Consider the following 60,828-nt stretch of genomic DNA (forward strand, 5'->3'; position numbering starts at 1 on the left):
CTCAGAAAGCGGTGTCGGAGACAGTAGTTGACATAATTACTGACGTAAGGCCGATTGATACGCTTGATGAAGAGAGGAAGAATGCTGCGGAAAAAGAGGGGTCTCCCCCGTTAGATGAACAGCCAGCACAGGCTTTAGAAGATGAGTCGCGAGATACCGATGACCCTGTTACAGCTGCAGAGCAAACCTCTCTCAATATAGAGCAGGATCAGTTTCCTAACATGGATTTAGACGATGTTGCTTTTAAGATGCCTCAGAAGAGACTTTTAAAGCAACAGAATACCGGTAAACATACTAAAAAAACAAGCAGGTCTATGAGTGACGTGAGTCAATCAGATACAGAGAGCGAAAGTGAGCTATCTGAATGTAGTATTTCATGCAGCTTACCTACAAGTGGATTCTCTAGTCGGACGTATACTGTAGAGGATATAAAGTCCTTTCTCAAGGTGACCAAAAATTCCAGAAAAGTACGAGTCGAAGAATACTTTCCTGATGTTCTGCAATTTATTGAAAAAGCAAAGGCTTTTCGGAGTGATAGAGGTTTTACTAACCAGGAAGTGTATCGGCTAAAGAAAATTCTGGCTAAACTTAATGCCCAACCAAGACTCAATGCTAGTACTGAGAGCACATAAATATTTTCTCCTTTTTTGTTTTTTTTGGTTGTGTTTATTTTGTTTCTATCCTTTCTTATCTATGGGGGACATTTTTGTGGCTTCTCTGAATGTGAATGGAGCTAGAGACATTGGGAAGAGATTTAAATTATATGAGATAATTAAACAAAAGAAAATTGATGTATTGCTTGCTCAAGAAACGCATAGTGATATATTAAACAGTGCTGACTGGGCAAAAGAATTTGATGGGTTATCAGTTTTAAGCCATTTGACTTCAGTCAGTGGTGGGGTTGCCATTCTTTTCTCAAAGAATTTTATTCCTCTTTCGTATCAGGTAGAGGAGATTATAAAAGGCAGGCTTTTGAAGGTTGTTGCCCAGTTTGAGAATCGTTCTTTTATTTTTATTTGTGTGTATGTCCCAGTTAATGCTCTGGAAAGAATGATTTTTCTGGATGCTCTGGGTAAAGTATTATGTAATTGTAATCCTGAAAATTTTTTAATTCTGGGGGGGGATTTCAATTGCACTGAGAGCATCCTTGATAGGAATCATGTTGAACCACACATGGCCTCACGGAAGCGACTTATTCAATTATTAAAAACTCATGAGATTGTTGATGTTTGGAGAAATTTTCACGGTATTCAAAGGCAATATACTTGGGCCCATGCTTGTGATAATGTGTTCTCACTGGCAAGGTTGGATAGATTTTATTGTTTTAAACACCAGTTTAATCTTTTTAGAAGTTCTTCAATTTGTCCAGTGGGTCTGTCTGATCATAGCCTGTTACAGTGTGTGGTATCTTGTAGTTCCATTAAGCCAAAAAGTGCTTATTGGCACTTTAATAGTAACCTGGTATGTGACAAACATTTTAAAGATATTTTTAAGGAGTTTTGGAATAATGTTAGAGCTACAAAAACTTCTTTTCAGTGTTTACAGCAGTGGTGGGATATTGCAAAATTACAAATCAAGCAGTTATGTCAACAATATACTCTCAATGTTACAAGGGACATAACCCGTTCAATGAAAACAATTGAGAAAGAATTAGGAGAGTTTCAGGCGCTTGCTGAAAGTACAGGTAATTTGGCTCATGTGGATTCCGTTAATAAAAAGAAAAATGTTTTATCTAAATTATTAGATACAGTTACACAAGGAGCTCTGGTCAGATCACGCTTTCAGAGCATAGAATTGATGGATGCACCGTCCAAATTTTTCTTTCATTTGGAGAAAAAAAATGGGCAAAGAAGATTTATACATGCCTTAAGATCTGAGGGTGGGTCTTTGTTGTCAGACCCCTCTGACATTCGAAAAAGAGCAGTTCGCTTTTATGAAGATTTGTATAAAAGTGAACTTTTGCATGAACAAACTGCTGGTAATGTCTTCCTTGAGAATCTGCCTCAGTTATCTGAAGAGGCTAATGCTGAGCTCAGCAAAGTTTTAACTCTGGAGGAGTTAGAAAATGCTCTTCAAGGCATGGAATGTGGCAAAGCACCTGGAGTTGACGGGTTGTCAGTTGACTTTTATAAGTCTTTCTGGCCAGAGGTGGGCCCGGATCTGTTAGAGGTGCTGAAGGAAAGCCTGGCCAATGGGCGGCTACCCACAAGTTGCCGTAGAGCGATTCTCACCTTGTTGCCGAAAAAGGGAGACCTGAACGACATTAAAAACTGGAGACCAGTCAGTTTGTTGTGCAATGACTATAAATTGCTTTCCAAAGCTCTGGCCAATAGATTAAGAGAAGTCTTGGAGCAGGTGATTCATCCTGACCAGACCTATTGTGTACCTGGCAGACAAATATTTGATAATATATCTTTTATTAGGGATGGTTTGGATCTGTGTAAAACTCTTAATTTGGATGTTGGTTTCTTGTCACTTGACCTAGAAAAAGCTTTTGATCGTGTCGAGCATAAATATTTATGGGATGTTTTAGGTGCGTTTGGGTTTAGTTCTACTTTTATCTCAATGATTAAGGTTCTGTACAGTAATGCTGAGAGTATTTTGAAGGTCAATGGCGACTTGTGTGCTCCTTTTAAGGTTTTTAGGGGTGTTAGGCAAGGGTGTGCTCTTTCAGGCATGCTTTATGATTTAGCAATTGAGCCTTTTTTAAATAAATTACGAATGGATTTGTATGGTTTGCGTATTCCAAATTGTCCAAATGTGTTCAATTTATCAGCATATGCTGATGATGTTGTTATTTTAATCAGTTGTCAAAATGATGTTGATTTGTTGTTAAAATTGTTAAAAGATTTCAGATTGTTCTCTTCTACTAAAGTAAATTGGTCCAAAAGTGAAGCTTTTTTGGTGGGGAGATGGTTAAATGGAGAAATAAACCTTCCAGACAATTTATCTTGGACTAGAGAGGGGTTCAAGTATCTTGGAGTGTTTTTAGGTAATGAAGGGGTTGTACAAAAAAACTTTGAAGGGGCTGTTGAAAAAATAAAGGGTCGTCTTGATAAATGGAAATTTTTACTTCCAAAGATGTCATATAGGGGCCGTATATTGATTATTAATAACTTGTTAGCATCCTCGCTCTGGCATCGGTTAATGTGTGTTGATCCTCTACCAATTTTCCTATTCAAAGTTCAGTCAATTCTGATTGATTTTTTTTGGGATAAATTACATTGGGTTCCAAAAGCTGTTTTGTATCTGCCCAAAGAAGAGGGTGGTCATGGTCTTTTGCATTTGCAGAGCAGAACTGCAGCTTTTCGGCTTCATTTTGTACAGAGACTTTTGACTGGACCCGTTGACTCGAACTGGAGATCAATAGCTTTTATGGTTTTGCAGTCTTTTGGAGGCTTAGACATGGACAAATCTCTATTTTGGTTGAATCCTAAAAAGATGGATTTATCCAAGCTTCCAGTTTTTTATCGTAATGTTTTTAAGGTCTGGACTTTGTTTACTGTGCAAAGACCCTATAGCATAAGTTCCTTACACTGGTTGTTACAAGAACCTTTAGTCTGTGGGTCACGCATGGACTTGTCTCTTAAGGGCCCATTCCACGCACTCAATGGGATTCTTCTCTCATCTAGAATGACAACTCTTGGGCATCTTTTACAGTCAGCGGGAAAGGACTTCAAAAATGTTGATACAGTTGCTGGACATTTGGGCCTTCACTCAAAACGTACAGTCGCTAAACTTCTTGAGCAATGGAGAGCTGCTCTTACAGCAGAGGAACTCAAGATGCTGGAGAACTATCATGAGGGACTAATTGTTCCAAACTGTGACGATCCTTTCCCTGTCTTGTCACTATCTCCCAATTTAGATGATTGTAAAGGTGTTTTTTTACAATGTAAAGATGTGACACTAATTGGTCTGGAGCCAGCTTCTGGAAAAGAGTTGTATAAAATTTGTGTGAAATCCTTGAACAAAATGTTTTTAAATAATAGAGTGGATACTCCCTGGCGTGATATTTTACAGCTGGGAGAGGATGAGTTTCCTAAATGGAGTACGTTGTATAAGTCGCCATTGACTAAAAAGCTTGGGGATTTGCAGTGGAGAATTCTGCATGGGGCAGTTGCAGTCAATGCCTTTATCTCAGTATTAAATCCGGATGTAAGTCATGACTGCCCTTTCTGTCTGCAAAGAGAAACTGTGTTTCATACATTTACACAGTGTTCTAGACTTGAGACCTTGTTCACTGTTTTACGAAAGTTATTTTTGTGTTTTGGTGAGACTTTTTCTATCAAGACTTTTATTTGTGGGTTTAAATATGCTCGAAGAAAACGGTTTAAATGTCAACTGTTGAATTTTTTATTGGGTCAAGCTAAAATGGCTGTCTATGGTACTAGGAAAAACAAAATTGAACGGAACATGAGTTACAATTTATTGGCAGCTTTTTTCAATTCGGTTAAATCTAGAATACTTATTGACTTTCGCTATTTTAAAGCCATGGAAGATCTTCTTTCTTTTGACTTAATTTGGTGTTATGGTGGGGCTTTGTGTGAGGTCGTTGAAAATAACTTAGTCTTTGCACCTATCCTGCATTAATATTGTGTTGTTGTTGTTGTTTTGTGTGTGATTTATTTGATTTTTTTTTTTTTTTTTTTTTTTTTTTTTTTTTTGGTTTTGTTTTTAAATGATTTTTTTATTGTCTAGATAATGTGTTAATAATTGTAATAAAGTTTTGTGAAAAATCAAATCTCTCTCTCTCTCTCTCTCTCTCTCTCTCTCTCTCTCTCTCTCTCTCTCTCTCTCTCTCTCTCTCTCTCTCTCTCTCTCTCTCTCTCACGCACAATGCTACTCTAAAAAGTAATTCATGCATCAATTTATTTATTATAATAAAAGTGATAATAAAAATATCACTGGACCATTACTATTCAACTAATTTTTAATTTTTTAGATTTTTAAATTCTATTTTACAGAGAAACTCTGAAAAAAGTGTGTTGGATATACATGATTTAATTGTGTACACCTGTCCCACATAAATGAAGTTAAACAAACATAATTTGTTCATTTAACTTCCACATCATGAAATGAAGTGACCCAATGACGTAGTCTCAAAGTTAATTTTATATGGCTCCCTGACATGATTCAGGCATTTAATGACATATTCATTCATCCACTTGAATTTAATATACTTTAATGTTACAAAACCTAATTATATGTAACACTTTTACATATTAAATAACAACATTTAATCTCTCTTGATTTAGCCATATGCAAAGCATAGTGGGAACAAACAAGCCCCGCCCAGTTAACTCAACACAAATCATTCATGTAATCTCAACACAAACAGTTTAAGTAAACTTCAATTTGACTTATATTTAAGTGAACTGAACACAATCAAATTAAGTTAGGACAATTGTGTTGCTTTAGCAAATTTTAACTAAGCAATTTAAACAAACAGTATAAAAATGTTTTTTTTCAGTGAATGACACTATCACCATTTTTAATCACAATAGTCACTTTTACAATTGTACTTTATTCCAGTTTTGTGGAGGTTTTCTGGCCTTAAAAGTAGGCAACATTTAAAAAAGAAAAGAACGTAGTGTTTATTTTATTTCAATTTCTAGTTGTAGAGTGTTGGTTAGGCTACAATTAAATTATAATGTTCATTCTTCAGTTACACTTTATTTTAAAGGTGCTGTATGTACGTTTTTGACTTAACTACAGCAAAAATGATATGTTTGCAGATATTTCACATACTCGTTTCTCAGAAAAACAATGCTACAGCCAGTTATTCTACTTTGAAATGTACATTCCATGTCGCAATGTCTGTTTTTGTTTTGATCTGTGCGATAATGCACCAATTTACCCAATAGTATTTCGGTTAACTATAGACAGAATTTCAGATTGCAGATCATACCCCACCTTAAAAACCTTCACACCCATCTAAAAATTCTCTATGAAGCATTATAAAACGGGGATAAATCACTCCTGTTGCGTGTCCTAAAACTGGCAACCTGCGTCAGTGTCCAGTCTGGAGGAGGAGGGGGCAGGAAACAACTCTCCAATATTGCAGTACCCATCTATTTCGACCAATCCAACACAGGGCCGTAATTGTATATTGAGCTCCTTTCCCTCTTGTCTTTGCTGGTTTGTTGTAGTCACTCAGTGTGTGCATGCGTCTCTTGTGTATCTTGTTAGTCAGTGCTAGAGCTTGTGTCTCTCTCAGATCTAGCTTTGAATTTATTTTCTATTGTGCAGTGGTGGCGAGATAAAGCCTCGCGAAGCATTGAAAAGCTTTTCATCTAAGTGGTTCACAAAAGGGTTCATTTCTTCATTGCTCACGATACCACCTGGTGCTCAACGAGTGTAAAACAAGCAGATACATTACTGACCTGATGTGATCTGTGATACACGGTTTTTTGCACCAGTTAGAAAATAACCACGAAGAAAAATTTCCACATAATCTGTTTATATAAATATGTGTATTTTCTGGTGGTATATAATGATTATATAATTGTATAACATAACTGTGTAATAAACAAATTGGCTTGAAATTAATGGGGCTATCAAATGTGTGTAAATCAATTATTTGGTCATAATAGGCAGGAGGGGCATATTATTATTAAAATGATTCTATTTTTGTTATTAAATATTATTCTAAAATTGGGAATTGGCTGGGTTTAACTGGAGGGAGGGCAATATTCGAACAGGCGGAAGCAAGGCTTCTTCACTGAAAGCTTCTGGGATTTCGCGACACACGTCGAAACCTCAGCACAGAACGTAACATCACTACTATACGATTTGCTCTAGTTTGCCCAAGCTTTATTTTTGGTTTCTTATTTTTGATGTGGTTGATAACTGATCTTTTATTTATTTTATCTTTAGTTTCAGTTTTATTGTTTGAAAGTTACAGTTATTTAGTTTCTTTATTTGACTTGTGTGCTCCCTGACCAACCCGTTCTCCGTTTGTGTGCTCCCTGACCAACCCGTTCTCCGTTTGTGTGCTCCCTGACCAACCCGTTCTCCGGTTGTGTGCTCCCTGACCGACCCGTTCTCCGGTTGTGTGCTCCCTGACCGACCCGTTCTCCGGTTGTGTGCCTCCTGACCAACCCGTTCTCCGGTTATGTGCCCCCTGACCAACCCATTTTCCGGTTGTGTGCCCCCCGACCAACCTGTTCTTCGGTTGTGTACCCCCTGACCAACCCGTTCTTTGGTTGTTTTCCCCCTGACCAACCCGTTCTCTGGTTGTGTGCCCCCTGACCAACCCGTTCTCCGGTTGTGTGCCCCCTGACCAACCTGTTCTCCAGTTGTGTGCCCCCTGACCAACCCGTTCTCTGGTTGTGTGCCCCCTGACCAACCTGTTCTCCTCCGGTTGTGTGCCCCCTGACCAACCCGTTCTCCGGTTGTGTGCCCCCTGACCAACCAGTTCTCCGGTTGTGTGCTCCCTGACCGACCCGTTCTCCGGTTGTGTGCCTCCTGACCAACCCATTCTCCGGTTGTGTGCCCCCTGACCAACCCGTTTTCCGGTTGTGTGCCCCCCGACCAACCCGTTCTCTGGTTGTGTGCCCCCCGACCAACCTGTTCTTCGGTTGTGTACCCCCTGACCAACCCGTTCTCTGGTTGTTTTCCCCCTGACCAACCCGTTCTCTGGTTGTGTGCCCCCTGACCAACCCGTTCTCCGGTTGTGTGCCCCCCGACCAACCCGTTCTCCTGTTGTGTGCCCCCTGACCAACCCGTTCTCTGGTTGTGTGCCCCCTGACCAACCCGTTCTCCGGTTGTGTGCCCCCTGACCAACCCGTTCTCCAGTTGTGTGCCCTCTGACCAACCCGTTCTCTGGTTGTGTGCCCCCTGACCAACCCGTTCTCCGGTTGTGCCCCCCCCGACCAACCTGTTCTCCGGTTGTGTGCCCCCTGACCAACCCGTTCTCCGGTTGTGTGCCCCCTGACCAACCCGTTCTCCGGTTGTGTGCCCCCTGACCAACCCGTTCTCCGGTTGAGTGCCCCCTGACCAACCCGTTCTCTGGTTGTGTGCCCCCTGACCAACCCGTTCTCCGGTTGTGTGCCCCCTGACCAACCCGTTCTCCGGTTGTGTGCCCCCTGACCAACCCGTTCTCTGGTTGTGTGCCCCCTGACCAACCCGTCCTCTGGTTGTGTACCCCCTGACCAACCCGTTCTCCGGTTGTTTGCCCCCTGACCAACCTGTTCTCCGGTTGTGTGCCCCCTGACCAACCCGTTCTCTGGTTGTGTGCCCCCTGACCAACCCGTTGTCTGGTTGTGTGCCCTCTGACCAACCCGTTTTCCGGTTGTGTGCCCCCTGACCAACCTGTTCTCCGGTTGTGTGCCCCCTGACCAACCCGTTCTCTGGTTGTGTGCCCCCTGACCAACCCGTTCTCCGGTTGTGTGCCCCCTGACCAACCCGTTCTCCGGTTGTGTGCCCCCTGACCAACCATTTCTCTGGTTGTGTGCCCCCTGACCAACCCGTTCTCTGGTTGTGTGTCCCCTGACCAACCCGTTCTCCGGTTGTGTGCCCCCTGACCAACCTGTTCTCCGGTTGTGTGCCCCCTAACCAATCCGTTCTCCGGTTGTGTGCCCCCTGACCAACCCGTTCTCTGGTTGTGTGCCCCCTGACCAACCCGTTCTCCGGTTGTGTGCCCCCTGACCAACCCGTTCTCCGGTTGTGTGCCCCCTGACCAACCTGTTCTCCGGTTGTGTGCCCCCTAACTAACCCGTTCTCTGGTTGTGTGCCCCCTTACCAACCCGTTCTCTGGTTGTGTGCCCCCTGACCAACCCGTTCTCTGGTTGTGTGTCCCCTGACCAACCCGTTCCCGGGATGTGTGCCCCCTGACCAACCCGTTCTCTGGTTGTGTGCCCCCTGACCAACCCATTCTCCGGTTGTGTGCCACCTGACCAACCCGTTCTCTGGTTGTGTGCCCCCTGACCAACCCGTTCTCTGGCCCCTGACCAACCCGTTCTCTGGTTCTGTGGCCCCTCCAACCCGTTCTATGGTTCTGTGCCACCTGACCAACCTGTTATCTGGTTGTGTGCCCCCTGACCAACCCGTTCTCTGGCCCCTGACCAACCCGTCCTCTGGTTCTGTGGCCCCTGACCAAACCATTCTCTGGTTCTGTGGCCCCTGACCAACCTGTTCTCTGTCCTTCTTATTTTATATTCTTATTCTTATTTTTTCCCCTTTAATCCTGTTTAATCCTTAAATAATTTAAAACCTTAAAATACACCAATAAGACCATAACTCTATGGTCCACTAACTTGTGTATATCTAATACTTTACAACAATTAAGTGTGACTTCAGCTAACTTTGGTGTACCTGAGCTGTCCAGTGTTTCAGAAAACGTTTGCATTCCTGACACTTTAGTGTAATCTGAGCAGTGCAGAGTTTATCAGTTGAATTAAGTTTTACGTGTGAGTGTCAGATGTTCTATTTAGTTGCCTTCTCACTTCTTTAAATCATTTTTGTTTTAGTTTTTTTGTAGGGAGGTGGATGCCTTTTTATTAGAACCACATTTTCTTCTGTGTTTCTGTAGAAAGTGAGTTAGGGGATTGTTTTTGTATTTTTGGTAGGTAAGTTATCCCTTAACTTCAGTAAGAATGTTCTTTTGTTTGTTATTTTGGACTCTCCCCTCTCCCCTCCACCCCCAGTCTTTGTTAATTTCCACCATTTGTTTAATAAATCTTAGTTTATTTTAAAACTGGTGTTGTTTAGGACTTTGTATTTGGCCTGGGACCTGGAGATGGGAGTTTTCTCCACACTATTTTTGTCACACTCCTCTTTTCACCCCTATAGACTTAAAAGAGGAGCACATAACTCTCTGTGTGTGTTTCTGTCTTTGTCTCTGTGTATGTGTGTGTGTGTGTGTGTGTGTGTGTGTGTGTGTGTGTGTGTGTGTGTGTGTGTGTGTGTGTGTGCGCCTAATCTAAAGTGAAAACTATTTACTGCTAACAAAGCATTATTTAACTCTTTAAATATGAGCTATAACAAATGATGTATTAACTAATGACAATAACGGAAGAGCTCACTATTTGTAAATATTCTATCAATGTATTGACTAGTTTATAAATTATGAACTATAAACTAATAGTTTACAAATTATTTGTATATACTTAATTACACTATACTTATTATAAAGTGTTATCCATTAAATTATATACTAATACATTTTTATATATGTTTTGTTCTATATTTGTTTTCATAAACTAGTCAATGTATTACTATTTTCTTTTTACATTACAAGGTAATTAAGAATGAGCATCAATTAATAATAAACCATGGTATAAATGAGCATAATGCTGTAAAAACATTGCTCAATTTTAGTTCATGATGATGTATTAGCCAATGAACTGAGCTTTATTGTAAACACTTAGCTATTACAATAAAAGCAGAATCATTCTGCATTATGAGTTTTACATGATCCTTCTTTACTCACATTTTAAATCATCCACTAGGTATTACTGTGCATAATTGCTTTACTGTATAATAACATATACGTCTTCTCATGAGCTGTGCCTTCAAAAATCTGAACAAAATCAATCACACATTCATTTGAACTTCTCATGCCTAGTGAATTTTCAACAATGTCACGAAAGGAAAAATGAAAACATTCCAGATTATCAGGTGAATGACTCAATTTTCAGTTTGTCACGCAATTTCCTGCATGCGTCATAAAAACGATACACGTTTAGAGATTAACAATGAGTGCATTATAATGTATACATCACGTCACTTTGAAATCAATCAGCTGCTTGCAATCATAAATCCTATCTTATTTTACTTTAAAAATAAAAAAGCTATAGTCCATCTTTGTTGGTCTAGATTGAGACAGTCAGCATCAACAGTCTCTAAATGTATGTCTCAGTGTGTAATAACTTTCACTTTATTAGCATTGGAGTCTCAGTCAGAGTAGAGTTCTCTTCGTATGTTCCTCCGCCTTGTTTGATGTCCTGTAATACCAGCGATTCACTCGGCCTCTGTTCCTGAAGACTTTGGTTTTTCTTTTGCCTATACGAGTGTACAGTACAGTGTTATACGCAGCTGCAAAACAGAAAGTTACTCATAACATGACGTGATTTATTATCGAGATTGATCAGCAGACAATACCGGTTCTCCTCTACATCCTCAATGGTGTCAGGCAGAGGAATGTTGAGGGTTTCTGGAAGCAAAAAGGCTATGAAACCAGCAAGCACAGCAGATCCTCCATATACAACGCTAGGCAGAGCCGGCAGGATCTCATCCAAGATCAGGACTGCAGGGGCGGCCATGGAGCCTATCCGGGCCATAGTAGAGACAAAGCCCATGCCAGTCTGCCTGTGGAACAAACATGAAAACTTTACAATGAAGAGGTTGCATGAGCTTTGCTGGTTGGTCATTCAACATCACTATTCTCCATTTTCTCTGGAGGTGAAAAGTGCAAGCTCTCTAATGGATTGCTCTCCCTTGGTGATGTGATTTTTGTATTATCTTTTATCATGTCTTGCTTTCTCTCATTCAGCTCGTTGTTTTCATTGACTGTAAAAAAAAAAAAATGGACGTAGTGTCTACGACGTCACCCATAGGTTTCTGAAGAGCCGTTTTTGAAGCCTCAAACCCAGCCGTTGTCATCTTGGCAGCACGTCACTCCCGGATAACAGAAAATGGGCAAAGAGGCGGGACATGGCGGAGCTTAAGTGACGTGATGACTAACAGACAGAGGATTAATGGCTATCCACCTGTCAATCAAAGTGGCCACGCCCTTAATTATGCAGAACATTAAGGCTTTATATAATGTAAATGAATGAGTTCTAAAAAAATTCACCCCCCTCACAGCCTTTATGAAGGGCAAAATTAGCCGTAAAGACCAAAACCCATAATTTGTACCAGGCTGTAAACATGTTTTTTTTTTCTGCTGTAAAGTTGGGCATTTTAACATGAGGCTCAATGAGATTCTGCTCCTTCTGGAGCCTGTCCCTAGTGACCAGTCGAGGAATTGCAGTTTAAGTCACTTCCGTATTGGCTTCAACAGAAACTGGAGGTTGCCGTTTGGTTGTACCTGAGCAGTATTTATGTTCTCCTTTCAGGACAACTTTATGATAGTACAAAGTTCTCTTCATTAGGTTAATGCATATTGACGTGTATGTACAATATTTTTATATCACTTATTCATGAAAGTTAATATTAATAAAAAAATACAGGCTACCATTGTTCTGTGTTATAAAAAAGTTTTTATTATTAACATATAGGAAGAGACTCAGAAGACATTTGTTTCTGAGTGGTTGCAGCTAGCATTCAGCTGTAAGTGGCATATTTAGACAGTTTCTCGTTCCTCTCGCAGGCAACCTTGTAACTGTGATGTTTTTACTATACAGTGGCACTTACTGTATATTTAGGACTATAATATCAATGTACTGTACTGTCCATTGTGGAGTGATGGTATAAGACAGCAATGCCATGATACTAAATGAATAGCTTACCATATTGATATACAATAGTATTATGGTAAAAGTTTCCATGGTACGATATTGTACATAGCTGCATAATAGATTAAAGTGTTAAACAAAACTATAATATTTGGATGCTTCAGACAGATTTTATAGTTAATATTTATTCTGACCTGATGACTGTAGGGTAAAGCTCTCCAGTAAATAAGTAGATACAAGTAAAGGAAGCTGAAGTGAAGCCCTTCCCAATAACTGCAAGCGCTGTCCTTGTGATCTGCATATCTGCAACGACAAACAGCTTCATTACCAGTCAGTAGGAATTAATAAGACAGATAGGACACACCTGTGTGTGATATTGTAGTGAGGCTTGAACTGTCACATGTGGGTCAGTTTAAGGGTAAAGTTAGGGTCAGGTGTGGTGGTGTGGGTCCGTTTAAGGGTAGAGTTAGGGTCAGGTGTGGTGGTGTGGGTCAGTTTAAGGGTAAAGTTAGGGTCAGGTGTGGTGGTGCGGGTCAGTTTAAGGGTAGAGTTAGGGTCAGGTGTGGTGGTGTGGGTCAGTTTAAGGGTAAAGTTAGGGTCAGGTGTGGTGGTGTGGGTCAGTTTAAGGGTAGAGTTAAGGTCAGGTGTGGTGGTGTGGGTCAGTTTAAGGGTAGAGTTAGGGTCAGGTGTGGTGGTGCGGGTCAGTTTAAGGGTAAAGTTAGGGACAGGTGTGGTGGTGTGGGTCTGTTTAAGGGTAAAGTTAGGGACAGGTGTGGTGGTGTGGGTCAGTTTAAGGGTAAAGTTAGGGTCAGGTGTGGTGGTGCGGATCAGTTTAAGGGTAGAGTTAGGGTCAGGTGTGGTGGTGTGGGTCAGTTTAAGGGTAGAGTTAGGGACAGGTGTGGTGGTGTGGGTCAGTTTAAGGGTAGAGTTAGGGACAGGTGTGGTGGTGTGGGTCAGTTTAAGGGTAGAGTTAGGGACAGGTGTGGTGGTGTGGGTCAGTTTAAGGGTAGAGTTAGGGACAGGTGTGGTGGTGTGGGTCTGTTTAAGGGTAAAGTTAGGGACAGGTGTGGTGGTGTGGGTCAGTTTAAGGGTAGAGTTAGGGTCAGGTGTGGTGGTGTGGGTCAGTTTAAGGGTAAAGTTAGGGACAGGTGTGGTGGTGTGGGTCAGTTTAAGGGTAGAGTTAGGGTCAGGTGTGGTGGTGTGGGTCAGTTTAAGGGTAAAGTTAGGGTCAGGTGTGGTGGTGCGGGTCAGTTTAAGGGTAAAGTTAGGGACCGGTGTGGTGGTGTGGGTCAGTTTAAGGGTAAAGTTAGGGACAGGTGTGGTGGTGTGGTAGCCTGACAAGCCAGACCCACATCAAGATGTTTGGTCTGGAAACTCACCATAGACAGGGCTCAATCTGAGGGGCGGGATAAACGGTTGTCTTTCAAACTCCCTCTGCACGCGATAGGATAGCGGTACACCAACCGGAGCAACGACGGTGAAGGGGAGTTCGCTGACTGATTAAACATTCGCCATATCCGGTCGGCTAAACTCCGAACACATCTTCCCTTTTTAAGAATGACTTCAGTGCCGCTCTTTGTTCTTTTCTCAGAGAAAAGCTTAACTCCAAGTCTTCCGGAGGCGCGGGCAGATCTGATTCGAAAGACCGCCGCCGTTCGCCAGTTTCTGTGTTACTAGAAGCACGCAAACGCAACTCGGCCGTCGTCATTATGGCCCCGCCCGCCGACTCTATAGCCTACCTACACGATGTGATTGGGCCGTCCAGATTCTGAGGAATACAGCTCCGATAGGAATTGAGAGTTGCTAGACCACACTTGCGGGCAAAATAAATTTGCTGCCGCTAGGGTGCGTCTAGATTTCTAGGCTAGTGGTGTGGGTCAGTTTAAGGGTAAAGTTAGGGACAGTTGTGGTGGTGTGGGTCAGTTTAAGGGTAGAGTTAGGGTCAGGTGTGGTGGTGTGGGTCAGATTAAGGGTAAAGTTAGGGACAGGTGTGGTGGTGTGGGTCAGTTTAAGGGTAAAGTTAGGGGACAGGTGTGGTGGTGTGGGTCAGTTTAAGGGTAAAGTTAGGGACAGGTGTGGTGGTGTGGGTCAGTTTAAGGGTAGAGTTAGGGTCAGGTGTGGTGGTGTTGGTCAGTTTAAGGGTAGAGTTAGGGTCAGGTGTGGTGGTGTTGGTCAGTTTAAGGGTAGAGTTAGGGTCAGGTGTGGTGGTGTTGGTCAGTTTAAGGGTAGAGTTAGGGTCAGGTGTGGTGGTGTGGGTCAGTTTAAGGGTAAAGTTAGGGACAGGTGTGGTGGTGTGGGTCAGTTTAAGGGTAGAGTTAGGGTCAGGTGTGGTGGTGTGGGTCAGTTTAAGGATAGAGTTAGGGTCAGGTGTGGTGGTGTGGGTCAGTTTAAGGGTAGAGTTATGGACAGGTGTGGTGGTGTGGTCAGTTTAAGGGCAGAGTTAGGGACAGGTGTGGTGGTGTGGGTCAGTTTAAGGGTAAAGTTAGGGTCAGGTGTGGTGGTGTGGGTCAGATTAAGGGTAAAGTTAGGGACAGGTGTGGTGGTGTGGGTCAGTTTAAGGGTAGAGTTAGGGTCAGGTGTGGTGGTGTGGGTAAGTTTAAGGGTAAAGTTAGGGTCAGGTGTGGTGGTGTGGGTCGGTTTAAGGGTAAAGTTAGGGACAGGTGTGGTGGTGTGGGTCAGTTTAAGGGTAGAATTAGGGTCAGGTGTGGTGGTGTTGGTCAGTTTAAGGGTAAAGTTAGGGACAGGTGTGGTGATGTGGGTCAGTTTAAGGGTAAAGTTAGGGACAGGTGTGGTGGTGTGGGTCAGTTTAAGGGTAAAGTTAGGGACAAGTGTGGTGGTGTGGGTCAGTTTAAGGGTAAAGTTAGGGTCAGGTGTGGTGGTGTGGGTCAGTTTAAGGGTAGAGTTAGGGACAAGTGTGGTGGTGTGGGTCAGTTTAAGGGTAAAGTTAGGGACAGGTGTGGTGGTGTGGGTCAGTTTAAGGGTAAAGTTAGGGACAAGTGTGGTGGTGTGGGTCAGTTTAAGGGTAAAGTTAGGGACAGGTGTGGTGGTGTGGGTCAGTTTAAGGGTAAAGTTAGGGACAGGTGTGGTGGTGTGGGTCAGTTTAAGGGTAAAGTTAGGGTCAGGTGTGGTGGTGTGGGTCAGTTTAAGGGTAAAGTTAGGGATAGGTGTGGTGGTGTGGGTCAGTTTAAGGGTAGAGTTAGGGTCAGGTGTGGTGGTGTGGGTCAGTTTAAGGGTAGAGTTAGGGTCAGGTGTGGTGGTGTGGGTCAGTTTAAGGGTAAAGTTAGGGTCAGGTGTGGTGGTGTGGGTCAGTTTAAGGGTAGAGTTAGGGTCAGGTGTGGTGGTGTGGGTCAGTTTAAGGGTAAAGTTAGGGTCAGGTGTGGTGGTGTGGGTCAGTTTAAGGGTAGAGTTAGGGTCAGGTATGGGTCAGTTTAAGGGTAGAGTTAGGGATAGGTGTGGTGGTGTGGGTCAGTTTAAGGGTAGAGTTAGGGTCAGGTGTGGTGGTGTGGATCAGTTTAAGGGTAGAGTTAGGGACAGGTGTGGTGGTGTGGGTCAGTTTAAGGGTAAAGTTAGGGACAGGTGTGGTGGTGTGGGTCAGTTTAAGGGTAGAGTTAGGGACAGGTGTGGTGGTGTGGGTCAGTTTAAGGGTAGAGTTAGGGACAGGTGTGGTGGTGTGCGTCAGTTTAAGGGTAGAGTTAGGGTCAGGTGTGGTGGTGTGGGTCAGTTTAAGGGTAGAGTTAGGGACAGGTGTGGTGGTGTGGGTCAGTTTAAGGGTAGAGTTAGGGACAGGTGTGGTGGTGTGGGTCAGTTTAAGGGTAAAGTTAGGGATAGGTGTGGTGGTGTGGGTCAGTTTAAGGGTTAGGTGTAGGGGAAGTGCCAACAGTGTAATTATAAATTTAACTTCAGAATTGATTTACAGATGTAATTAGCTACAGACATTTTTTAAATGTATGTAAAATCACGTACACAATAAGTGCAATGTATCAAATGATTAGTTTAAATGTTAGTGCATAGTGAAGGCCTCCTGATGTAAAGTGGGTCCTGTATTTCTTTACTATAGTTTGACAATACACTGATTAGCCACAACATTAGTAGCACCTGCCTAATAACATGTAGGATATCTTGTCAAAGGCATATGTTTGATTTTGAAATTGGTGGGGGCATCCCCGGAAGCTGAGGTCCAGTTTGTCCTGGTTGACATGGCATACAGCAATACTGTTTAGTAGGCTACTGCTGTGCTATTGTTGTTCTGATTCATGTTTGCAGTCTCCTAAGAGAACTGAGACTTCTTTCAGCATCAGCTGATGATACCGGGATGACTAAAATCAGCATGAAAAGGGACTTGCTCAAACACCTCTCACTTCAACAGACCAAGCCTCATCCCTAAACCTAACCCTCACAGAAACCAGTGCAAAGTGTACTCACACACTAATGTTTAGGTTTGTCATTTATCCCGCGATTGCCATACAGTATATTGAAAAAAACTGCACTTTCCCTGAAACAATATGTGACACGATTTGTCCAAATGCTTTGTTCCTGAATGAATCAGCCGTTTGAATGTTGGTTGAGACTCAATGATTCACTCATTATCAGTGACTTGTTGCCACCTACTGACAGTTTTAATTTCACATTTAAAGTATCTCTTTATTTTTTTTTAAAAATAATTTCTAATATCCTGATTTAAGGGTAGAGGTGAATATTCAATAAAATATTCAATGTTTAAGACATCAAAACATTATTTATGCATTTGTAACAGCAGGTTAAATGCATTCATGTCTCTCTGAGCTAATTAAAAAAACAGTTTGGGCCCTATTTTACTGGTCTAAAGTGCATGGCGCAGGTGCATTAAAGGAGTATCAAAATCCACTTTTGCTAGTAATGATGGATAAATGGTTGGCACACCAGGCACAAGGTCTAAAAGGGTTGTCCCTCTAGAGCTGGGGTTTTCAAACTTTTTGTGTGTGTGGACCACTATTTGTAATCAAAAAAAATTTGCAGACCACCACATAATAAAATATGTCTACACAAGCCTGAATTAATCTGCACCTCTAAATAGGCTTACTAGCACTAAAACTGTAACTAGTCATCACATCAGTACAACAGGTTAAAGGAAAGTTTACAGCACACAACGGCTGCCACAAATTTTATTTATTTATTTACTCAAGCGCCCTGATGCTAAATAGCTTTCGCAGTATTTTCTCTTCACCCTCCTTTTTTATGATGAATTTGGCTCATAGATGTATCCGACTCACTGTCTATCTCTTCATTTTTTTGTAACTTCTGCCTCTGTCTCTTTTCTCTTCAGAGAACCCGTTGCTATCCACAGATCCATAACGGCACTGAACTTGAACGTCACGGCCGAGTGCCACTAGGCTATTTTAGTAATCGCACAGTAACTTGACAATTTAATACAAATGTTATATCAATATAGGCCTACATATTCTTTTTACTTTTTTATGGGAATTTCCTGGTAAAATGAAGGTAAAAAAATATTATTTTATTTTATTTTGCCTTTCCACGGACCACCTGCAGTACCCTCATGGACCACTAGTGGTCCGCGGACCACAGTTTGGGAATGACTGCTCTAGAGGGTATGCATCGCCGTCACTTTCTGGCCAAACACGCCCCTTCAGCTGGACTGGGTGTCAGAAGAGCTGCTGCGTGAATGGAGTTACTTAGGGAAAATGTGAGTAAAACAAACGGTTATCAGTTAAAACTTAAGAGTCGATATAGTGTTCCTTACAACTTTCCGAAGATCCAGTGATCCATGAATGTTCACATGTATATCACCTAGACACCTTTTAATAATGTTAGCACTTTGTTAGAGAGGATTAGTGCACATGAAGAACTCAGCACTGGACAAACACTCGAGCGGTGAGTGGATTCTTATTTCAACACCTGTGATTGGCTACTGCATTGTAGAAATCAACAAACATGTCTGTGGTTGGCTACATTACTAAATCATTTGACAAGCACAAATACAGATACACACTGGATCTTTTACCAACTCTTTTTGCTAATAAAATGGTATTATTACAAAGAAAACAGATCCTTGACCAGCAGTTATGAGCAGCTTTTCCATCTAAACGCAATCAGTAGCAGAAGCAGTAGACAGCAGTGGTTTAGTGAGAAAATTACACGCTATTATCAAGTCCGTCTCCCTCGGTATAAGAGGGGCGCAAAAATCAATTCATACTAAAATCAATGCTGCCCCTCAATCTTTTTGCCACTCAATGGGGCATAACCGCAGTCATGTGCATACCCTCTATTCTCTTAATGAGTCATGGGTGTGTTTTGGGTGTAACGTGCACTAAATCAAGCAGAGTCTCATCTCCCATTCCCTTTGAAAGCCAATTGTGCTCGCATCATGAGGGATTCGCTATTTACATGTGAGCGGAAAGACTGACCGCTTCTCCAGAGAGGAATCCTTTTATTTATAATATTTAAAAACGTGTGTTGCTGTGCGTAAAAACCCTGTGTGTGTAATAAGCAGAGTGTACCGCCTAAAGGCTCATATTATCAACACAGCCTTTAAATAACACAAAATATACTGTGCTATTGATTTTAGAGCAGGTTTTTGTCGGTCAATGGTGCAGTCATTTTCAGTTCCTCAAAATAGCAGCGCTCCAACAACGCTGCATCGCATTGCGCCGGGTGTATGATAGGGCCTACTGTGTAAAATGATCTAAATGCCACTTCAGAAGTAGCTTCTGTTTCCTCTGCATTACAAAGAGGAATTTAGTTGATACTGATTTCATTTGATTGGTACAGCCCTATTGTGTCTTATTACTCCAATTGAATGTATTAATTAAATGTAAGAATTTATCACAAAAGATGATGCATACATTTAATTAGTCCTAAACCTGCCAAGGTACCAACACAATAGACACACTCAGCAAAATATCTTCTAATTATCATTATTGATAAACCCCCCAGAAAAAATTATCAAGATATTTTTGTGTAACCACTAACCACTGCATACTGGGAACATCCCACCAGACTGGAGATTCTCTGACCCCACTCAGTGATGCCCATTTTTTCCTGCTTCCAACACATGAATTTCAATAAGTGACTGTTCACTTGCTGCCCAATATATCCCACTCTTTGACAGGTGCCATTGTAACGATATAATCAATGTTATTGGCTTCACCTGTTAGTGGTTGTAATTTTGTGGTTTTAAATTAAGTGTTTATTAATTTTGTCAATTAAGAAACTGCATTCAAATCCATTAAAGAAACATTACTCATGCTGCGTCCCAATTCGCCTACTTATACTACGTCCTAAAAGTATGTACTCTTTTTGTGAAGAAAAAGTATATACTTTTGAGTGTGTAGCAGAAAAGTATGCAAGCTTCGGGACATACTACTTCGCCATCTTTAACGGACTCTGTCGCTTAGTTACGTGCATCCCGTCACCGTTTATCTGCCCTGTCAATCATCGTCAGATTCGTCACAGTTCAAATCCTCCACATTCAGTTTAATCTCCTACCGTATCGGAGAGAAATGTAGCCGCTCGTTGATCTGCCATTTGTGGGTCTTTAATGCAGAGACTCTCCTCATGTGTTTGCAGTTTGAATATAATGATGCATTTAAAAGTTAATGGCCAAAAATATCATTACAAAAGTTCACAATGCTGCTGCAGGTGAAATATAATGTGGACAACACTGAATAAATATATTTTTGTCAGGTTAAAAATTGATAGGGTCACTCAAACCCCTTTATCTAAACTTCTCTACTTAACCATCGGACTCGCACATCCGTCATGTTTGTAGTTTTTTAACGCTTTTTATCCGCGTTTGTAGTTCTAATCGAATCCTCGTCCAACTCGCAATGGGTTGTGGGTAATATCAGCCGTTAGAGTGCACATCGATCCATACTGTGAATTCGGACCGGAAATAGTAAACCATCCGGGAATCTTTGGAATACTCTTTTCAACATACTACAGTTTGGGACATACTAATTCTATTTCCGTATACTATTTAGGATGGATAGTATGCGAATTGGGACGCAGGGATAGAGTTTAGCTCCAACCATAATCAGACACACCTGAACCCTCTGTTGCTCGTCGCATGACTTTTATAATTTCAGTAAAATAAATCTCTATTCTCTATTTTTTTTAAATACATGGAATACATTTAAGTAAATAAGTTTTATTCTACAACTGTGAGAAAATAAAAGCCATAAATCAATACATGCTGTGTTCCAAATTTGAGGTTGATATCTAAAAAAGTCAGACTTAGGGTGCAGTACTAAACATTACCACTAGATGAAATTCGCTTCCCATTCATTTACAATGTAGTCATTTTTTCAGCACTATCTAACCTTTTCAAATTATATGTTTTTTAGGGAACTTTTACCAAGTAATGTACCATTCCCATGAAGTACAACATTCTCAGTCAAAAAATGACCGAAGATCACCAAAGTTAGGACCAATTATGCCTGAGCACGGTTGGAACTGAAGCCCAAAGGGAGGTAGCCTTCCACTAAAAGGGTTTATTCAATTTTATAATTAACATTTATAAAATCTGTCATCACATTGATTTGGCATTGCATTAGGTAAATGATTGTAGCACCAATGGCATCATAAGAGAAAGACAGAGTTATGGTCTTACCTTTAGGAACAAAAATGTTGGCAAATATTACAGATGCTGACATAAGGAGACACGTGCCTTGGGTCAAACGTCGGCCCAGAAAGCTCAACATCAGAAGAGCAACCAGTTTAGCTGGAAAATCCACCGCCCCAAAGATGATCTGCATTAGATAGATGTTCACACCAAACTTCTGCAGGTCCATTGCCAGTCCATAATATGCAAAACTAGTGGAAAACCTGTTAGGAAGAACAGCAGACTTTATTTAATTGATTTGTATATAATTAATGTGTATATATGTATACATATTTATACCACCATTCAGATTTCTTGCATGGTACAGACATTAAAACATTGACATGTTCAAATAGATTCTTACCAGACGACCATAAGGCACATGGATATCTTCCTCATGGTTGGTGTTTTCAGGAGATCAAGCGCAGTATAAATGTTCTTACTAGACTGAATTTCTTTTTGCATGTGTGACTCCAGCACCTAAACATCAGCACACACAGTTCATGAAGTAGTTACATACACTACTGTTCAAAAGTTTGGGTTAATTTATTATTATTATTTTTTTAAGCAAAATTATCCATCTTCAGTAAGGATGTGTCACGGTCTTAAGGCTTTTTCACACTGGGACGTTTATCGAGCATGCTTATCGTTTAACGCCTCGTGTCGAGACTAAACAAAGGGTGCCAATGTGAGTGTGTGTACACCAGTGCTCAAAATGTCAGGTTTAGTTTGACGCGCTGTGTTAAAAACAGGCCGACTAATAAGATATGCGCTTTTGTTCATGTGCCTGGAGCTGCTGAAGTTACAGTAAAACATGACTTGGTGGCGCTCAAGCACAAAGTCTTGTCGAGCACACATTGATACCAAAGAAGAAGATGACAAAGAGGAAGTAAGTAGACGATGCAATGAGGCAAGATGAATGAAGGCAACATGTCTGAACATGAACTTTATGACAAACGCCACAGCGACTACAAAAATCGCTGTAGTTGTTATGGAGAGGAATTGGCCGATGGTGAGTTTCCATGGAATCCTATTTGATCTGAAATCAAAAGTGCCATCTATTGTCAGAGAGTGAATGTGCACGTTCACTCAGCGAATCGCCAGTGAAAATCGCTTGGGTATGAACACAAAGACGTAAACGTCTCGAACAACGCTGACGATAAACGTGAGCAATAATCGTCCCAGTGTGCAAGAAGCTTAAGGCTGTATTAAAGCATTACTAATAAAGCAGTCTTTAATGTTAACACATGGGAGAATACAAAAAATAAATAAAAAAATACAATTGATGAGAACCAACAGAGGACTGAGCAACAGCAGCTAACAGAACAGGATATAAAAATAGTGTGTCTTTGCGGAGTACAATGTCCAACTGAGGAGGGAGGGGGCTTTGGACGTGGGTGTTGCAAGAGAAGATTCTAATATAACTATTAAAAGGTATTGTGAACTTACAAATACACTTCTAGATGCATACACACACACAAGACAAAACCCTACGCAAAGAGGAAGAAAGGGAAGGAATAATATCCACATATGGATTGAAGAAATCCGCATCGTCTGTCCGTGGGTGACACAAGTCAGTCACCAGTTTTAGTTTCTCTGGAAAAACCCGAAGGAACTGTATTGAGATAAATGTGGGCGGTTCTGTAAAAGGCAGTTTTTACCCCTGCTTTTTGTCTCTTGGTTGTGTATCTTTTGATTTGATTGATAGGTGTATCCTCGTGGAGAAATTGGTTCTCTATGAGTATTTGCTCAATTTGCTCTGCTGTATTATTTTAACTTGAATTGCTCGGATGAGCTGTGGCCGTAAGGGCCGCTCGGAGCTGTGGCCGTAAGGTCTCCGGTCCCTGTTGAGGCGGTAATCCCCGAACCCGGTGGTGGACACCGGAAGTAAGGAATGCCGTCAAGCTAAAGAAGGAGTCCTATCAGGCCTGGCTGGTTCCTGAGGCAGCGGACAGGTACCGGCAGGCCAAGTGGACGGCAGCCAGGGCGGTTGTGGAGGCAAAACCCTGAGTACCTTAAGTCTCTGGATGTTGTGGGGCTGTCTTGGCTGACGCGCCTCTGCAGCATCGCGTGGCGGTTGGGGACAGTGCCTATGGACTGGCAGACCGGGGTGGTGGTCCCTCTTTTCAAGAAGGGGGACCGGAGAGTGTGTTCCAACTACAGGGGGATCACACTCCTCAGCCTCCCTGGGAAAGTCTATGCCAGGGTACTGGAGAGGAGAATTCGGCCGATAGTGGAACCTCGGATTCAGGAGGAGCAGTGTGGTTTTCGTCCCGGTCGTGGAACGCTGGACCAGCTCTATATCCTTCACAGGGTGCTGGAGGGTTCATGGGAGTTTGCCCAACCAGTCCACATGTGCTTTGTGGATTTGGAGAAGGCATTCGACTGTGTTCCCCGTGGCACCCTGTGGGGGGTGCTCTGGGAGTATGGGGTCCGGGGCCCCTTGCTTAGGGCAGTACGGTCCCTTTACAACCAGAGCAGGAGCTTGGTTCGCATTGCCGGCAGTAGGTCAAATTTGTTCCCGGTGCATGTTGGTCTCCGGCAGGGCTGCCCTTTGTCACCGGTTCTGTTCATAATTTTTATGGACAGAATTTCTAGACGCAGCCAAGGGCCGGAGAGTGTCCGGTTTGGGGACCACGCGATTTCATCACTGCTCTTTGCAGATGATGTTGTCGTGTTGGCAACCTCAGACCGGGACCTTCAACATGCACTGGGACGGTTTGCAGCCGAGTGTGAAGTGGCTGGGATGAGAATCAGCACCTCCAAGTCCGAGGCCATGGTTCTTGGTCGGAAAAGGGTAGCTTGCTCACTTCAGGTTGGTGGAGAGTTCTTGCCTCAAGTGGAGGAGTTTAAGTATCTTGGGGGTCTTGTTCACGAGTGAGGGAAGGATGGAACGGGAGATTGACAGACGGATCGGTGCATCATCTGCAGTAATGCGGGCGATGTACCGGTCCGTTGTGGTGAAGAAGGAGCTGAGCCGTAAGGCAAAGCTCTCGATTTACCGGTCAATCTACGTTCCTACTCTCACCTATGGTCATGAGCTGTGGGTCATGACTGAAAGGACAAGATCCCGGATACAGGCGGCTGAAATGAGCTTTCTCCGCAGGGTGGCTGGGCGCTCCCTTAGAGATAGGGTGAGAAGCTCGGTCACTCAGGAGGAGCTCAGAGTAGAGCCGTTGCTCCTTCACATCGAGAGGAGCCAGCTGAGGTGGCTCGGGCATCTATTTCGGATGCCTCCTGGACGCCTTCCCAGGGAGGTGTTCTGGGCACATCCCACCGGGAGGAGGCCCCGGGGAAGACCCAGGACACGCTGGAGGGATTATGTCTCCAGGCTGGCCTGGGAACGCCTCGGAGTACCCCCGGAGGAGCTGGAGGAAGTGGCCAGAGAGAAGGAAGTCTGGGCGTCTCTGCTTAGACTGTTGCCCCCGCGACCCGGCCCCGGATAAGCGGAAGATGATGGATGGATGGATGGATGCTCGGATGAGGACAAGTTATTTTTAATCTATTGTCTTGAACAGCATACAGTGTAATTAGCCTGTGTATTATTCCACTCATACAGTACAGCCCTGTTGAGATTGGAAAAGCTGAAGTATTATAATCTGTAACCTTTTGATATTTTGCTAACAAATATTTATCATTGTGTAACCAGTATTTTTTACTTTTTTTTATACATTTCTATTTTATAAAGACAAAATACTGTTCAGTTTTTACTTCAGCTTATAAAGACAGTTCTATAAGAATAGAAAGAACATTAAATTACATCTTACAAGGCCAAGGTCTACCAAACATCCATAAGAGAATCTGCTGGAGAATTCATTCAAATGGTTATAGACTGATTATTGTTTTTGTATTGTTCATTAAAGGGAAAAAGGTCACATACCTAGATTACTGGTATTTTACTGGTATCTACTGTTGGTATACTGGTTTACTGGTAGCTAGTGGAGGTTTAGACCTAATTCTGACCTGACAGCACAAGGCTAATTAGTTGAGGTTATTATTATTGTATTCTAAGGGTTAATCAGAACCTGGGATAAATACCAGATCTCACCACAGTGTGGAGCTGGTGATGGACAGGGACCAGAAGGAGTTGGAGACAGACACCATGGTGGAGCTGACACTGAGAGGAACCAGGGAAGAGCTTTGACTAAAGGCCTGGGTGGACTTACGAAGGAGGAACCAGGGTGTGTGGCGGATATCTTTTGGAGCAGACAATGAAGATGGCAGAAGGAAGGAGAAGCCTGGTGGAGCTAAAGGGATGGAGGGTCGAGGTACAGCTGTAGACTCAGAAGTCTGTGGTGGAAGCTGAGCGACGACTGACTGCAGTTGATCTGGAGGGACGAGGGATCTAAAGAGGAGTCCTAGGGCTGGCAGACCGCGGTGGAGTCAAAAAACTGACTGGCTGAGGTGGAGACATGGGCCTAGAGCAGTGTTTCCCAACATTTTTTCAGTCATGGCACCCTTTGAAATTTTGTGGCACCCCCTCCCGTATGTTATGCTGGGGGGTAACGGTACAGATTTTTATGCCAGCAGCCATATCACCCTGTAGCCCAAGACGGTTTCCCACTGAAGCTAAGCAGGGCTGAGCCTGGTCAGTACCTGGATGGGAGACCAACTGGGAAAACTAGGTTGCTACTGGTAGAGGTGTTAGTGAGGCCAGCAGGGGGCGCTCACCCTGTGGTCTGTGTGGGTCCTAACGCCCTAGTATAGTGATATACTGTCAAAGAGCACCGTCCTTCGGATGTGACGTTAAACCGAGGTCCTGACTCTCTGTGGTCGTTTTAAAATCCAGGGATGTCCTTCAATAAAGAGGTGTAACCCCGGCATCCTGGCCAAATTTGCGCATTGGCCCCTGTCCAGGGGCGTAACTACAGACAGTGCAGGCAGTGCAGCCTCACGGGGCGGGCCCATGCCCACATTGCAAACGGGCCCCTGGCGACAAAGTGACTCTGCAGAATATTGTGACACTCACATTTCAAATGAAAAGCACTGGTTTCAGATTTGAAAATCACACGGCTACCGCGCTCTACCGTCGCGCTTAGGATACTGACCACCTTTTTTATCAGAGCATGTGAGCGGAGCACAGTTGCGTGACGCTCCGCTAGATATTCCACTCTATGCCAGTGATCTCCACAATTCACTATAACATGTGAATTATTTGATTTAAATCTAGCGATTTCAAGCTTTCTTTAGACGTATGTTTCATGTTTATGTCATGTATTCACCGAGTTTCAGATTCTCGCAGATTGAAAGCGCACCTTTTTTTATTTATTTTTCTAAAGCACAAAGTTTTGTTATGTGAGTGTACACAAATAAAAGTAGACAATTAATAGTTTATAATTATGTCTCACATTTATTTGTATGGCCAAAAATTATGGAGTATTGCGAGTTATATCCCCCGTCATGACTCGTGAGGGAAAAACAACATCAGAACTCGCCAGTGCGTTCTTCAGCCAGAGGGTTAAAGAAACCAAAGCCTATTTAGTTTCATATTTATGTTTAAATAATAGCCCATAATATAATTTATTATTATTATAATTATTATTATTATTAATTATTATTTTAATAAGGGATGCATCAAATATTCGGCCGAAAATGGACCATGTGCATTCTCGGTACATTCTTGGCCGAAAGACTCATCACCGAAACAATACGTCCGTAATGTGATGACGCAAACAGAAACCGCGACCTGCGTGCTGGTCTAAAGATGTGGTTCATCTCACATCTGATGACGCATCTATGGGTTGTAACCATAGGGTTGTAACTTGAAAATAATACTTTGTTTATGTTTCTCTTGATGGATTCACGCACTGGCTCCTCAGTGATACACTAACACCAGCGATTATAAAAGAAAAGCGTGGGCAAAACGCTCTCTCTTTATAAACTTTGTGCAATGCATGCAAGTGCTGCCTTAGGTTCGAATATGGACAGTCATTTTCACCATCATCACCTGCGTGTAGTGCCAGAAGACGCGAATGAGAACATCTGTCTCTGTGCACTCATCCAAAAGTGCGCAGTCTCACAGCGCGCTAATATTGAGTTCTCTTTGTCAACATGTCAACATGTCCATCTTGATGAGTCTCTAGTAATATTGTTATCTACTTTTTTGGCCTTCAGAACATCTTAAAATGCACATATGTAGATCCTAGAAATCAAAATTTTCTCGGGGGAGCATGCCCCCCAATCCCCCCTAAATAACTCACATTTGGAATCTTAGTGATTATAAAACAGTGTCTTTTTTACAATTAAGGGATGTAGGCCCTACATTATGGTGACACAGAATAAGACATTAATATTTGATTTGTAAATAATAATAAACAACCGATATCCTGATATAGAAATGAAGCCTAAACCTAAAGTGTTACATAGGCTAGGTTAGGGTGCAGCCCAGGGGGGCCATAGCCTGCACTGGGGCCCATCATTAGTAAGTTACGCCACTGCCCCTGTCCATCATGGCCTCCTAATAACCCCCATATAATGATTGGCTTCATCACTCGGTCTCCTCGTCACCAATCAGCTGGTGTGTGGTGGGCGTTCTGGTGCAATATGGCTGCCGTCCAGGTGGATGCTGCACACTGGTGATGGTTGAGGAGATTCCCCCTTCTTTATGTAAAGCGCTTCGAGTGCCTATATACAGTAAATGTAACGAATTATTAGATTGCTCACGTTTCGGTTTGTATCACGGTTTCAGTACGTTTCGGTATTTGCTATGTTCAGGGGAAAAAGGACTACTGTCAAATAAAAATAAAGAAAATAAGAACAAATAACTTAAATACAAGCAGCAGCACAAATAAATACTATTGAGCAAAGATACTAACAAAACAACGGGTTTTTCAGGTAGGTCTAACATTTGTTTTTAGGTAGAGAAATTGATAAAGTAATCAAATGTAAAATAACTGCATAATTAACTGTTTAAATTAAAAATCAATTCTTATTAATCAAGAACAGTGAGTGATGTCCTAAAATAAGCAAAATAACCTGCCAATGGGGTAAGAAAAATAATCTTAAAAAAACAAGATAATTTTGCTTACACCACTGGCAGAATTAAACTCAAAAATTTAACTCTCTTAATTTTGAGTTTTTTTCTCCCAAAACAAGATAATAATTTTTACTTGTCTAGTAAATGTTTCTTGATGTAAGAATTTGTAGATATTTTGACTAGAAACAAGACAAAAATACTAAGTAAGAAAAGGAAAGGAAACTTAAAAACAGACACACAGCTGACTGTGAGGACTCAAATCAGAAACCAAAGAACACGTGGTGGGAAAATAGTGCAAATAGGAAAACAAAGTTCAAACTGAGTGAAACTGTGACAATGACACAGAACTAAAAGGCTGATGTGAAACCTCTAAAGTGATCTTCTCTGCCATCTCGGGCTTGCCGTTGATTTTAGCTACATGGTGGAGATGCTTCAGTGCCTCCTCAGAACGACCATTCAGCACCAGCCAGCGAGCAGATTCAGAGAACCACCTTTGACATGGAGACGTTTTTGCAGTTAGTTCATTTATGTTGCATTATTTTTATTACATGTAGAATGTTTATATACATTTTAAACACACTGGTGACCTTTTCAGAATCATATTCAGAATCAGTCAATTACACTGTCGTTTTCTGTACAGGCTTAAAAATGACAGAAGACTCATGTTTAAAGATGGCCTCTGTTTTCGTAATTATTTGTAATTCGTAATCGTCATTCGTGGTTTTCAATCCTGGTCGTAGGAACCCACTGCTCTGCACCGTTTGTATGTATCCCTAATTTACCAAATCTCATTCAAATCATCAGTTCCTTAGGAAAGAGCTCCCAGTTCAGAGGCTGCATCCTTTAGGCCACAAATGCGTACTTTGTTTCCTAGCTGTGAAGGATAAAACTGAATTACTCTTAACAGTCTAGCCTTATCCCAAGTGTGGTGGTGCACGGTTGTTGTCTCTTCTTCTTCGTTACTTTCTAGAAAGGTGAATTACCGGGTTGGGTGGGGGTTGTCTTCTTTTGGTGCCCCCTCAGCACTTGATGCCCTACACCGCACGTGGTGGAAGCGGAAGCACTGAGCGCAGGTGAGGACTGGATTTTTTGAGAGAAAATGCCGGATTATACTTTTAAATGTAAGTATTTGGTTTCATCAGAAACTGATTGTGTTGTGTCTCATTTTGTTCGTCATTATGTTGTGTATTTATTGCCCACTGTTTCCTGAGTGTGTGGTCTGTTAATGTCTTTGCTGTTGTGTGTTGTCATATTAATACTCTTCAGTTGGATGGCACTCTTTGATTTGTTTTGTTTAAATTCATTGTCTCCAGCTACTATGCGACTAAATCTGAAGTTATAATTTTCGGGCCAAATGACAGTGATTTAAAAGATGTTTTGGGTCCTTGGTGAACAAATGTGTGACCCCAGATAAGGAATCTGGGTGTAATATTTGATTCATCCTTATCATTTACTGCTCAGATTAAGTGTGTGGTAAAAAGTTCAGCAGCTCTTCTTTTTTTCAGTTGAGGGCTATTGCAAAAATTATTTTTTGTCTGCTGCTGATTATGAGAAAGTGAATCATGCATTTATTTACTCCCGCTTGGATTATTGTAATGCAATTTATTCGGGAGTAAGTCAATTTCTTATTTTAAAATTACAATTGGTCCAGAATGTGGCTGCGAGGCTCCTCACGAGCACAAAGCATAGTAGCCTATTACCCAGTACTGGAAAAACTGCACTGGTTTCTGGTTACATTTCAGATTCATTATAAGGTGTTGCTCTGTGTCTTAAAGTTGTCCATAGTCTGGCCCAGAATATATTACAAATTTAATTCATATTATTTAATTTAAACCTCAAAGGTCACTAATTTGTTTACTAGTCGCAAATTCCTGACAGCAGAGTGGAATTTGTAGTTCCCTGGACATCCGGGTATAAAGGGAGCTGGTTTGCATCCACTCATTCAGGCTTGTGCTGAGGAGCCAAGAGTTCCAGTCATCCAGCGGGTAATTCAGCTTTGTGGCAGGAGGGACACTACGTCTCATTCTCTCCATCAGGGAATGGAGAGTACAACAGTAACCGAGATGTTCCCTATTTGTCAGTCACTTCGACATGGTGTCTGTCTAATGCTGACAAAAAGAGTCATACTTTGGCTCAACCTGGAGATGTCGCCCAGCTTAAAACTGTGAGGGGAGTGGATGAGATTTTTAGTAATAATTTGACTTGAGAGGCAGACGCACATCTGTTATCACTCCTACCTAATGTAAATTTGTATGATGTTCCCTGCTAGTGCAGTAAATAGGTATTTAGTGCTAGACGGGACCCTGTTACAGAAATGGATGTTTCACTTGGCAACACAGTCTCCGGGTGCTCCAGTTCCTCCACAATGAAAAAAACAACAACATGTAGTATAGGTGAATTGAAAGCGCTTAACTGTCCGTAGGTGTGAATGCGTGTGTGTGTGTGTGTGTGTGTGTGTGTGTGTGTGTGTGTGTGTGTGTGTGTGTGTGTGTGTGTGTGTGTGTGTGAGTCATAAGCGATGTAATGGAGATGCTTGGGAAAAGACCATGGACATTTCATTTCCAACTGCTGCAATACATACAACAAGTATCATAAAATGTGAAAAAAGCAATGTGATATAATTTTGCAGAAATGTCACCACAGGCATAACAATTATAATAATTACAGTTCTAATAATTACAGTTAGTCACATACATGAGTAATATAGAATGTCATGATTTATGAAGTTATTCAGTACCAAAAAGTCATTTTTAAAAATCTCTCACCAGCTGTAGAAAAAGAAGACGAGGAAAGGGAGACAGACAGCCACATGTATTTTACGCCAGTCCTTCAAACTGTATGCCACTCCAGCTAGAATCATCTGACCAAACGTGAAGAAGAAAGATGATATGGTGCCCACCAGAGTCCGAGTCTTAGTGGGAATCCACTCCACCTCTGAAGACACAAAAATTTCAATTCAAGTCATATTTATTAAAAGCAGCTTCACAGTAATAAACAGCAAACATCATCCATTTCTTGATTTTGCTCAATTCAGTTAAAGTGTCAGTGCAGTCAGAACAATAGTATGTCTTTTAAACCAACACTTTTCAATCCTGGTCTTGTTGATTCACCACTCTGAACATTTTCTATTTCTCTCTAATCTAACACACTCAGGCCCATCCACATGGAGACGCGTTTAGCTGTTGTGGCGGAGGGGGCATGGTTTTGTGAGTTCTGCAGTGAGAGAGAGAGAGCGGAGCCGAGCGGCGGGTGAGAAGGCCAAGTGCAGATGAGTAACACCTGTGTCTGCCTTCTTCCTTCCCCACACACACAAGCAATGAAACAAAACCACACTGGTGCCGAACACCACTTGCGGACCTGGTACAATCGCTCGCCAGTCTTCATCTAGAAACCCACCAGGACCTGCGGGCCATCCAGGAGGAGCAGCAGCAGAGGTTCGAGGCTCTCCGCCAGGTCCAGCATGAAGACTGCTAGCTGTTCCAGAGCTGGATAGACAGAGAGATTCAGGCCGTCACCACCCCTGCTAGCGACTCGGCTGCTGCCATTCCCCTCTTAAAGATGGGGCCACACGACGACCCGGAGGCATTTGTCGACCTCTTCAAGAGGTCTGCCGAGGTCTGGGGATGGCCCAAGGCGAACTTGCCGGGGAAACTAATGCAGTCAATGAAGTGCCAAACTGCTGAAATCACGTGACATTGGTGGCCCGAATCATTGATCGATTCACTGATTCATTAACTGTTTGATTCTTTTTGGAGGCACATGGAGGAGAAGACAATGCTGAATAAAATTTAGTAGTTTTTGATATTTTTGGACCAAAATGTATTGGCAATGCTTCAAAAGACTCTAATCAACCAACTGATGTCACATATGGCCTACTTTGATGATGTTTTATCAGCTTTCTGGACATGGACAGTAAAGTGGGCACTGACTTCATTATGCTCTGGGACTAAAATATAAAATATCTTAAACTGTGTTCCGATGATGAGCGAAGGTCTTACGGGTTTGGAATGACACTAGGGTGAGTCATTAATGACATCAGTTTCATTTTTGGGTGAACTAACCCTTTAAGACATGATTAGGCCCTTAGTTCAAGTAGGGCATTTAAGTCATTTTTATTAACTATCTGGGGTCGACAGATGTGCTTGCGCTTTTTGCAGTATTTTCTTCCAGAAACTTAAAATACTCCATAATTTATGGTCATACTTGGATCATATTGGTCATAATGTTATGTAGTGCATATAAACTATATTGCCAAAAGTTTTGAGACACCTGCCTTTACATGCACATGAACTTTAATAACATCTCATTCTTAATCCGTGGGTTTAGGAGTGTATTTATGGGAATTTTTGACCCTTCTTCTAGAAGCTCATTTGTGAGGTCAGGCACTGATGTTGGACGAGAAGGCCTGTGTGGCGGAGGGGGCGTGGTTTCGCGAGGTCTGTAGCGGGAGAGAAGGTACGGGGCAGAGCGGGGAGTAAGTAGGTCAAGTGTAAATGAATAACACTGTGTCTAATTGCAATAATTGGCGTGGAGAGACAGCACAAAAGCCGCTGCGGGAGGAGAGGAAGAGAGAGAGAGTTTGGACTGGGACTAGTCGAGTAGGCTGAGACGAGATTTTGAAGAGTTTATGAGTTGTGAGAGTGTGTTGGATAGACAGAGTTTTACGTGTTTGTGTTTACCGGTTGTGTTTGAGAAATAAAGAATTACTAGTCCCAGTCATACCGACCCCGCCTTATTCCTTCCCCCCCAAGAAAGTTAAGAGCCACGAACCTGACTACACTGGTGCCGAAACCCGGGAGGGAAGAAGAACGCCGCCGCCGTTATGGAGACCCCGTCAAGAACACCACTTGCAGACCTGATACAATTGCTCGCCGGTCTTCATCAGGAAACCCATCAAGATCTGCAGGCTGTAAGGGAGGAGCAGAACAAGAGGTTCGAGGGGCTCCTCCAGGCCCAGCATGAAGACCGCGAGCTGTTCCGGAGCTGGATGGACCGGGAGATTCGGGCCGTCCCCTTCCGCACCACCGACTCGGCGGCCGCCATACCCCTCGCCAAGATGGGGCCTCAGGACGACGTCGAGGAAGTCATCGATCGAGTGGTACTGGAGCAGTTCGACGCGCGGCTTTCCCGGGAGACCGCACAGTGGGTCCAGTGCCACCGCCCGGCGTCGCTAAACCAGGCCATCCAATTGGCGGAGGACCAGAAGGTGGCGTGCTGCGGGGTCGGCGAGCCCTTGCCAGCGGCATCTCTCTCTCTCTCTCTCTCTCTCTCTCTCTCTCTCTCTACCCCACCCCTCTCTAAACCTGTCCCCCTTCCTAGGTCCCGAGGTGGGCTGTTGCCCCGGCCAGCACCACGCTGGAGGTAGGGGGGCGCAGCCACGACTCCAGCCGCTCCCAGACCAGTGCCTAGGGGAGAGGGCAGGGCCACCGACCCCCTTCCCGCTTCCTCACACCAGCCTCTCTCTCCACGCCAATTCTCCGACCTACTTCCAGCCACTAGGGCGGCGGGGAAGTCTGGGCCGGCTTGTTGGCGCTGCGAGGACACAAGACACTTCATTGACCGGAGTCCCGTGATGGAGGTGGGGACGCTGATCCGGGTCCCCGATGCGTCACAAGCTGCCCCCGATCAAGCTGGCCTGTACCAGATACTAGAGAGTATCAAGGGGGGTACGTATCAGGCTTTGGAGGATTCAGGTTGCAACCAGACCTTGATAGATCAAAGCCTGATCCATCCTAGGGCATTGGGTAATAGCCGCATGGTTAAGGTGAGGTGTGTGCACGGGGAAGTGGTGAACTATCCGTTGGTGCCCGTGGATATTCAATTTCGGGGACAAACGCATAGTTTGGAGGTAGCAGTTAACCCGCACCTCCGACATCCGATAATTTTGGGAACGAATTGGCCGGCATTTAATAAATTATTGGAACACTTGTGTACGGATGCTTCTTGGGGGAAGAGGGGAGGAGGGAAGGTGACTGCGGTGCAGGTGGGGGAGGTGGAACCTCCGGGAAACGTTCAGGGGGAACAGAGTGGTCTGAGTGGTACCATTCTCTCGGACCATGATGACTTCCCCCTGGAGAAGTCCCAGGATGAGACGCTCAAAAACGCGTTTAATCAGGTCTGATCCATCGACGGCCACCTCCTCCATCCAGACCGGCCGCTCACCTACCATATTTTTCAGTGATAAAAGACCGGTTGTAACAGGTGACCTAAGATGCCCAATCAAAGCAAGATACAACCCAGCTTTTCCAGGCGGCTCATGTGAATCCAATGACCGGGCATTTAGGACAAACGGCAACACTAAACCGACAAATGGCCCTTTTTTGGCCAGGCATTCACGAGACTGTACGCAGGTGGTGTGCGTCGTGTCGTGAATGTCAGTTGGTGAATCCACCGGCCACCCCAAATGCACCGTTGTGCCCCCTTCCGCAGATGCAGGTCCCCTTCGCGCGAATTGGGATGGACCTCATCGGGCCATTAGAGTGGTCAGCACGGGGACATCGCGTTGCATTAGTTCTGGTGGACTATGCAACGCGATATCCCGAGGCAGTTCCGCTCCGCACTATTTCGGCGAAAAGTGTAGCGACCGCGCTGTGCGCAGTCAGGCAAGTACCATTCTCCTGCAACCGTCAAATCTAGACTCGTTCATCAGATTGCCAGACAGAGAAGCGTGATTCGCCACTCCAGAGAATATTTCTCCACTGCTCTAGGGTTCAGTGGTGGCGTGCTTTATACTTTATACTTTTGATAGATACTGACCTCTGCAGACCGGGAACGGCTCACAAGAGCTGCAGTTTTGGAGATGCTCTGACCCAGTCGTCTAGCCATCACAATTTGGCACTTTTCAAACTCACCCAAATCCTTACGCCACTTGCCCATTTTTCCTGCTTCTAACACATACACTTTGAGGACAAAATGTTCACTTGCTGCCTAATATATTCCACCCACTAACAGGTTCTGTGATGAAGAGATATTGTTATTGTTTAGAAGCATATTGTTATTTTTCATAATGTTACACATCAAAAGTTTGGACACACTTTCCTCAAAGAGACATCAAAGAGAATGGGAAAGTTTGTCCAAACTTTTGACTGGTAGTCTATATATATATATATATATATATATTTTATCCTTGCATTCTTTCTTATAGTTCTCTCTGGCACATTCTTCATTGATAGACCCAGTTAGCCATAAATATATTTTTAAACAACAGAAAATGGCACAAATGTTAAGGCATGTAAAAACTTCTCCAGGGCCCCAAAACACCCTCAGACCACAGAGGGTTATGCCTTAGAAAAAAACATCACTGGTGTAACGACTGAGGCAAAACCTCATGTGGACCTTCTTAAACCATTAGTTCACTGTCGTTCCTTCACTCAACACGGAAGGAAAAATATCGCAAAACCATCGGACAGAACTACCAAGACTTTCTCCTGTGATTTCACCTCGAATGCTCTTCTACAGCTCAGGCTAAAGTAAATAACATAGGAAACACAAATCGCTGTGTAGTTAGTAAAACTGTAAACCCATTTGTTCAGACAAAGGAGCTTATCAGGGATAGTAATTGATCTTTTCTGACCCGGTTCTTCCAACCACTTTGACTTTGCCTCTTACTGTTACGGTACAGACGTGACGGAGATAAGAGATGTTTAAAAGAGTTTATTGAATGGGCACCAGTAGAGAGTAACTGTGGCAGATTGAAGTGAGGTGACGGTGATCAGGCTCTTGGGTGAATTAGAGATGGTCTTGGTTGGCTCGGGAGGAGATGAATGGAGAACACAGAACACACACGCGCTGGACACTGCAGATCGTCGGAGACTTAGAATTCGCTGGAGAATGAAGTAACACACTTCGAGGGAGTCCTTAAGGTAAGCAGAAAAGGTTAGTACCTTGTGCAAACGAGACCGGACACTGTAGTGTGTGTGAGCGTGTGTTTTATGCTGTGTGTGAGTGAGTGCTGATGAGGTGCAGGTGCGTGTAATCAGTATTCTGGGGAGAGTGCACGTGGGGTGTCCGTGACGTGGGAGCCTGGCGTGTCTGTGACATTACCCCCCCTCCACAGCCCACTCCTGAGGACCGAGGACCCCGACGCCGTGGTGGAAGACCTCGGCCTCGAGGTGCTGGTCTATCTGGATGAGCGGCATGGAAGGTGTCAAGTAGAGTGGGGTCAAGGATGTCATTGCGAGGTACCCACGAGTGTTCTTCAGGGCCGTACCCCTCCCAATCCACTAGGTACTCGAGAATTCCACCACGACGTCTGGAATCCAAGATGTCCTTCACCATGTAGGTGGCTCCTTCTTCAACGAGGAGGGGGGTCTCCTCGTCAACGCCAGGCTCTGTGGAGGGAGAAACAGAGGGATAGTGAGGCTTGAGGGATACGTGGAACGTGGGGTGGATGCGGAACTAAGGGGGAAGCTGGAGCTGGTAGGTGACGGGATTGATCTGCTTCAGGATCTTATAGGGACCAATGAATGGGACTGAGCTTCTTGCACGGCAGGCGTAAGCGAATGTCCCGTGTCGACAACCAGACCTTCTGTCCCGGCTGGAAGGTGGGAGTGAAGGCTCGGCGGAGGTCGGCTGCCATCTTACGCCTGTGGAGAGCTCGCTGCAGGTGGTGGTGTGCGGAGTCCCAGAACCTCTCGCTCTCCCGGAACCAGTAGTCGACTGCTGGGACATCCGATGGTTCCCCCGACCAGGGGAACAAGGAGGGTTGATATCCCAGCATGCACTGGAAGGGCGTGAGTCCGGTGGTGGGTTGGCGCAGGGAGTTTTTGGTGTACTCTGCCCATCCTAGAAACTGGTTCCAGGAGTTCTGGTGGCTGTGACAGAAGGTACGGAGGAATCTTCCGATCTCCTGGATCTTCCGTTTCGTCTGCCCGTTCGTCTGCGGATGGTATCCAGACAAGAGACTGACGGTCACACCTAGGAGCAAGAGAAAGGCTTTCCATACCCGGGAAATGAATTGTGGTCCTCGGTCTGACACAATATCTTCTGGGATTCCATAATACCTGAAGATGACGTTGAACACAATCTCCGCTGTTTCGAGTGCAGTTGGCAGACCTTTCAAGGGGATGAGGCGACAGGACTTGGAGAATCTATCCACTACGATCAGGATGCAGGGGTGAAACCATCAGACGGAGGCAGATCCGTGATAAAGTCGACTCCTAGGTGTGACCAGGGTCGAGTTGGAATGGGCAGCGGAAGGAGTTTGCTGGCAGGGAGGTACCGGGGACTCTTACTAATAGCACACTCCCGGCACCCTCTCACGTACCTTCTAACGTCAGCTGCCATGTTGGGCCACCAGAAGTGGTCTCGTAGCAGCGAGAGGGTTTCATTGGTCTCTGGGTGGCCAGTGCCCAATGATGAGTGTGCGGAGTGAATCAGGGGTGTGCGCTGTGTCCGTGGGATGTACTGATGGTCTGGAGGGCAACCCGGCGGAGCGGCGGCGGAGGCATTGGAGGAGGGAAGGGTCTCTTCCGACCAGGAGATAGGGTTTACAAAGACTTTTTCTGGAAGAACTGGTTCGGGTTTCTCAGGGGGTCCCTCAGGGGCATGTAGGCGGGAGAGAGCGTCGGCCTTTACATTCTTGGACCAAGGGCGGTAGGCGATCTGGAAGTTGAACCTCGTAAAGAAGAGTGCCCATCTGGCCTGGCGAGGGTTGTGTCTCTTGGCATCCCTTAGATATTCTAGGTTTTTATGGTCAGTTAGGACGAGAAACGGGTGCTTAGCTCCCTCCAACCAATGCCTCCACTCTTCTAGGGCAAGCTTGATGGCGAGGAGCTCCCGGTTGCCGATGTCGTAATTTACCTCCGCCGGGTTGAACTTCTGGGAGAAGAAGGCGCATGGCTCCCGCTCCAGTGGTGGAGGCGTTCACTTCCACGATGAAAGGGAGGTCGGGATCCGGGTGTACCAGGAGGGGAGCGGTGCAGAATGCTTCTTTCAGCTCGTCGTATGCTTGCGAGACTTGGGCTTGCATCGCAGGAGATGTGTGAGGGGACCGGAGATGATACTGTAATTCTTGATGAAACAGCGGTAGAAATTTGCAAAGCCCAGAAAACGTTGGAGGTGCTTGATGGTGGGAGGGAGTGCCCAGGATTTGATGGCTTCCACCTTCACCTCGTCCATCCGGATGCCACTACAGTCAATGATATACCCAAGGAACTGCACTGAGGGCTGGTGGAAGGAACACTTCTCGGCTTTGAGGAAGAGCTGGAATTCCCTCAGGCGTTTCAGGACCTCCGCAATGTGGTGGCGATGTTCGGCCAGGCTCCGGGAGTAGATGAGGATGTCGTCAATGTACACCAAGACCTTCTTATGGAGGAACTCCTGGAGCACCTTGTGTATGAAGTCCTGGAATACGGAGGGGGCATTGGCGAGTCCATAGGGCATGACGAGGTACTCGTAGTGGCCAGTAGGTGTCACGAATGCTGTATTCCATTCGTCCCCCTCACGTATCCGGATGAGGTTATAGGCGCTGCGGAGGTCCAACTTGGTGAACACAGTGGCACCTCGGAGATGTTCCAGCGTTGTTGGGACGAGAGGAAGGAGATAACGTAACTTTACCGTGATTTTATTGAGTGCTCTGTAGTCGATGCAAGGCCGCAAGCCTCCGTCCTTTTTGGCCACGAAGAAGAAACTCGAGGCAGCAGGGGACGTTGATGGTCTGATGTAGCCCTGGTCGAGCGCCTCCCGGATGTACTCTTCCATGGCCTTCTCCTCCGGAAGGGATAGGGGATAGATCTTCCCCTTGGGCACTGGCTCACCTGGAAGCAGATCGATGGCACAGTCCCATGGCCGATGAGGAGGCAGCTTGGAAGCCCGGTGAGGGCAGAACATGTCGCTAAAGGGGGCGTAACAGGAGGGAATCTGGACAGAACGTTGATCGATGGGGCTCCCGATGGAGGTGGCACAGACAGGAATCTTCCTAGAAGATAACACAGGAGGGACAGGCAGTGCAGACAGACAGCTGGAGAAGCATTGATCACCCCCCTTTAGGACCTTACCGGACTTCCAGGAGATGATGGGATTATGCTGCTCCAGCCAGGGGCGCCCTAGGATCACGTCAGCAGTGGAATCCTCCAGAACCAGTAAATGTATTTCCTCCGTGTGGAGTATGCCGGTCTGGAGCTGCAGGGGCCCGGCGAGGAGTTCGACCTTCCACCGACTAAGGGGTTTACCCGTTACTGATTCGATTTGGTAGGTGGAAGGAGTGCGAGTCGTCAGGAGACGGAGCTGACGGCAGAGGGCACCGGATATGAAGTTCCCCGCGGAACCGGAGTCGAGGTGGGCATAGACTGATAATGAAACATCAGCAGTAAGGAGGTTCACAGTGGTGGTTAACGGTTGACTTCTGTACAATGAAGGGTAGATCACACTCACCAAAGGATGAGGTGGACGCGTGGGACATTTGGAGATGAAGTGATCAGAAGCTGCACAATACAGGCATAGTCCCTGTCCGAGCATCTCCTCCATTCCGCGGGGGTCAGTCTCGCATTTTCTACTTGCATGGGCTCAGAAACTGGTTGTGGAGGGCTGACGGATACTGGTCGGCAGAGGGACGGCAGGCTCGGGAACTGGTCCTGGTGTTCTTTCAGACATGCTGCATACAAGTGGCGAAGCGGATGGACAGTTGGATGAAGCGTTCTAAGCCGATGGAATCCTCGTATGCAGCGATGCAACCGCACGCGTGGATCCAGACCTTGGCGATAGGTGGTGAGAAACGCCTGTTCGTTCCATCCGCTGGTGGCGGCCAGGGTTCTGAACTGTAAATCATACTCATTCACGGACATGTTATTCTGTTTAAGATGATATAACTTCTCACCCACGGAAGCGTCCCAGGCAGGCTCATTTTAGTCTGGGACTAGATTTAAGCCTTGTCTGTGAAACCAGAGAAGAAAGTTTTTGGGAAGGTCTTGCCTGCCACAGCACTGAATAGAGCTGAGTAATCCATTACTTCAGTCCATAGAGCCAGGTTTAATTTGAAAGGTCCTAAAATGCCTACCCAAGCAGGCTGTGGAAAAGCACTCACAGACTTGGTGAACAAATGTTATTAACCCAAAGGATTTAAGCTTATGATTAATATCATGGCTAGCATGGGATTTTAGAAGTGTGTGGAAAGTTTTACCCTGCCACAGCACTGATAAATCTGAGTGGTCCAATGACCTCAGTCAATATACCAGACCAATAAGTCTTCTCAAAGAAAGCGAGGCTATAAGCCTCCCACCCTACATTAATAAAACATCTGCCCAACCAAGCTGTGAAAGTTAATCACAGATTTGGTGAGTGAAAGGAATTAATCCAAAATGATCTAAGCCTAGGGTTAACACTATGCTTCAGCATGGAATTTTTGAAAGGTTTAGCAGCACTGAATTACTGATTAAAAAGTTCTAGTGATCTAATGACCTCAGTCAAAACCACTAGATCCATGTTACAGTCCCCCCTCCTATACAGAACCATTCACATCTTTGGCCAGGCGGTGAGGCTGGCAATACAATTTCCTAGGAACATTGTTCTTTTAGAATGGACACTTACTAGTGTCAAAAGTCCCTGAAACAGCTCGCCATCAGGGACTATTAAATTGGGGACCCCAATAATATTAAAACAGGGCCGTACAGCTCTTACAACCAAGGGGAGAGCAGACATTGGGCTGAAGCACCAAAGGTTGTTGTCATTGCATTGTTGTCATCGCAACAATGATGGCAATACACCTTGTGTGGGACCCTATGAATCAGCCAGAATCTATCCATAGTTGGGGGGTGTCAAGCCTATACTGACAGAAGAACCAACATAAGCATGGGCAAAGAAATATTTCTCCTCTAGTCTTAATCAATCATGATACACAAATCCTCAAATTAGGACAAAACATTTAGCTAGAATTGGATACATACATCAACACAAGAAGCAGGACCTGCTCAGTACTCACTACTGCAAGGAACACGACATTGAGATGCCTATTCAACATTTAATGCTGGAGGCTTTCCCATAGAGTCAACACCATGACGCAAAGCCAAGTTCCCTCAACATTTACCTTTTATACAAATCCGATTCCAAAAAAGTTGGGACACTGTACAAATTGTGAATAAAAACTGAATGAAATGATGTTGAATGTTCCGATTTTAATATTTTATTCAGAATGCAAAATAGATGACATATAAAATTTTTAAGCTGAGAAAATTTATAATTTTAAGGGAAAAACAAGTTTATTTTAAATTTCAAAATGTCTCAAAAAAGTTGGGAAGAGGCCATTTTTACCCCTGTGTGTCTATAACAGTCTGCAAACATCTGGGGGGAATAGGAATGTTGTCCCATTCTTGTCTAATAAAGGCTTCTAGTTGCTCAACTGTCTTAAGTCTTCTTTGTCGCATCTTCCTCTTTATGATGCAGACAATGTTTTCTATGGGTGAAAGATCTGGGCATCCAGTATGGTTTTCCGGTCTTGACCCTTACGCACAGAGATTGTTCCAGATTCTCTGAATCTTTGGATGATATTATGCACTGTAGATGAGGATAACTACAAAATCTTTGCAATTTTTCTCTGAGAAACTCCTTTCTGATGTTGCACCACAATTTTTCACAGTATTGGGGGAATTGGTGATCCTCTGCCCATCTTGACTTTTGAGAGACACTGCCACCCTAAGAGGCTCTTTTTATACCCAATCATGTTGCCAATTGACCTGATATGTTGCAAATAGGTCCTCCAGTTGTTCCTTACATGTACATTTAACTTTTCTGGCTTCTTATTGCTCCCTGTCCCAACTTTTTTGGAATGTGTAGCTCTCATGAAATCCAAAATGAGACAATATTTGGCATGACATTTCAAAATGTCTAACTTTCAACATTTGATATGTTATCTATATTCTATTGTGAATGAAATATAAGTTTATGAGATTTGTACATTTTTGCATTCCTTTTTTATTCACAATTTGTACAGTGTCCCAACTTTTTTGGAAGCGGGTTTGTAGTTGTAAAATAGCATATGCATACACAATTAATTAACTGGCTTATTTCATTTATTGAGAGATTATTTGGATTGTACTTTACATAAATATTTTTTGTATATTGTATGTTGGATGACAGTGAAGAGAGATACTCACTGAGTGAGACACCATTGAGAATGACTCCGGACACAGACATTCCTGTCAGGAATCTGAAGATGCAGTACACCACGTATGACGGAGAGAGAGCTGTGAGTGTGCCTAAGACAGCAAGCTGAAAATATGACCAAATCAGAATAGCCTTTCGCCCGAACCTACATGAGAATATAAACACACAATAAAGAGCTGATTCTGAAGTCTCCTTCACCTGTTTAAAATGGTACTGTAGTGTTTTTGTAATCCATAAAATTGCAGGTAAGCACAGACAAAAATCCATGACTCTGGAACTGAAAACTAAAAACTGAATGCATGAAACTGCATTGATTTGGACCTTTAACTGTTGGTTGCCATTGAAGTCCATTTTATGGAGAAAAATCCTGGAATATTTTCCTCAAAAACTTAATTTCTTTTCGACTGAATAAAGAAAGACATGAACACCCCTGATTGGGCTGAGTAAATTATCAGTACATTTTTATTTTGAAGTGAACTAATCCTTTAAGGCTACTCACTTGTGTGCTTGTGTTAACGATCTGTTGGCTAGATAAAATAATAAATGAAAATTACCATTATTTTCCTGTTCGTTTGGTCAGATATCAATAAAAGTTATCTTGTCCGTGCTGACAAATAATCATGGCCACCCAACATGAATTATATAAATAATTTTAATAATACGGCCATTTATAATCAGAGGGTCTACTATGTGCTTATAAAGCAATCACGGACAATAATATGGGCGGGAATTAATGTAAACACAGATATCGGAAACCAGTCATGTCTAAAGTGAATGTAAACATGCAGGACAAAATAATCAGATATGGTCCAAAGATCAGATCTATGCATTAAGACTCGCAGTGTAAACTCAGCCAGAGTAAATGGTCTAATTGGTCAAATGAGTTTGAAAACAGATTGAGATATCTGAAATTGTCACGTTTTAGAATGGAGAGAGTGATGAGTTGTCACATTGTTATTTTACATTTTCATTTAATCCAATGCTGTGTTTAGAAGATCTGAAAAAAGTGGAACTACTGTATAACATGTGTCCTAAGAATGTCATCCATGATAGCTACCTTTCAGTTCTCATTTTACTTTCTGCATATTATTTAGAAACATATCTTTACTAGTCTTATTATTACCCGTCTTCTACAAGAATCGAGATCATTAGTGTCCTTATGCAGCTAAAGATTGTGGTTGTGTTTTCTTGTAAAAAAAAAAAAAACACAAAAAAACTTGCATATATATTGGTTTAATGCACTTGCACATCATTGATAAGTAACTTTACGTATGTGAATATGATGAAAAGGATATGTGAATATGTTTTGTCCAAATATGTGAACGTGTAAATAGGATGTTATGGATGCTTTACCTGTCTGATAACCCTCCAAATATAATGGCACCTGTCAATACTCCTCCCATGTAAATGGTCTGGCTCATCTGTTTTAGTGGACGAAGGGTACAAACTAAATCCCACTGTGACAAATGAGAGAAAAAAGAGTTAGTGCAAAATATTACACGTCTTTTACTCTTTGTGCTTGACAAAAATGGTGGTCCTGACTCCCTCACTTGATTCCTATGGGTTATTATCAAGTGTAACCCGGCTAATTTTGTTGAACAAATGAATCCCGCCCATATCTGATCCGATTCCATGCACTCATTCGGCAACTCTCAAACAGGGCGCCTTACTTAAGCGTATCTTCAGTTCAGTCTGCCTGCTCAGCTGATCCCACTGCACGCTGCTTTGCAACCCACCCACCTCCCCAAAAAATCTTGTGTTTAAATGAATCAATGTCATACTGTTTTCGTTGATGCATGCTCTGTTCTCAATGGGGGATTTACGTTGTCCTCCCAGTAAAAAAAAATGGGAGGCTGAACCCAGAAGCTGCTGCTGTTCACTGTCTTGGCTTTTCATGGAGCTCATGGAAAGGATGGGAAATTTAGAACAGAGCCATATCGCCAAATGTAATGTGCAAAAGTTTGACTAAAAGTTTGTGTATGGTGCTTTTGACTTAAGTGGTCCTGACTGAACTATACTTCAGCATATTTTTCAGTCTACTTCTGCAGTTATCTGAGCCGTGCACAAAGAGAAAACCTTTGTGTGATTGAGTCACTACAGGCAACTGTGCGAACACTCTCAATCTTCCCCATTTCGAAGTGTGTTCAACTTCATCAAGTTAGTTAGGGAAGTTTTTTTGGACCTTTAATTTATATTAATAATAAAAGTTTAAAAAAAAAACATACAATTCATGTAGACTTGAAAAAAAGCAAATGCTCACAACGTATCGTATGCCTCATAATTATATCCTGTGTCATAAGGATCTCGTCCATGGTGGCTACCTCTCAGTTCTCATTTTACTTTCTGTGGAGAACACACCACATCCACAGTCGCAAACGTACCATTTTGGAGTGCATTCAACTTCGATTGTTTAAATACAATACTAAAAGGAAGGGATGCATGACAAACAGGAAGTGTGCTGGAAAAAGCTCCCACTAGTGGCTGGATGATTGGTCAATGGCAGGGCTATTCAAATCTTGCCCTGGAGGGCCAATGCGCTGCAGAGTTTAGCTTGAACCCTGGTCAAATACACCCACCCACCTGTGATTATCTAATCATCCTGAAGACATTGATTAGCATGTTCAGGTGTGTTTGAAAGGGTTGGAGCTAAACTCTGCAGCGTATTGGCTCTCCAGGGCAAGATTTGAATATCCCTGGTCTATTCCAATTGTGGAACAGCTGTGTCATCATCAGAGCCAATCGTGGAGCAGCTGTGTCATCATCAGAGCCAATCATGGAACAGCTGTGTCATCATCAGAGCCAATCGTAGAACAGCTGTGTCATCATCAGAGCCAATCGTGGAACAGCTGTGTCATCATCAGAGCCAATCGTGGAACAGCTGTGTCATCATCAGAGCCAATCGTGGAACAGCTGTGTCATCCTCAGAGCCAATCGTGGAGCAGCTGTGTCATCATCAGAGCCAATTGTGGAACAGCTGTGTCCTCATCAGAGCCAATCGTAGAACAGCTGTGTCCTCATCAGAGCCATTCGTGGAACAGCTGTGTCATCATCAGAGCCAATCGTAGAACAGCTGTGTCCTCATCAGAGCCAATCGTGGAACAGCTGTGTCATCATCAGAGCCAATCGTGGAACAGCTGTGTCCTCATCAGAGCCAATCGTGGAACAGCTGTGTCATCATCAGAGCCAATCGTGGAGCAGCTAAGTCATCATCAGAGCCAATTGTGGAACAGCTGTGTCATCATCAGAGCCAATCGTGGAGCAGCTGAATCGTCATCAGAGCCAATCGTGGAACAGCTGTGTCATCATCAGGGCCTATCGTGGAACAGCTGTGTCATCATCAGAGCCAATCGTGGAGCAGCTTAATCGTCATCAGAGCCAATCGTAGAACAGCTGTGTCATCATCAGAGCCAATCGTGGAGCAGCTGTGTCATCATCAGAGCCAATCGTGGAGCAGCTGTGTCATCATCAGAGCCAATCGTGGAGCAGCTGTGTCATCATCAGAGCCAATCGTGGAACAGCTGTGTCATCATCAGAGCCAATCGTGGAACAGCTGTGTCATCATCAGAGCCAATCGTGGAGCAGCTGATTCGTCATCAGAGCCAATCGTGGAACAGCTGTGTCATCATCAGAGCCAATCCTGGAATCGACACCTGTCTTCACGGCAACCCCTGCTGGTTTGCAACAAAAACCCAGGCCAAACATCCATAAAAACACCTTTTACAAATCTATTGCAAATGTTTTATTGATAGTCTTTCTAATGCAATTAAAGGTGGTGTAAGTGCTATCTGGTAACCGTTGTGGATATTTCAAATCACCAAAACTAACACGCCCCTACCCCCCAAAAAGGGTCTCGGCTCTATATTGATAGCTCCGTCCCACACATACGTAACCCAGCCAATGACTATGGCAGAATCTGTGTTTTACTAATCCAGGTCAAATATTCAATGAAAAAGTCCCCCCTTCCATCACAAAAACACAAACCGTTCTCATGAACAACTCGAACATGAGCCGACAGTCCAGCTGACGACATATTACAATTATGACCAGATTAGAGTTATAGCGATCACAAAACACAAACCGTTCTCATGAACAACTCGATAGAACACGAGCCGATAGTCCAGCTGACGACATATTACAATTATGACCAGATTAGAGTTATAGCGATCACAAAACACAAACCGATCTCATGAACAACTCGATAGAACACGAGCCGACAGTCCAGCTAACGACATATTACAATTATAACCAGATTAGAGTTATAGCGATCACAAAACACAAACCGTTCTCATGATAAACTCGATAGTACACGAGCCGACAGTCCAGCTAACGACATATTACAATTATGACCAGATTAGAGTTATAGCGATCACAAAAACACAAACCGTTCTCATGAACAACTCGATAGTACACGAGCCGACAGTCCAGCTAACGACATATTACAATTATGACCAGATTAGAGTTATAGCGATCACAAAAACACAAACCGTTCTCATGAACAACTCGATAGTACACGAGCCGACAGTCCAGCTAACGACATATTACAATTATGACCAGATTAGAGTTATAGCGATCACAAAACACAAACCGTTCTCATGAACAACTCGATAGTACACGAGCCGACAGTCCAGCTAACGACATATTACAATTATGACCAGATTAGAGTTATAGCGATCACAAAACACAAACCGTTCTCATGAACAACTCGATAGAACACGAGCCGACAGTCCAGCTAACGACATATTACAATTATGACCAGATTAGAGTTATAGCGATCACAAAACACAAACCGTTCTCATGATCAACTCGATAGAACACGAGCCGACAGTCCAGCTAACGACATATTACAATTATGACCAGATTAGAGTTATAGCGATCACAAACCACAAACCGTTCTCATGAACAACTCGATAGAACACGAGCCGACAGTCCAGCTAACGACATATTACAATTATGACCAGATTAGAGTTATAGCGATCACAAAAACACAAACCGTTCTCATGAACAACTCGATAGAACACGAGCACGAGTCCAGCTAAAGACATATTACAATTATAACCAGATTAGAGTTATAGCGATCATAAAAACACAAACCGTTCTCATGATCAACTCGATAGAACACGAGCCGACAGTCCAGCTAACGACATATTACAATTATGACCAGATTAGAGTTATAGCGATCACAAAACACAAACCGTTCTCATGAACAACTCGATAGAACACGAGCTGACAGTCCAGCTAACGACATATTACAATTATGACCAGATTAGAGTTATAGCGATCACAAAACACAAACCGTTCTCATGATCAACTCGATAGAACACGAGCCGACAGTCCAGCTGACGACATATTACAATTATGACCAGATTAGAGTTATAGCGATCACAAAACACAAACCGTTCTCATGAACAACTCGATAGTACACGAGCCGACAGTCCAGCTGACGACATATTACAATTATGACCAGATTAGAGTTATAGCGATCACAAAACACACACCGTTCTCATGATCAACTCGATAGAACACGAGCCGACAGTCCAGCTGACGACATATTACAATTATGACCAGATTAGAGTTATAGCGATCACAAAACACAAACCGTTCTCATGATCAACTAGATAAAGTTAGTAAGCTATACAAGCTCGACAGTCCAGCTAACGACATATATTACAATTATGACCGTGTAAGGCTGGAAAACCTAGTAGATGCCGAAATGTCTAATCGCTCTGAGAAAACAAAGAAAATTAGCATCTGAACTCATTCATTCAGTTAGCGTCTCTGTTCGAGACGACATCACACTGAGTGAACCATCTATTAATTATACTAATTTACATGCCTTTCCTTTCACATGAAACTTCCCCCAATTGCCTGCTCCTCCTCATATTAAGATCACCTGAAATGCACCAGAAATCTCTTTGTTACAATGTCAATCCTCACGATACAGTATTATATGTGTTTGATATCATTTGAAATGTCTCAGTGCGACTGGTACAAAGATCTCATCCCCACAGAAGTAAACTAGAACATCATAAATGTTTTAAGCGTTTAAGGATATCTTTCCTTGGTGTATGGTGGGTGTGGCTTTCTGCCATTTAGCCTCTCTTCTAATCAAGTCTATAGGACTTGATCAATGCAAATTCCTATTGTGAACTGGTGTTTCCATTTGAAAGAGTTTCAAATGGTTCTGGGTATGTATTTGGTTCTGGGTATTTAAGGAAATGTTGCAAAGAGCTCAGGGCTCGATACTGCATTCAGGTCAGACCGAAATGCTGGACGTTTTAACCCATGCAGCATTATGTAATTTTCAGAAGTCAGGTATATATTTCATTCTTTACTTCAGAGTATTTGATTTTATATATGGATTACCTTTGAATTAATTATGTAATTGGCTTTATACATTTACCTGACTGTTAATAAATTGTTACACTTTGATTGATTCTGACTTGCTCTGGAATTATTCAGGTTACGAACGGACATGATTTCAACAAAGGGTTAAACGGAATAATTAAAACTATTAAATATAAATGACCAAATAACCAATTGGCATTCTAACCTAAATTCTAAATTATGATTTAATGGAGTCAGATAAAGAGGAATTGGAATAAAATCCCCTTTGCCCCGCTGAAAAGACCGAACGCGAAGCGACCTTCACCCGCCGATCGTAGCCTCATTGGGACGATTTGGGCGGCCTCACAATTTGGTGACCCGGCGACGTGATGTTGCAACTTGGACCAGCAACGTGTTTTCAGTGAAGTATGGGATTTTAAAAATCAACAAGAGGTTTGAGCTTCTCTTTCTTCAGCTGTTCCACACTGCTTTAAGCCTTTATCTATTGCTGCTAAATGTTGAAAATGAATGCTGAAAGGGTTAGTTCACCCAAAAATGAAACCAAGCCTATGATTTACTCACCCTCAAGTCATTATAGGTGTTTATGACATTCTTCTGTCAGACGAATACAATCAGTTATATTTAAAAGGTCCAGGCTAACGTTAATCCCAGCAGTAGTTGTAGCTGTGTTTGAAGTCCATAAAAAATGCAGCTGTCCGCCAAATAATGCGCTCCACACGACTCCGATGGGTTAATAGAGCCTTCTGATTCCAATCGATTCGTTTGTATAAGAAACATTTCCATATTTAAAACTTTATAAAGGAAACCTGCCTTGAAGTCTTCCATTGTAACCCACGGCTGTTTAAGCCACAAGATGGTGCCAGCGTTAAGCACAGAAGTAGTGCCGGTCAAGATAACTTGTAGTACCCGGATGAGCGGGTGTTATCTGGAAATAACATACCGCTGGAATGCGCGATTGACCAATCAGAATCAAGTATTTCACAGAGCTGTGTAATAATAAAATACAATCTAGTAAGTAGCAAATGTATCTATTGTTATTTTATCATTGGTGTATTATTATTTTTGCAATGGTGTGGACTAATCCTAGTGGTCCATGATATTTGCATGACTTGAAAAGAGCATCTGAAAGAGCATCTTGAGCTGCAATAGAAAAAACGTGCTCAATGTCTGAAATTTGTTCACTTATCTCAATGCCACTACTTTTCATAGAAATGCAGAATCTGCGATGGCTGGATATTTAGCTTATGTAGTGCTTTCATAACTTGCTTTTTTTAAATCCTTAAACATTTGGACACCTTTATATACATTTTGAGCTAAAATGTTGAGCAATATGCCTATACATTTTGTGTCAGAGCAGATGAAATGACTTACTTCTGATACTATGGATGAGATGAATTGAGTCTTGTCATATGTCCAGCCATCAGCACAAGCCTCTGTCTGCAGCTCAGTTGCATTTCTTTGACTCAGTTTGTCTGTGATTAAATGCCACTGGGTATCAGTGTAGCGAGAGCATTTGGACAGGGTCATTGATGAATCCAGTGGGATAAACGCGCGCAGGAGTGCCACGGTGCTCTCATTCATTGCAGCCGTTATATTGGGTATGCGACAGTGATGCTCCGGTACACCAGCAGTAAAGTTATTTAGTAAATTCTGGCTAGCCATCAGAAGGCCCGGGATGGACAGAAGAGTGACATGAATCATCTGAAAGCGTCCAAACCCGCCAACTTCATTCAGAAGATCCGCAAAGCCCATACTGATCCAAAGACTCCCGTAATTTTCCTAGATCTGAGGAGTTTACCTCAGCAGATTGACACAACTGAACCCTTAACCTTACACGAAAGATACGCAAAAAAAAAAGCTATTTAAAACTTTGAATGATTAATTTTGGGGTTAATAGTTGCCAAAGGAGTTTCTGATTTCTGAACAGAAAGCATTCTTCCAAACACAACTGCAAACACAGAGCTGAAGTGAATTAAAAGTCACCCCCTCCATGATGACACACACAGAGAGAGAGAGAGAGAGAGAGAGAGAGAGAGAGAGAGAGAGAGAGAGAGAGAGAGAGAGAGAGAGAGAGAGAGAGAGAGAGCAATACGTTTTAATCTGATTAAAATCCTGCACTGGAATTTTCATAAAGAGCTTGTGCAAGACCTTGAAGAAACCCATTGACAAAATAAGCTAAATCTCCTTACTTTTTACATTTAAATAAGAAAACAATGTTTTTGCAAATGCTTTTTTTGTCAAACTTAAAAATGCTTACTACTAACCAAAAAAACTATACATAAACCAAGCTAACAGGGAATGTCAAAATGTAATTCATGGTCTCTCAAAGTCATCGACAATCATTATTCCAGTAATGTTAACAGAATATTTGTTCAAACTTAAAATAATGTTCTCAAAATGTTAGCACAAAAATGTATTTATGCATTGTTCATGGAATTTTTTTTTTTTTTTTTCTGAAATATTTTAGCTGGATGTTTCCCTGTCATTTTTGTGAGTGTGTGAGACTGAAGTGTGAGACTGAAGGGTGTTGTATTTGTGGTTTCCTCATCAATATCTCATGACTTTCACTTTTCTCACTGTGTGGGTTACCAGAACTTACTTATTAAAGTCTTATCCATGATACTGTTGCAAAAGATAATGATGCCTACCCACAGCAATGTATAAAAACAGATTTCTTTCTTTCTTTCTTTTTAGAGAGAGAGAGAGAGAGAGAGAGAGAGAGAGAGAGAGAGAGAGAGAGCGCACAACAAAAACTTGATGATATATTATCCAGTATCAGATATCTGTGAATCATTTATGCATGAGTTACAAACATTAATAACCTGTGAAAGTGAACCATAATGTAACGTGGACACCTGTGTTAGTTTTTATACATTGCTGTGGATCGGCATCATGACCTTTTTGGAGTATCATGGGTAAGACATAATGTCATGTCTAGTTTTGATTTTGTTTCATGTCTTGTTGTTTTCAGTTATGTTATCCTGCCATGTGCTCCCTTTTGTTATGTGATTCCCTTTGTCCTCATGTCATGTGTTTCCTTTATTTAATGTGTTGTTCTCATTGGTTCAATGTTTAATCATGCTCACAGGTGATCTTCTCAAGTCATTAGTCTCTGTGTACATATTGACCTCATGTTTCCACAGTCTCTGGTCTTGTATTGCTTGTGTAACCTCTGTTTGTGGACTTCCTTAAAGAATACAAGACCAACAAATCATAAACTCGGCAGTTCGTCTCCTTCACCTCTGTCAATGAGACAATACAATAACACTTTAATAATGGTCAGTAGTTAACATTAGTTAACTACATTATTTAACATGAACTAATAATGAACTTCACTTATAAAGCATGTATTTATCTTTGTTAATGTTAATTTCAACATTTACTAATGCATTATTAAAATCTTGTTAACATTATGTAATGCACCATGAACCAGAGGAGGGAGTAATGCTGCCTTCACATGCGCTATCGGAATGATCGTAAGTATGAGTTTTCGAGGTAAAAATTCCACATGAATGCCCTCTGATGTCATGTTTACCCCTGGGAAGTTCGGAAATAATTTTGATAGCCAAGTTCCTGAGATGGGCGTGGCATAACCGTTAAAATGGCAGCAGATGGGAGACAAATTTTTGCTGTGGCAGGTGTTTTATTCGTTTTTTCCCCAAAACAATTTCATTGTCTTGTCTTACATATTTACATAAATTAATAATCATTTGAAGCATATTGTGTATTTTAAACACATCGAAAATCATCTAGTTGACCATCATTCCAGAATAGTGAGCAAGCTGACTATCTAGTGGTAAAAGTAGCTATACAATAGGATCATGTATGGCTGAAAACTATTACCGTTTTAGTCTTTAAGCAGCCTTATCTTGTCTACATTATGCCTTTATTGTGAATGTGATTATATGCTTTCGTGTTGTGCTGCTATGTTTGCCAGTGATTCTATGATTATCTGGGACCGGGAAATGACTGAAATGGTTATAGTGTTAAAATAACATTTTCCAAAGACGCATAAAAGTATGAACCTGGCGTCCTCCATTCTTTCCGACAACAAAGCACCTGAACACAACAAATCTCGTAATTACGACTTCTGAAGTGGGAAGTATAGGAAACTTCCGATAGCATGTGGAGGCAGCGTAAGTCACACATGTGCAAGTCTCAAGTCAAGTCAAGTCACTGCTTTATGTCAAGCAAGTCAATTCAAGTCATAGCTTGGGCCAAGCAAATCAGATGTGTGGTGATTGGCTTAACATGTTCTGTGTGTAAGCTATCTGGGTCATTTTGACCCCATTTTTTTAAAGACAAAATGTAGCTAATATTACACCTTTAAATCTTATTTTACTAAAATGTTTTACATGTGTGCAGTCACTGCAGTATTGGCTGGATTCCAGCATTTTTATTTATATAAAATTTCAATCAATGGGAGACTGTAAAAATTACTTTTTGTTACATAATTTGTCAAAAATCAGCTTTAATGCAGAACACAAACAGAAATGGTGGAGTGATTTTAACCCAGCCGTCCAATCACAAACACAACACTGACCAACCTTCACACTCTGCTTGTACTGTATTGTGTCAACAGATGAAACAAGAAGCATAAAAACTGAGCAAAATTATTGAAAACAAGAGCCAGAGCAAATACATTACATTTTTTTATACAAAAACAATATATAAACGAACAATCTGTGAACTGAGATACTAGTAACACTTCCAAGGGTATTCCATATCTCTCTCTCTCTCTCACACACACACACACACACGCTACGCTGTCGAAAGTGGAAATGCTCACAGTAGTGTCTTCAGCAAAACTGCTTAATTATTCAACAAGAGAAATATGCAGTTTTCCTTCATTGTGCAACACAAGTAGGATACCACATTTCAACTTACAGTGCTTGATGGTGTCGTAGTGAAGTTTTTTTTGTGCCCAATCTGGCAACACTGAGCGCAATTACGCGTGCGGGGATCCGTTGGTGACTGATTACCATGGAAACGTGGCAGTGGCTTCAATGTTCATTCACGACTGCCTCCGTTAGTGCTCTCTGCTTGTCTGCTGCATCACGTGGTTGAGTCGCGGTGCGTTCAAAAGCAGATATTTATTTACAAAAACAAGTTATTTTGAGTCATTTCACTCAAGTCTGAGTCAAGTCTCAAGTCATCAATATCAAGTCAAAGTCAAGACAAGTCTTTTATTAATATTTGTCAAGCAAGTCTCAAGTCCTAAAATGTGACTCGAGTCCCTCACCTCTGCCGTGAACTAACATGAACAAACCATGAACAGCTGGGAGAGATGGACGGAGGGCTCGTGGATCAGCCGGGAGAGTGAACCCAGATAGTGGTGAGACAAGTTGACAGTTAATGAGTGTTGATACTGAATGAGAGCACGTGGCGCCAGTTTGTATTATTTTTGAGTTAATAAAATATCCACGACTCCCAGTCCACAGCCGACCCTGCCTTCTTCCTTTCACCCACAAACAAACTCTGTTACACTGGTGCCGAAGGGAGCCGCCACCATCATGCAAAGCCCGTCAGCCACGCCATTTGCGGACATTATCCAGTCGCTCGCAGGCCTACATCAGGAACAGCATCAGGCCCTGCTGGACATAAGGGATGATCAAGAACGGCGGTTCCAGTCCCTCATCAGCGCCCAGCAGGAGGACCGCAAGCATTTCCAGAGCTGGTTGGGCCAGGAGGTTCGGACCAGAGAACCAGCCACCACAGCAACGCCGCCAGTACATGTGCCACTGATGAAGATGGGAGCACAGGATGACCCTGAGGCCTTCCTGGACCTCTTCGAGAGGACGGCTCAGTCCTGTGGGTGGCTGAAGGAGCATTGGCTGGTAAAGCTCTTCCCTCTTCTGACTGGAGAAGCACAGCGGGCAGCACAACAACTTCCGGTCCAGAACCTCCTGGACTATGACGAGCTGAGGAAGGCATCCTCCAGCGGGTCGGCCTCTTCATGTTGGCTCACCAGTTCCGGGACGCATGCCGCAGATGGCTGGTGGTCGAGGGAGGCGACGTGGACCACATCGTCGACCAGGTGGTACTGGAGGAGTTTGTAGCGTGTCTACTTAGAAAGATGGCGCAGTGGGTCCAGTGCCACCGTCCCACATCGCTGGACTCGGCCATCCAACTGGCGGAAGATGGTGGCGTGCCAGGGGGTCGGCGATCCCCTTCAAGCTGTCTCTCTCCCCTCCTCATTTGTTCCTTCTGTTTCCCCCTCTCTCTCTCTCCCTCTCCTGTGAGACCTGTCCCTTTCCCTAGGACCTGCCGGGCCCCGACTCCAAGACCGATGCCATGTTGGAGTAGCGGGGAGACGTCGGCCAGTCAGGGGGCCCCATTCAGGGGGCCAGGACCATTTTCTCTGCCAATCGCAGTGGGCCAGTTCTCGCCAATCCCTTGACCCTCTTCCTGCCACTAGGACGGCGGGGAAGCCTGGGCCGGCGTGTTGGCGTTGTGGGGACTCAGGACACTTTATTGACAGATGTACGGTGATGAATGAATGAATGAATGAGGCCTTTATATAGCGCTTTCAAATGTACTACTGTACACACAAAGCACTTCACACTCATGTCAGGGGTCTCTCCTCAACCACCACCAGGAGGTTGGGGACTCTGGTCTGTGTCCCGGACGCGCAACAGGCTGCCCCCGATCAAGCCGGGTTATACCAAATACCTGTGAGTATTAAGGGGGGTACATATCAGGCTTTGGTGGATTCTGGTTGTAACCAAACCGCCATTCATCAAAGCCTGATTCAACCTAATGCATTGGATAATGGCCGCCTGGTTACAGTAAGGTGTGTGCACGGGGATGAGGTGAAGTACCCATTAGTGCCAGTTATAATTCAATTTTGAGGGGTAAAACATTGTGGAGGTCGCGGTTAGTTCCCACCTCAGACATCCGCTGATTTTGGGAACAATTTGGCAAACACATAAAGAGTTATTGGGGTATATATGTGTGGATGCCTTTTGGGAGAAAAGAGGGCGGGGAAAGAGTGCGGTCGCGCAGCTAGGGGAAGTTGAGCCAGGACCATCTGGGGCTGGGTCAGAGGAACAGAGCACTGTGGACAGGCTAAACCTTTCCAAGCGTGATGATTTTCCTCTGGAACAGTCCCGGAATGAATCGCTCAAAAATGCCTTTGAGCAGGTCTTGCTGGGCATTAAGTCGATTCGCACCAGTGTCTATCACCCACAAACAGACGGACTGGTGGAACGATTTAATTGCACATTAAAAACAATGATTCGTAAGTTCGTTCACGAAGACGCCAAAAATTGGGACAAATGGCTGGAACCCCTGTTGTTCGCAGTGAGAGAGGTCCCACAAGCCTCCACGGGGTTTTCCCCGTTCAAGTAACTGTATGGGTGTCAACCCCGAGGGGTGCTTGATGTCATAAGGGAAACTTGGGAGGAGGGACCGTCTGAAAGCAAAAACTAATTCAATATGTCCTGGACCTGAGAGGACATAACTACACACCCTGGGACGGCTGTCAATGGAGAATTTGCTACAGGCCCAGGACACACAAAGTTGTATAACAGGGGAACCAGATTACGAGAATTTACACCGGGAGAGAAGGTACTTGTATTACTACCCACATCTAACTCAAAATTGCTCGCCAAATGGCAAGGACCGTTTGAGGTCACACGACGAGTGGGAGATCTCAAAGAGGTGGTTAGAAGGGATAGGAACGGAGCACATCAGATTTACCATCTCAACCTCCTAAAAAATGGAATGAGGTGGGTGCAGTGTTGCTGGCGACGGTGGTAGATCATGAGGAAGATCTTGGGCCAGAAGCGAGGGTCAAATGCCAATCTGTCACTCTGGCCCAAGGTGGAAATCACCTATCACCCTCCCAGCTCACTGACATTGCCAGGTTGCAAGCAGATTTTGCAGATGTGTTTTCGTCCCTACCCTGTCGGACTAACCTTATACGGCACCATATTGAGACAGCGCCGGGCGTGGTTGTACTCAGCCGGCCGTATAGGTTACCTGAACACAAAAAAAAGGTAGTTCAGACGGAATTAGAGGCCATGCTAGACTTGGGAGTAATAGAAGAATCCCACAGTGATTGGGCAAGCCCGATAGTTTTAGTACCTAAAACGGACGGCTCAGTTCTGTTCTGTGTGGATTACCGCAAAGTGAATGTTGTGTCGAAATTCGACGCTTATCCAATGCCGAGGGTTGACGAGTTGCTTGATCGACTAGGTGCGACTCGCTTTTATTCAACACTGGATTTAACGAAGGGATAGTGGCAGATCCCCTTTACTCCATTATTTAAAGAAAAGACCGCTTTCACAACGCCGTTTGGATTGCACCAATTTGTCACGCTTCCTTTCGGGTTTTTCGGGGCACCTGCCACCTTTTAGCGACTGATGGACCAAATCCTTCGGCTGCACGCTGCATATGCTGCTGCCTACTTGGATGATATAATCATCTATAGCAATGATTGGCAGCGGCATATGCAGCATGTGCGTGCGGTACTGAACTCTGTCACGTTACACTAAAGAAACTAAGGTGAGAACTCAATAGCAGAGAAATGTGAATTTATTAAACATAAAATATACATAACACAAAACAAAACCCAATGGAATTTTAGTATGGCTGAGTTTTGTTAAAATCTAATGGCCCTTATGTGGCCCACATGCAACTTTGAGCATTATGTAAAAGTCTTATTAACTCCATGGTAAATACAACACTCAACAACAAAAATGTATTCAATAATTTACTTTTGACAAATATTTACAGTTAATCAGAAACCATTTACTTTTGACAAATATTTACAGTTAATCAGAAACCATTTATATTAATATAAATAACATTCAAAGTGTGACACCACATTTCAAGTGTGTATTATGCTAAACTAGCAATGAGAGTTGAAGTAGAAGGGAGAAGGGAATCACAGTAACTTGCTAAAGATAACAAGCAACAACTTCACAAGAGAATAAAAGTCTCTAATTGTAAAGAACCGCTCTGAGACAGAATGTAGGAGATCCAAATGCAGTATTTATTAAGAGCGTAATCCACAATCATAATCAAAAGCAGGCAAAAGGTTATACACAAGCAAACAGTCCAAAAAGGCAAACAAGACAGGAGAGATAGCCAAACGGGTAATCCAGGAAACAGGCAAGAAATCCAACAAACCAAGAGACATAAAACAGAGGAAAATGCTCAGAAATGCAGTGTACACAAGACAAGACTTCACAGTGAATAACCGAGATAACCAGGCGGAAAACAGACTAATGAGACACAGGTGTAAACAGTGAGTGCTAATGAGTCTGGGCAAAGGATAATGGGTAATGTAGTTTATGATAGAATAACAGTCCGGATTGGAGTGCCCCCTGGTGGTGTGCACGTGAATTTTCAACCAAAAATATTCTGTCATAATTTTTTGTCACTTTTTTTAAATCATTGTAATTTATCATTAGCCAGGTTAAGATTTGAATTTATTAATTTATTTTTTGCGCCAAAAAAAAAAAAACTTTGTAGCGGCCGAAACAAAGCTTAACCCGGGTGCACACTTTTAGATTTATTATTATTTTCAGAAAATCACAAAAATTCCGCAAGTTCCGTGTGGTCCTGCCCATTAACCATTACTATGCCGTGGTCCTGGTCCTGTCTCCCTTCATTGGCCTGGCCATCCATTCCTCCCCAAGACCGCCTCCACTTCACCACCCTCCTGGAATTTTGTCTAGTTTTGTTTCATGTCTTATTTTGTGGTTTTCAGTTGTTATCCTGCAATATACTCTCCTTTGTTTCCCCCTTTTTGGCAAGCATTGTGTTAAAGTCACACTTTTCATTCATGGAGTTTTAACTGCTTATCAACGATTTATAATGCATTTCTAAATTACTTATTAGTCAAACACTTTTATAAACACTTGACAAAGGGAATCTTAATGCAAAGTCTGACCCTTGACGAATCATTCTTTTCAGCCGGTTCTCAGCAAATAACTGGTTAAGCTAGTTCATTAATCAAACTTAATCAAATTGTAGATCCGGTCTGATGATGCAATTTTAAATTGTTAAGCGAAAATTATAAGTATATAAGACAGGTTTATTTCTATATAGACTACTTTAGACATAACATATCTGCAGTTATGCATGTCTGTAATGTGCTGCATTTGTAAAACTTTGAGGAATCTTATCCAAGATGTGAGCTACAGCTACTTGTTGTATATCTGCTCTTAGTGTTTTCAGATGTCTCTCATACACTCAATTAAATTAACCGCATACTTGACAGTTTTCTGCATGGCAACTTATTTTCTGCTCATCTCATACACTTAACTTCAGGTCCCATAATGCATAGTGCACATAGATCTTAAAGATACAAACCATCATTATAATACATGAGACTACTCAATATTGGTCAGTTGTATCCAATGTAAAGAATATGCAAATCAAACTTTAACCACAAACACCATTAACTTAGGCTAAGTGAACTGGTTTTATTAAATAGGTCTTTGTTATATTTTTATCTCTTTATATAACATTAATAACACACTGAGACAAGTGCCATGATAACTCTTGTATTCTTTACTGAGGAACTCAAGCTTCTTCATACATTGGTATAACATACAAGGGGTGCGCTAGAGCTCCCTCTAGTGCATAGAGACAATAGTGCATATATCACAGTCTGCATTTGATTAAAACATGAAAAAAAAAAAAAAAAAAAAAAAATATATATATATATATATATATATATATATATATATATATATATATATATATATATATATATATTATAGTTTTTTACGTGCAGTATATATTTTAAATAAAGGAGTTTATAAGGACAATAAACAAAAAAGTTGATAAGTTTGGTTTACTCATTCTAGTATACTTTAGATATTTGTTGATCAGTGCCTGTAATGTGCTGTAGTTGAATAACTTTCAGCCGATAAATGAATTAACTGTAAACACAAACACCATTAACTTAAGAGAATGAAAGGCATTAATCAGCAAAATGCACTTTATTCGATAGTTTCAATATGCATTGACACAGATTGCTTTATTTTAATGTTTTCCTTGATATAATATGACACTGAGAAATGCATAAAAGAGTATAAAAGAAATCCATAGTGTCATCATTGCATGATGATGAACCTATGAATTGGCTTTTTAAACTGGTCCATTGAGCGGAACTGTCTGAAAAGAACTGGTTCGTGGAAATGAATCAGACTTTGGATCACTAGTCAGTACTACATGCTATTAAGTTTCACTGGTTGTTCGTGTTGATTTAATATGTCTGTAACGGTTGGTGACCCAGGAACAGGCTGAAGACTCAGAAGATCACAATTAAACATAACTTTAATCGCAACGTCACAGGAATGCAGACAGGCAACGGTAACACAACCTTACATAACCGTGACTAGACAAATACTGAGTGAACAAGAGGAACTTAAATAGCAGACAGAATGGATATACAAGATGGGGGGGGGGGGGGGGGGGGGGGGGGTGACAAGCTCAAAGTGAGGGACAAGGTACACCAATAGAAAAGATTTAAGGAAAACTTTCTGACAAACGAAAGTTCATACAAAAGGTAAACATGGAAAACTTCAAACTACTCTGGGGCAAAAAATAGCCTGAATGGCAAAACAGTAAGCTTTTAACAGCGTCAACCACAAATCATTGTCGTCAAACAATTAATGAGTAGTTAAAAAAGTACATTTTTTGAGGTATTGGCCTCTTGAGAGCATATGCATGCGACAGGAATTAGCTGCACAATACTGTTCCAGATTTGAAATGCACATCTTTTAGGGATGGATGAAATTCACTTAAATTGCACATCCCCAGGTTCTTGTTGTCATTGCTGTAGAGTGTAGACTTGCTGTTGTTGCAATGTCTCCGATCTCCAAAAAGATGTTGCATATGTATTGTTCTTTTCAGACACCTGGTAGAACTGCCAATTGACTCTCGAGTTTTGTGTCATCTTAACAGCTCTTCTGATTGGCTTTTATAGGGACCACCGATCCAACTTTATAAAGCTATTATCAGGCGTTAACAATCGGAGCACTCCTACAGTGTTGTAGGCAGAAAGGGGATGATGGGTGGGCTTCAAATATTGTGAGTGGGCAGCCGGAATACTTTGCCATACCCCTTAATTTGGAAGAAAAAAAAAATCCCCAAATCCAATTGAAACATATAGCAACAGAGCTAACAGTACTTTTATTGTCTATTGCCTTTTAATATAGTCTACTTCTACATGTTGATGCCTTCTCAAGCCCCTGTACGAGCTGTTTGTGATGTTTGAGCGCAGCGCACGAGAAGACCGTTTACAAGATTACTTTATTTTTTAAATTCTGCTAGTGCTACTACAGAAACTATACTTCACCTGTAAGAACTGAGCTCCGTGCGATCAAGTGTGAACGGCTGCAACATACATTTTTTTCAAACCAAATCAAAGCAGGAGAGATCCAACCCGGGAA

At 43.0% G+C, this 60,828-nt stretch overlaps 1 protein-coding gene across 3 annotated transcripts; it reads right to left on the bottom strand.

Annotated features, from left to right (window-relative positions):
• Nucleotides 1–10,326: 10,326 nt before the first annotated feature.
• On the bottom strand, nucleotides 10,327–50,363 carry oatx (organic anion transporter X). 3 transcript variants are annotated; one of them, XM_067423882.1, is made up of 10 exons: nucleotides 49,787–50,363; nucleotides 43,424–43,527; nucleotides 42,061–42,215; nucleotides 30,739–30,907; nucleotides 28,341–28,464; nucleotides 21,362–21,477; nucleotides 21,064–21,221; nucleotides 12,593–12,701; nucleotides 11,104–11,310; nucleotides 10,327–11,004 (listed from the first exon to the last, which is right to left on the bottom strand). In XM_067423882.1, the coding sequence occupies exons 1-10, from the start codon at nucleotides 50,165–50,167 to the stop codon at nucleotides 10,875–10,877; spliced, it is 1,653 nt and encodes a 550-aa protein (XP_067279983.1). In that variant the 5' UTR covers nucleotides 50,168–50,363; the 3' UTR covers nucleotides 10,327–10,874. The 3 variants fall into 3 exon arrangements, with proteins under 3 accessions (XP_067279983.1, XP_067279982.1, XP_067279984.1); XM_067423881.1 differs by having other exon boundaries at nucleotides 21,007–21,221; XM_067423883.1 differs by having other exon boundaries at nucleotides 21,007–21,221; nucleotides 42,061–42,175; nucleotides 49,787–49,926.
• Between the last annotated feature and the right edge of the window lie 10,465 nt (nucleotides 50,364–60,828).

This window comes from Pseudorasbora parva, chromosome 18 (assembly GCF_024679245.1).
Source record: "Pseudorasbora parva isolate DD20220531a chromosome 18, ASM2467924v1, whole genome shotgun sequence".
Classification (NCBI taxonomy): Eukaryota; Metazoa; Chordata; class Actinopteri; order Cypriniformes; family Gobionidae; genus Pseudorasbora; species Pseudorasbora parva.

Coding starts and splice junctions, on each gene's coding strand:
- oatx (XM_067423881.1), bottom strand. CDS start 50,167: ATGGGCTTTGCGGATCTTCTGAATGAAGTTGGCGGGTTTGGACGCTTT. Junction 43,528..49,786: donor TCTCATCCATAGTATCAGAA/GTAAGTCATTTC, acceptor CATTTGTCACAG/TGGGATTTAGTTTGTACCCT. Junction 21,478..28,340: donor CAGAGAAGATCACTTTAGAG/GTTTCACATCAG, acceptor GCTGATGTTTAG/GTGCTGGAGTCACACATGCA.